The sequence below is a fragment of the Hemiscyllium ocellatum genome, chromosome 37 (genome assembly GCF_020745735.1).
Source record: "Hemiscyllium ocellatum isolate sHemOce1 chromosome 37, sHemOce1.pat.X.cur, whole genome shotgun sequence".
Lineage (NCBI taxonomy): Eukaryota > Metazoa > Chordata > Chondrichthyes > Orectolobiformes > Hemiscylliidae > Hemiscyllium > Hemiscyllium ocellatum.
The window spans coordinates 15,564,091-15,624,749 of NC_083437.1; the positions used below are offsets into that span (position 1 = coordinate 15,564,091).

Here is a 60,659-nt window from a genome sequence, read left to right on the forward strand (position 1 = left end):
TTGATGGGCTGAATGGCCTACTTTGACTCCCACATCTTATAGTCTTCTGGACGTATCGTATCCTCAGGACAGTTCAAAACAGTTTTACAACAGTTGTTGTGAAGACAGAATCATTTAAAGTATTGTAAAATCACACAAGAAGAAACTAGCAGTAGATGTTAGCCTGTTTCTGTCCATGTTAGTAGTGGGAGAGTGGGAGAACTCTTCTCCCAGTCATTTCATGGAAGCTTTTGCTTGTCTGGGCAATTGTAGCCTGGGTCGAGTGACTGCCCACATGATAGGCTCAGGTTGTAGTGTAAGCTTTAAATCCAAAAAATGCCAACTTCAAGATGAAAGTTCACTATTTTAGCCCAAACTGTTGCATGTTGAAGTGGCATTGGATGGGATCAAGATGCTCAGGAATTAAAGGGAGTTGGGTTTTAATAATTGCAAGTTGGATGTTGGCCTTCCCAAACAAAAACTCCTATTGCACTTAGAAATTAAATATAGCATATTTTAGCGTCAGGTTTCTTGGAGTTATGGCAACCAACAATCTGTCCTGGACCTCCCACGTAAATGTGGGAGGCACAACAACACCTCTTTGTCCTCAGGAGGCTTAGGAAATTTGGCATGTCTATGAGGACCCTGACCAACGTTTATAGATTCATCAAGAACAACATTCTATCAAGGTGCATAATGGCCTGGTTTGGCAACTGCTCTGCCCACGACAGTAAGAAAGCACACAAAGTTGTGTGCACAGCACAGACCATCACGGAAGCTAACCTGCCATTCTTGGACTCCATTTACACTTCTTGTTGCCATGGAAAGGCTGTCAACATCATTAAAGACCTGTCCCACCCAGGTCATTATTTCTTCCAACCTCTTCTGTCAGATAGAGGATACAGAAATATCTGTACCAGTTGAGTCTACTACACGTACCAACAGATTGAAGAAAAACTCCTTCCCTGCTGTTACTAGAATGCTGATAAAACCTCCCTAATTTCAATCTAATATTGACAATGTTTTTGTACACCTCCTGTGCAGTCCTAACCTTATATGTCTTGTTCTGTTTAAGCACTCTATGATCTGTATGTCCTTGGTTGCCAAGATCTGCCTGTACTGCTCACAAAACAAAACTTTTCACTGTACTTAAAACACATGTAACAACAATAAATCAAACCAAATCGAAAGTTGCCCAGTATCTGGAATATTAAAATCCCCTTGTCAGCAGATGCTGATTCAGTTGCTGATTCAAAGATCCTTCAACTTCTTCCTAAGTCAGATGCTACATCTAAACTAAAATGGGGGAATGTTGGATTTCCAGAGCAGTTTCCCTTTGCAGATGCTGCCATGCTGCTGAGTATCTTCATATGTTTCAGATTTTGCAGACATGGTCTATTTCCTGCTATTCCTCTGGAATTACTGGTCAAACCACTGGATATCAATGAGAGGTCAATGTACTGCCGCATCCTATTTGTTTTACTGAGGCTTTGCCTCCCAGAACTGAAAACATTGTGGTCCCTGTCATCTGAGCACAGAAATAATCGACTCCTTCCCTTTCACTAGTACAGAAAATACCTCGGAATCATTACCAGTCACATTCCAAAGAGAGTGAATCATTTGGACTTAACTAGTTGTTTCCACAATGATGACCTGTTGGAGTAATCAGGGAAGTTAGGAGAAAATTGCAGGGTCCCTTGCAGAAATATTTGTATCATCTGTAAACACAGTGAAATACTGGAGGACTGGAGGGTGGCTAATGTTGTGCCATTGTTTAAGAAAGGCTATAAGGACAAGCCTGGAAACCATGACCTGTGAGTTTAGCATCAGAGGTGGGTAAGTTGTTGGAGGTGATTCTAAAGGATAGGATGTACAAGCAGTTGGAGAGACAAGATTTGATTCGGGATAATCATTAGGGATGGTTTTGTGCAAGGGAAAGTCATGTCTCACAAACTCAACAGAGATTTTCAGTGAAGTCATCACAAAGATTGATGAGGGCAGAGAGTAGGCACTATCTAGTTGGACTTAAGTAAAGCCTTTAAGAAGGTTCTGCATGATAGACTAATTAGTAAAGTTAGATCACATGGGATTCAGGATGAACTTGCCACTTGGATACAAAATTGACTTTGTGGTAGGAGACAGAGGGTAGTGGTGGTAGGAGACAGAAGGTGGTGGTGGTAGGAGACAGAGGGTAGTGGTGGTAGGAGACAGAGGGTGGTGGCGGTAGGAGACAGAAGATGGTGGCGGTAGGAGACAGAGGGTGGTGGCGGTAGGAGACAGAGGGTGGTGGTGGTAGGAGACAGAGGGTGGTGGTGGCAGGTTGTTTTTCAGATTGGCAGCCTGACACCAGTGGTGTTCCACAGGGATCAGTGTTGAGTCCACTTTTATTTGACATTTATGTAAGTGATTTGGATAAGGCATGGTTAGTAAGTTTGCGGATGACAACAAAATTGGCGGTATAGTGGACACTGAAGAAGATTATCTAAGATTACAATGAGATGTTGAACAATTAGGTCAATGGGCTGAGAAGTGGCAGATGGAGTTTAATTTGGATAAATGCAAGGTATTGCATTTTGGTAAAATAAACAAGGGCAGGACTTGTATAATTAATGGTAGGACCCTAGGGGCTCAGATACATAATTCTTTGAAGTTTGCAAGCCAGACTAAATGGGGTTGTTAAGACGTTGCTGAAAATGTGTTGCTGGAAAAGCGCAGCAGGTCAGGTAGCATCCAAGGAGCTGGGGAATCGACGTTTTGAGCATAAGCCCTTCTTTAGGAATTGTTGAGCACGTTTGTCTTCATTGCTCAGAACTTTGAGTATAGGATTTGGGATGTCATGTTGAGGATGTACAGAAATTGGTGAGGTCTCTTCTGGAGTATTGTGTGTAGTTCTGGTTGCCCTGCTATAGGAAGAATATCAGTAAACTAGAAACAGTTCTGAACAGGTTTACCAGGATTTTGCCTGGAATGGAGAGTTTGAACTGTAAAAATAGACTGGAAAGGCTAGGACCTTTTACGCTGGAGTGTGGGAGGTTGAGGGGTGACCTTATTGAGCTTTATAAAATCATGAGGCGTCTGGATAAGGTGAATGTTTGGTGTCTTTTCCCTAAGATGGGGATTTCAAAGATGAAAGGACATACTTTTAAGGTGAGAGGAGAAAGATATAAAAAGATCGTGAGAGGAAACCTTTTTTACACAAAGAGTGGCTTGTGTGTGGAATGAACTGCCAGAGAAAGTGGTGGATGCAGGTACAGTTACAATGTTTTAAAGATGTTTGGATAAGTACATGAATAGGAAATGTTTGGAGGGATATGGACTAAATGCCAGCAGGCGGAAACATTTTAGTTTGGGAACATGGACTAGTGAAATTGAAGGGTCCGTCTCCATGCTGTATGACTCTAAGTTTCCTGTGAAGAAGGGTTGATATTGGTTCTGTGTGGGCACGTTTTGTGTGGGCGAGCTTGTTGGTTCGAGGAACCACACTGTTTTCATTTTAACAGAGCACTTGGACATAGAGACGCCAGATTATACTTCGACCAGAACCAAAGAGCTACTCCAACCCAAGTTGCTAGCTCTCCAATTAGTTAAATATACTATTTACTGGATGTTTTCCAAGGCCTTAGGATTAAACATTTTAAAAATACAAAGCCTGCACGTATTGTTAAATCCTTAGAAAAACTCTTGGTGGGAGAAGAAATGGTCTTTTTCACATGATCCTTGAGTCCCTGGTACTGAACGCATCAATGATTTGAGATGTGGGTATGACCTAAGTGCCTGGTAGTACAGCTGACTCACAGTAAGGGGTTTTATATCGAGCATGTGGGCTATACTGGTGAAGTCACATTTGTTGATCATTTCAGTGGTGTAAGGACAGGTGGGGGGAGTTGGCCTGATGGTTGGTTTGGGAAGCAGTATGATGGCAACAGTATGGGTTCAATCCCTTCACCAAATGGGGATAACATGAAGGATTCTCCTTTTCAACCTCTTCCCTCACCTGAGGTATGGAGGCCCTCAGGTTAAATTACCACCAATTATCTCTGTCTCTCGAATGAGAGAGCAGCCCTTTGGTATGGAAAGGGATGGGACTTGACGTAACTTGAGAAAGGTGGGTGGCTCTGAAGGGTTTAAAGCACGAAGAAGTCAAATGAACCTGCTAGGAGAACTGTTCAGGCCTCCTACAGGGATAAGATCCAACATATATGCCCTCATAGTCTCCACAGCAATGTCAATCCTGTCAGTGAACTTGTACTTAGCTGCAAAGTTGCGATAAACTTCGCGTTAGGCTAGCAAGCTGTTCCGCTCTACCAGGTCAATCTAAGCTGACTGTATATATCCCACCCTTAAAGAGGGTGGTGTTTGGGGATTAACAGTGCAGAGTGCCTCACGGAGAATATATCACTCTGTAGTTAAGCAATGCTCATTCAACAATCACTGGATTCCTCAAGGAGCTCAGACTGGTTTTCCCTCACAGGACAACTCATTTCCCTCTCCCACTCCCAAGTAGTTACCTGACAAAGGAACAGCGCTCCGAAAGTGGGTACTTCCAAATAAACCTGTTGACTATAACACGGTGCTGTGTGATTTTTAACTTCCAAGTGAGTAAGTGGAGGGATTGTGTTACAATTCAGTGGTGATATGTTGGAAATGAGCCCTGTTGTTCCCAGAGATGCCACTAAAGTTAAAAATTTTATCAAATACGTAAAGTTCCCCAGTCTACCTGACATTCAGAGGAGAAAGTGAGGTCTGCAGATGCTGGAGATCAGAGCTGAAAATGTGTTGCTGGAAAAGCGCAGCAGGTCAGGCAGCATCCAAGGAACAGGAAATTCAACGTTTCGGGCATATGCCCGAAACGTCAAATTTCCTGTTCCTTGGATGCTGCCTGACCTGCTGCGCTCGTACCTGACATTCAGACCCAGGTTATTAGAAAGCTTGAACTAGGTATCTGTATTTATCAAGACTCGAGCAGGTAAACAGTTATAAACTGTTGGTTTATACTACCAACTAAAATTTTAATTCTCTTATAAACGCCCCTTGTAGTCACAGATAAGCCAATGGACAGGGTAAAATAAGTTAGCATGTGTCAGTTCCAGGTGGGTTTCAGCTTCAGTGGATGGCAGACTGTGTGACGGTGTTGTCCATTGAGAGGGTCTCATTGCTCGAAGGTGAAGCCTCCTCCCTGACAGAATGGAGCTCCCTGCCCACTCTGGGTGCACTCATAGCCCATTTTCACCTCCACTGCTGCCCTCGTTATTTACAGTACGATGGAAGGCCGCAGCAATCACTCTTCAAACAGTGAGTCTCTCCATCCTGGTGAGGCCTCAAATGTAAGTATCCTGTTTGGCTTAGTCCTCTCCATCAACCTCTTGATCTTTTCACATCCCCATGTCCCTGTCCAACCTGTCTATTGAAGTCTTCACCTACTCTCAGGCATATCCAGTCAACATGCCATGTCTGAGAGGGCACTGTACACCTTCCGTGCAAACCAGGGCACTGTTTACAGTCAATGAGCCCTTCCCCACCACATTCCCCCTTTCCCTCCCATGTTCCAAGCACTCCCCCATTATATATTGAGTTGCCTCTCTTTAGTATTGCCATCTCCTTTGCGTTCAGAAACTAATCCCGACAATTAGATTCCACTGCCTCCCTCCTGCAGAGGTGGGCCCCAAGTAACAGGCCCTGGATGTTTACTGGATGAAGCTCCAGGACTGACCATGCCCACCCTCTCCAGTGATTTCATCAGACTGTCCTGAACAGTAAGTGCCCAGACCCCTGACTGATATCTAAGTGGCAGTCCGACTGTGTTCCCTTAACTCCCAGATTGGTTGTACCTGAACTTCAGGGTTGACTATGGCACAGTGCCCAGACTGTAGAGGTACAGACCCCTGATCCTGACCACCATAGCTGGCTGACTGAGCTTAGTTAAGCCTCTGAAATGATATCGGAGACTTACTGTGTTAGGTCTGCTAACTAACAGTTCCTCCCTGGACCTATCTGCTAACTACTGCCGCTTAGACTCTGAGATAAGGGCATTTGCTTGGAGCAGTGCATTTACTGTATACATGATGTGGAGGTACCTAATGAAAGAGCAGCGCTCTGAAAGCTAGTAGATTAGATTAGATTAGACTACTTACAGTGTGGAAACAGGCCCTTCGGCCCAACAAGTCCACACCGACCCGCCAAAGCGCAACCCACCCAAACCCATTCCCCTACACCTAACACTATGGGCAATTTAGCATAGCCAATTCACCTAATCTGCACATTTTTGGACTGTGGGAGGAAACCGGAGCACCCGAAGGAAACCCACACAGACATGGGCAGAATGTTCAAACAGGGAAATGAACCCGGGTCTCTGGCGTTGTGTGGCAGCAGTGCTAACCACTGTGCCACCGTGCCGCCCCAATACTTCCAAATAAACCTGTTTGACTATAATCTGGTGTTGTGTGATTTTTAACTTTGCTGTATTGAGCTGACATACACGCCTGGCATACTGTGAAGGTGTGAGGTTAATGGAACATAGTGCTGTACAGCAATATGTCTGCCCTTTCAACTAAAGGCTTTTGACAATCGTGGCAAGCTACCTGGTTTTGTGTCTGTGTTCAACTGCAAACCAAGACAGAGTGACTGTGAGACTTTAACATCTTGAACCCTCAGATACCCTTTAAGGGGAAAGCAGGTTGCTGCCAGTATCTGGATAGGTGAGTGAGTAAATGAGCATTGAGTGCGGGTGAGCAGCATGGGATTCAGCCTGGTCCAGTCTGTGATCCTGACCATGGGTACAAGTCTCCTTGCAGCAACATCGCATTGAGAGGTGCTGCTGCTGCATTCCAAAGTGCAGCCTGACAGTCCAGAACTGGATGTGGACTGGAAATGCGCCACGATGAAGGGGAGAGGCAGACATGTCTCAGGTGCCAGTGTCCATGGACTCAGGGTGAATGTAGTTGCGTGCCCTGAGACGTTGGAGCCTGGCGTCCGAGCTGAAGATCTGAAGGAGCTGGAGTTGCTAGATAACTGCTTTGACCTCCATGTCGGGAACTCTCGGCATCTGGTTTCTATCCAGCGGGGGGTAGAACCCAAGACTGCATATTAATGAGGAGAGATCAAATAATAATGAGGCAGTCAACATGTCTGCATTTGCAAATTGAAATCAGTGAGAGCTGAGTCTCTGAGCTGATCTCTCAGAGTCATTCCTACCTGACCCCCAATTCCATTAGATCGAGCCCCTCTCTCCATGTGAAACTAAGGTTAGAATTCAGCTGGTGAAGGTTACAAAACGTCCATTCTTCAAATGAACAAGATTCTGGGTTTAGTTTCACAGTGAAAGCAACAAAGCCCCCGTAAAATTCAACTGAAAAAGTAGGTCAACTTATATTTATCAAGTGCCCTTTGAAAACTACTGAAAATCCTTCATTTTCATTTTCAAATTAATGCTAATCCTTTCAAGAGTCTTTTCAGTATTGAAAAGCAGTAGGCCTCAAAACACATCAAATGCAGTCCTGATTATTCAGATTTCAGGCCAGATTGGAAAATAGATCAACCATCACATTCACCATCATTAAATGTTCATGTCAAACTGTGATTTTATGCACTGCCAAGTTGATTCTCTGCAATAAAGATGATGGGAAGCTCTGGCAAGCCTATATTTTTGCTTTCATGTGGTCTTCTATTGTTGCCAGGCTGTCACAGTTGTCTTTAGAAGCTTCCATCTGACATTTTTGATGAGCCCAAGGTACTTTATGGACCATATCCATGCCCCCACAGTCCTCTCGACGAAGGAAGGGACTGATGGGGGTTGGGGTGAGGAGGGCAGATGGGGAAGAATTGGTCATTAAATGAATAAAACTCTGAAGCCGATTTTGGCAATATTGGCAGAAACGGAGGTAGAGAGGGTGGGTATGTACACAAAAAGAAATTCTGGCAAGCTTTTACAAAAATTAATCTTTAAAACTTTGTAAAGAGGAACATGAAAAATGTGTTGCTAGAAAAGCGCAGCAGGTCAGGCAGCATTCAAGGAGCAGGAGAATCGACGTTTCGGGCATAAGCCCTTCCTCAGGAATGATTCCTGAAGAAGGACTTATGCCCAAAACGTCGATTCTCCTGCTCCTTGGATGCTGCCTGACCTGCTGCGCTTTTCCAGCAACACATTTTTCAGCTCTGATCTCCAGCATCAGCAGTCCTCACTTTCTCCAAAGAGGAACATGAAATGTTACAAAGATCTGACAAACTGGCAGGGAATAGTGGCTGGAAGGGAAGGCGACAGACTGTAAAATAGGGAAACAAAGCGACTAGCGTTAAGAGCAACAGTCCATGAAGTGATTGTTCCAATTCCAAAATATTTCCTATGATCCTGCGACAGTGGATTAACCAGGACACAAATTAATCTCCTTTGTTGTAAATGCCAAACACGGTCACTGCATTGCAAGGCACCTGCTCCCATCCTGGCAAATCTCCACTTAAAATGCCATGTATCCCAAGCACAGCCTCTCCTCTTATGTTCTGCATTCCATATTTCAGAAGCCTGGGGCCTACTGTTATCATTCAGTTAGCGTAAGCGCTCACTGGGCCCCTCTCCATGGTAACTGGCAGGGTGGGGACTTACAATTGTGGATTTATCCAAGTAGCTTGACGATTTCCTAAGTATAATCAGCTCTAACAGGCCACAATTAGCCTTTGTTGGTTGTTGGTTTTGTGAATAGTTTTGCAATTGAGTTACTTTCTATGCTCAGTGCCAATTTCAACCACCTAACAAATACATTTGGTCTTTGTGCGTTTTTATTTACTGTACGCTACTGCTCTACATTTCAATGGTTTGGGACCCAAACCATTGTCTCAGCAAGCATCATCAGAAAGATTGAAGTGTTTGCTATTGTCCTCAAGACTTAATTACAATTATTTAAACATTGTGTGTTCACTCAGTTTGTTTTGTGTAATCCCAGTCATGTTTGCTGCAATTATTTTGACATCCCAAACTAAGAAAGAAGCAGAATTGGAGACTAAAAATGGATAAAATTACTCAGGTTGAAGATGACTATTCAGCCCTTGTTATTTCATTGATCCATTCTAACCCAGAAGTCATATAGTTTGTAAAGGATTCTATGACTTTCATCTGCACTACGTACTCTAGTAGTCCAACATATTAATTGCTCTTTCCATAAAGACTTACTTACAGAGTTCTAAATACTTTTACAATTCAAAGTGATTTTTCATACTTGTTTTCCCTATCATATTTGCCAAAGAAATAATTTATACTTTTATAGCATCGTTCAACAATCATCCAATCACTGCAACACTGACATAGTGTGCGCTGTCAACAAGACACACAGCAGATATTCACCAAAGATCCTCAGGCAGTACCTTTCAAACCCATGACCACCTCATTCCAGAAGGAGAAGGGCAGCAGATGCATGGGAACCCCACCATCTGCAAGTTCCCCTCCAAGCTACTGTAGGTGAGCAGAGAGATCTCAGTGTCCTTGTACGTAGATCCCTGAAGGTTGCCTCCCAGGTTGATCGGGTTGTTAAGAAGGCATACTGTGTGTTAGCTTTTATTAGCAGAGGGATTGAGTTTCGGAGCCATGCTGTAGCTATACAATACTCTAGTGTGGCTGCACTTGAAGCATTGTGCACAGTTTTGGTCACCACATTATAGGAAGGATGTGGAAGCTTTGGAAAGGCTTCAGAGGAGATTTACTGGGACGTAGGGTGTAGGTTTGCTCGCTGAGCTGTAGGTTTGATATCCAGACGTTTCATTACCTGGCTAGGTAACATCGTCAGTGGCGACCTCCAAGTGAAGCGAAGCTGTTATCTCCTGCTTTCTATTTATATCCTTCTTCTGGATGGGGTTCCTGAGGTTTGTAGTGATGTCATTTCCTGTTCGTTTTCTGAGGGGTTGACAGATGGCATCTAGATCTATATGTTTGTTTATGGCGTTGTGGTTGGAGTGCCAGGCCTCTAGGAATTCTCTGGCATGTCTTTGCTTAGCCTGTCCCAGGATAGATGTTTTGTCCCAGTTGAAATAGTGGTTTTTTTCACTCGTGTGTAGGGATACGAGGGAGAGAGGGTCGTGTCTTTTTGTGGCTAGTGTGGAAAGCACTGCCTGCAACAGCAGTAGACTCGCCAACATTAAGGGCATTTAAATGGTCATTGGATAAACATATGGATGACAATGCAATAGTGTAGATTAGATGGGCTTCAGATTGGTTTTACAGGTCAGCACAACATTGAGGGCCGAAGGGCCTGTACTGCACTGCAATGTTCTATGTTCTATTTTTTAAAAAGCCAAACACCATCCTGACTTGGAAATAAACTTCTGTTCCTTTACTGTCGCTGGGCTGAAATCCTGCAAATCCTTCCCTAATGGCACTGTGCATCAACCCACAGCAGGTGGACAGCAGCAGTTCAAGAAGGCAGCTCACCACCACCTTCTCAATGACAACTAGGGATGGGCAATAAATGCTGGGCCCAGCCAATGGCACCCATATCCCATGAAAGAATAATCTTTTCAAAACCCATGTTGAAGGAAGGTTGAATGTTGGCCAGGATTCCGGGGAGAACCCAAAATCTATTGTTTGAATGACAAATGGGATCATTCACCTTAGCCAGACCCAAGTTTAATGTAATATCCTGATCCATGCAGCACTCCTACAGTCAGAACATGATACAGGACAGGAGGACATTCAGCTGATGGTATCTCTCCAGAAGATCTACCTCCATTGTCCCACTCTCTTATTCTTTTCTCCTTGCACTACAATCTTGTGAAACTTGAAAGGATTCAGAAAAGATTTTCAAAGATGTTACCAGGGTTAGAGGATTTGAGCTACAAGAAGAAGTTGAATAGGCTGGGGCTATTCCCTGGACTGTCAGAGGCTGAGGGGTGACCTTATAGAGGTTTATAAAATCAAGAGGGGCATGGATAGGATAAATAGACAAAGTCTTTTCCCTGGAGTGGGGCTGGCCAGAACTAGAGGGCATAGGTTTAGGGTGAGAGGGGAAAGATATAAAAGAGACATAAGGGGCAACTTTTTCACGCAGAAGGTGGTGCATGTGTGGACTGGGCTACCAGGGAAAGTGGTGGAGGCTGGTACAATTGCAGCATTTGGAAGGTATCTGGATGGTTATATGGATGGGAGGGGTTTGGAGGGATGTAGGCTGGGTTGGGATATCTGGTTGGCATGGATTAGTTGGACCGAAAGGTCTGTTTCCGTGCTGTACATGATTCTATGAAAAAGCTTCTTCATGTGATACCTCGCTCTCCTTTAGAATTTTACTGTGCAATCTGATTCCACCAACCTTGTTGCCGTGTTCTAAATCAACACATGCTCAAAAGCATTCTCACCTTCTTCCTGGGTTCTTTGTCATTGATCTTACATTTGTGCTATATGGTTACCGATCCCTCGATTACTGACACTCTGGTTATTGATCCCTTGTTACTGGCCTTGGACTACTGATCCTCTGGACACTGACCCCCTTGTTAATCACTCTCTGGTTATTAACCCTCTGGTTACTGACCCCCAGACTTTTGGAAACAATTTCCCCATGTTGCTCTGCAAAGATATCTCATAGTTTTGATGAGTCAATGAAATCTCCACTTAACCCCCTCCCTCTTCAGGAGAACGTGTCCAGTTCTCTGGTCTCCACACATTTAACTGAAATCAGTTCAAGTTACATGCTTAAGTCTAAATGTAGGATTTTAAGCTTCACCTCCTTTGCCTATACGGCACTCTGATTTCAAAGCTAGCTCTCATAGACTTCCAAGAAATAATAGCAGGTGGAGGCCATTTGGCCCACCGAGTCTGTTCCACTTTTCAACAAAATCTTTAGACAGTAACTCCCAAACCCACAACCACCATCATCTCTCAGGACAAGGGCAGCAGATACATGGGAACACCAGCCCCTGCAAGTTGCCCTCCAAGCCACTCACCATCCTGACTTGGAAATATATCGCTGTTCCTTCACTGTTGTTGGGTCAAAATCCTGGACTCTCCTCCTAGCAGCATTGTGGGTCTACCCACAGCACAAGGACCACAATGGTTCAAGAATACAGCTCACCACCTCCATACATTCAAGGTGACTAGGGATGGGCAATAATTGCAGGCCCAGCCAGTGACATCCACATTCCATGGGTAAAGAAAGGAACCATTGTGGCTGATCTGTTGTGGCCTTAAATCCACTTCCCTGCCTGACTCTCAAAACCCTTTCCCGACCAATCAAAACTCTAACTCAGTCTTGAATATATCACACATGACCCAGCCTCCATTGCTGACTGTGTACAGAAATTAATGACCTGTTGAGGGAAGAAACTCCTCCTCACCTGTCATTGTAAAAGAGAGACCCTTTATTCTGAAAATGTGCTGTCTAGTTCTAGACTCTCCCATGCAAGGGAAACATCCTCCCAGCAGCTATTCTCTGAAGACCATAAAACATCCCTCAGGCTATGCTGCACATGTGCATACTGGAGTGGGGGGAGGGGAATGGAGAATTTGTTGCACAGGGAACAAGTAGGTCATGCACATGTGACATCCACATTAAGATGCATGCATGGACGGCCAGCCGTCAATCTTAAAGGGACCGTGCAGTGCAACAGGCCTCCTGTGCACAGCAATTACACATTAGGGGGAATGCTACTCTCAGATGCCCCATAAACCCATTATTGATGCGAAGGGATGCTTGTATGCGTAATATTTACAGATGTGACTTGCTAACTGCCACCATCTCAGACATAAAGGCCTACTTTGGCAAAATAGTGTTCAACAGTTTGATAGTGTGTCTGCTTATTATTGATTCTCACTGTGTTTGATTGACTGAGGCTGGCTGTGGACTCAGAATAAAGTAAATAGTCAAAGTCTGCGAAGAGGAAGTCAGGATTGGAGCATGGAGCAGACATTTTAAAGCACTGTGAACAAAATCTATTTGCACATTGTGTCATCTTGGCATAGCTCCGTGCTATAAAATACACAACAGGCAATGAGCTGGAAACCAGTTCATGCCTGTCAAACTGTACCAGGCTTCTTTTATGAGAGGTTGAGAATAAGGAAGAAAATATAAGAGCAACGTTGTGGAGTCTTTGCAGAACAGAAGCACCATTAACAGCCTTCCACACCTTGGAAAGGTTACACAATGTTAGCAAGAGAGCTAGTGATATTTAACTTACAAGTAACAGGTTTAGAAACCTTCTCACACAGTGGTATGTGGTTCTGACTGGACTAGTTACTTTAGGCCAGGGTCACACATTATTATAATATAGACACCTTACAGGCAAAACTAAACTATCTGTACTTACCTTCATTCATGTAACCGTGCCATCACCCACAACTTCTTTTAAAGTTTTATCAAAAGGACACTGTTAGAAAACAAATTCCAACTTATATTGTAAAGGAATTACAGCAAGGCTTGCATTTATTTAGAAACTTTAACCATCCCATGGGATGCAGTTGAGGGGTAGTTGTTGAGGAGGAATGGGGTGGAGTGGGATATAGTTGGAGATGTAGTTAGTGGGGAGAGATGCATTGGAGTGGGATGTAGTTGGATGGGTAATTGTTGGGAGGGATGGGATGGAGTGGGATGCAGCCTGAGGGGTAATTGTTGGGAGGGATGCGTTGGAGTGGGATGCAGTTGGAGGGTTAATTATTGGGGAGGGATGCATACCTCCTGGGCTATCTGGAGGGTTGCTGTGGGACGCGACCTTCACTCCCTCTTCCAGAAACATCCCAATAATTGACACACACCAATCAGGCCGTGGCAAGGGTCTGGAATCCCAATCCCTCCGAAGAAATTGTGGCTGCTCCCAGAGAAATATCCCCCAGAGTTCCACAGTGGCGGAGGGTCTGGAGGGAGGTGAGTAATTTTGTGGAGTGAATGGTTCAGAGGGAGGGAGTTGAGGGAGATGACTACAGCAGGTTTGAAAACAAGGACAGACAGGTCCCCTCTCTCCATGCCTTCTCCCTCAGACAGTTTCTGTTTGTGTTCGACAGAAGAACCCTCAATACCTCTGTCATGCCCACCCAGGCTTGAGGTGATAAACTGCCCATACTGATTGACCAATGTGACAGGCCCACAGGCCAAGTTAATCTATTGGCTCAGGCCCTTAGCTAGTACGTGATTGGTCACGAAAGGCCCTCATTTGCATGGAGAAGGTCCACGACTAATCTTTCTGCCCCAGACTTGATTCAACTAGAGATGGGATCTTGTGCTTGCCATCTGCCCTCTCAGCTAAATGCAAAAGACCCCTTGGTGAAATTCTGTGGATGATTTCTGGTGCCTGCACCATATGATTTAGCTTTCAACAAATATCACAAACGAGGTAAAAACAATGACTGCAGATGCTGGAAACCAGATTCTGGATCAGTGGTGCTGGAAGAGCACAGCAGTTCAGGCAGCATCCAAAGTGCAATATCACAAACGGCCAATCACCCAGATTACCAATCTCTCTGCTGCCTGTGAATGCTTGCTGTGTGCAAATTTGCCACAACACTTTGGTACATTTCAACACTTTAATTGGCTGCAGGGCACTTTGGGATGTAAGATGCTACAGAAATGCAAGTTCATTCTCATTGAAGTTGGTCAGGCCTTTTGTCCTCCAATGGAAGAAAGCAGCATCTGACTCACTGGTACCCCCATGTGGTCAATGTAAAAATAGCAATATTTGTATGATTTCATTTCAAACATCTGAAGTGACTCCTTGAAATAGTTCACATGAAGATAATCCCTTCTCCCGCTGTGCCTTGGAATCAATGGAATCCCATTCAATTACTCCCTTCATTAAAACATCACATTTGTGCCTTTATATTTCTGTGGACAAAGCCAGGCTAAACGATTTCAGATGCTCAATCAAACGGCTGATGGGGAAGAATTAAAAGTCAGGCATAATGAGGCTGTTCAAAGCACATTTCAGGTCAGCTACGAAATGAGTGCATCTGTCAAACGCTGTCACATGGAACTGAACATGCAGCAATTCATTATAAAACACTGGAACTCATTATTGAGTTGATTAGCTGAAAGTGACCAGGTCTGTGAGGCTGCTTCTCATGAAAGAGCCATTCACAGTAGCAATCAAGCGACCAGTAACCTGCATTTATATAGCACCTTTAACGTGGAATCAAGAAGCTTAATCGACCAACAAGTTAAAGAATTCTGACTAAGACCTACCAGTGCTTAAAGAAATAGATGCTGGAAATGCAAAATAAATTTTAGTGCATTATAAAGTCTACCTCCTTTCTGATGTTAGCCACATCATAGTTTAAATGTTTAACAGATCCATATCAGTCCAAAAGCTCCTTTAGTTTCACATTTCAGCTCCAATTTCACTGACCTGCTGGTCGATTGCATCTTTCCTTCCATCACTCCTTCAGCAATTCCTGAACCAGGACTTGTTGGATTCTGCGATTTCTTTCACAAAACGCTCCCTGCTGCTGAGACATTTCTCCTGCAGCCATCTCCCCATCACTTTGGCTTGTTTACCTCTTTCCCTTGAGTCATGCCTCCCCTTTCATGAATAAAATGCTTTGGATACTTCACTCTGTTGAGGGTCAAATCTAATGAAGATGCTATTTCACTACAGGTCTTCAAATGTTCTTTCACCAACCTCAATAAGGGGACCCATTCTTTCCTGAGCTCAGAAATGCTGACAAATGAAAGCAGTGACAGGCAAGCTGTGTAATCCCAGCACCATCGCATTTCAGAATCTGGGAACAGGCCATTCAGCCTTCTGATCCTATTCCAATATTCAATTTGACCTTGTTTAATCTGTATCTTAGGGGAGAAAGTGAGGACTGCAGATGCTGGAGATCAGAGCTGAAAATGTGTTGCTGGAAAAGCGCAGCAGGTCAGGCAGCATCTAAGGAACAGGAGATTCGACGTTTCGGGCATAAGCTGATTCCTGAAGAAGGGCTTATGCCCGAAACTGTCGAATCTCCTGTTCCTTGAATGCTGCCTGACCTGCTGCGCTTTTCTAAGAACACATTTTCAGCTCTAATCTGTATCCTAACCTAACCATTTGGCCTAATAAATATCTATCGGTCCAATATTTTAAATGTTCAATTAACCCAAGTCTCATTTGTTTTTTTTTGTGGAATGGAACTTGAGACTTTGACTACCAATTGTGTGAAGAAGTGTTAGCAGGATATATTGCTCTATTTTTATATTTCTATGCTCTCAAACTAGACTCTACCACCAAAGGAAATATCACCTCTCCATCCACCCTGTTATATTCTTTCATCAGCATAAATACAGTAATTATATCACTTTGTAATAATCCAGATTCACGGGAATACATATTGAGTCTATCCAACATGGCCCAAGGAGAGGCAGCTGGAGTTTAATTTCAATAAAGATGAGATGCTACATTTAGATTAGATTCCCTACAATGTGGAAACAGGTCATTTGACCAAAGAGGTCCACACTGACTCTCCAAACAGTAATGCACCCAGATCCATTCCCCTACATTTACCCCTGACTAATGCACCTAACCTACACATCCATAAACACTATAGGCAATTTAGCATGGCCAATGCACCTTATCTGCTCATCTTTGGATTGTGGGAGGAAACCAGAGGAAACCCTCATACACATGGGAAGAATATGCAAACTCCACACAGACAGTCACCCAAGGTTGGAATCAAACCCAGGTCCCTAGCACTGTGAGGCAGCAGTGCTAACCACTGAGCCACCATGCTGCCCATTTGGGAGGCAAATCAAGGCAGGACTTATGATGAAACGGTCCTGGGGAGTGTCCTTGAGGTGGAGGTTTGTAGCTCCTTGAAAGTGGAGTGACAGGTAGATAGAATAGTGAAGAAGACATTTAGTACACTTACCTTTATTCCTCAATGCACTAAGTATTGGAGTTGCGAGGTCATGTTGTGGCTAGTCCACTTTTGGAATAAAGGGTGCAATTCTGGTCTCCCTCCTATGGGAAAGATGTTGTGAAACTTGAAGGGGTTTAGTAAAGATTTACAAGGATATTGCCAGATTTGGAGGATTTGAGCTCCAGGAAGAGACTGAACAGGCTGGAATAGTTTGCCCTGGAGAGTCGGAGGCTGAGGGGTGACCTTATAGAGGTTTATAAAATCATGAGGGGCATGGATTGGGTGAATAGTCTGAGTCTTTTCTTCCAGGGTAGAGGAGCCCAAACCTAGAGAGCATAGGTTTAAGCTGAGAGAAAATCTACAGGGCAAGTTTTTTCACTCAGAGGGTGGTGCGTGTATGGAATGAGCTATCAGAGGAAGTGGTGGAGGCTGGTACAATTACAACATTTAAAAGACACCTGGATAGGTACATGAATAGGAAGGGTTTGGAGGGACATAGGTCAAATGCTGGCAAATGAGACTAGATTAATTTAGGATACCTGGTTGACATGGACAAGTTGGACTGAAGGGTCTGTTTCCCTGCTGTACGCCTCTATGACTCTATGACATGGTTTTGATCACTTAAAATGACATCTGCTCCTCTTAGAATGACAAACCAGTACAGACAAGTAACAAAGAGGAGACATGTGGAGGTACACAATCAAAACAGTACTATTTATTTATGGATAAAACTCCACAAATTGTTCAGCACCAAAACCTTGACGGTGTGCACCTGAACATTGAGATACTTAGATTTAAAATAAAAGACAAGTAGTGTCTGACTTGGTGCTACTGAGAACGGAAATTAGTATAAATAAGGGCAGAGGAGCAGGGCCATTGAGGGATAGCAGGGCAGGCCTGGTCAAGGCAATAGCTATGTTCGTTGTACTCACCCGGGGCAAGTGTGAAAAATGCCATGTTGGTGGAAGTTATCAGGCTGGTAAACCTCTCCAGCCCGGCATTTACACCCAGGGGACCACACTGTTGGAATGCTCCCTTGTTTTGGAATTACGTGGATAATAAATTTGAAAGAAACTTGATGCATTGTTAAATTCCACATTATTCCACAGGTCTGCAAAATCATTCATCCTCAGGAGCGTGACAATGAAGCCTGCTCATTGGGCAGAGACCGTCATTACCATCACTAATGCTGCACTTGCACTAGAGAATACAAAGCCTATCGGAGCTGCTGCCAAGTCACTTTTTAGACTAGATTCCCTACAGTATGGAAACAGGCCCTTTGGCCCAACAAGTCCACACCGACCCTCCAAAGAGTAACCCACCTAGACCCATTCCCCTACCATATATTTACCCCTGACTAATGTACCTAACACTATGGGCAATTTAGCATGTTCCCGTTCACCAGACCTGCACATTTTCGGATTGTGGGAGGTAACCAGAGCACCCAAAGGAAACGCACACAGACACGGGAAGAATGTGCAAACTCCACAAAAACAGTCATCCAAGGGTGGGAATCGAACCCAGGTCCCTGGCGCTGTGAGACAGCAGTGCTAACCACTGAGCCACCATGCCACCCTTTTAACCCTTTGTGTCTCCATAGATTTGGAAACAGCATTGCTTGCTTGTATTGTCTAAGCAATGATTTTTTAAAAATTCATTTGTAGGGTTTAAGCATCACTGCCTAAGCTCACATTTATTGCCCGTCCCTAATTACCCCTTGAGAAAGCAGTCAGCCACTTTCTTGAGGCACTGCCATCCTGCAGCGAAGATATGAAACCCACAGTTTCATTAAAAAGGGAGTTCTGGAATTTTCCAGGAAAGTGACCAAAGAGAAATTTCCAAGCGAGGTCAGTGAGTGGCTTGAAGTGAAACTTTAGGGTGAGTGGTGTTCCCTTGGCTCTGCGGCCCTTCAAGGTGGTATAGGTCACAGGTTTGGAAGATGCTGCCAAGCAGGCTTGGTGAATTTCTGCAGTGCATCTTGTAGATGGCACACACTGCTGTCCCTGTCGGTCGGCAACTGAGGGAGGCATTGTTGAAAAGAGTTGGGTAACATGCCAATTCAGAGGGATGCTTTGACCTGGATGGTGGCAAGAGGCTTGAGTGTTGTTGGAGCTGCACCCAATCAGGCATGAAGAGAGTATAGCATCACACTCCTGACCTTGCGCCTTGTAGATGATGGAGACGCTCTGCGGAGTCAAGAGTTTCCTACTGCAGATTTCTGGAAGACGCGTTCAAGAAGAGCATTAAAGACATATTATGGGTCACATAAATGTCCATAGGCAATTAGCAACACCACCAAGCATTAAACAAACATGTTCTGCGAATCAGAAAAAAAGCATTGTATGGGCCAAACTGACTGGGTGTGTGGTGTTAATACTGGCTGAATTGGTTTGAATGAACACTGACAATAGCAATAGCACTACTGACAAACACTCAGCTCACATTACTGGATGCATCAGGAAAGACAGAACCTGGTGTTAGCCGAAGCCCCAGTCTGTCCCTTGGGAAGCTCACTCTGACTTTCAACTTTGACCTTAGTTGATCCAGGAGCTTTGGAAAAGGTCATGTCAACCTCTGTTGGTTTATTGAACGGGTGAGTCCGAACAGCAGGAGCACGAGCAACGTGAAACCTTATTGAAGTTCATGGCAGGAGGGATTTAAAGTTTATCTGTGGCCATAGAGTGTTGCATGAATGGTCATTGCTGGTGTGGAGCATTCTCCACCAAGAACTAACCTACAATTAACTCTTTCCAGGTTCTTACCAGAACTTCACAGTCAGAGGAGCTTCCAGTTTCGCTGGATATGAATTCAGGTCAGGAATTCTCCCATTGACTCATGGGTGAAAGGATTGATCTTTGATGCACATTATTCATGGATAGCTCGCGATTGAACCTGTGGTCTGTGCTGTATTGTCTGATCTGTGCAGGAGAGTGTTATATTTGCCTTCCTGGCAAGAAACATGATTGAGAATTCTGCTTCCTAACTGCAAATGGATAATCCCTGTATAAATCTGATGTACGTGCGAGCGTGTCTGAGTGAGCATTTGTTTGAGGAATTAGACGTAACAGAGCCACTGACTGTTCAGCTGCATACAGACCCCTATAGAGGCCAGAGGAATTCAAGAGAACAGAGTCACAATCTGTCCCCTTTAAATGATGCTGTCTACAAATGCTTTGAGTGTCAAATGGACAACACTGAACCCACATTTCCTTCACAAAGTTAAAACCTTAAAAGAAAATGTTGCAGAGACTGGAGTGGAGATAGTTGAGACTGGACAACATTAACACTTGTGTTTCTCGCTGGGGTTGCCTACTAAAGATCAGAGACTTTGACTCTTTGCATAGGAACAATTGCAGAATGTTGCAGTGTGGGTGGATAAGACTCCAAACCTGAAGGGTTGGGAGTCACGGGGAGAGGCGACAATTCAGGGAGGTCAAAAACAAAAGATGCCATGCTCTGTGATTCAAAGCATGCAGACTGTCAGAGGAAGAGGAGATAGAATGAGGTAACAGGTTCCACAGTTTTTCAGGTCCAGAACTGGAAGGCCGTGACGGTAGCAACTAAAGAGCAAACCACAGGGAACTGAATGGTGCAGTGTGCCCTTGTTGATCACATTACAGTTCCTCCTTCTCAGTGGGCATGTTCGGAATGGCTGGCTCTTTCTGATCTAAGGCAGGAGTTGTTGCCCCTGGAGAGGAGTCTGATGTGTTTATTGTGGAGGATTCGGACACCGGTGCCTCTTCCTCTTCCCGTTCCAACTCTGATGTTGTTGTGGTGGGTGGCTCGGGGGCAGACCCGACAGGTGAGGCCTCAGTTGGCACGTCATCAGACCCCGGGGAACTGACGACGTCTTCGTCTTGCTGCAGCTCCTCCTCCGCCCCGAACAACATCTTCACCAAATCGTCAGCCGCGATCCTCTCCTGTCAGACACAGGGGCAGTGAGCAGTAGCATGGTCTCTACACAAAGCCCAAAGACTAGGCCCCAGCACCTTCACTCCACAGCACGGTGGAGTTCTGACTCACCTCACACCCTCCTCTCCAGTTCCCTTCCCCCCTAAAGCCGCTGGGTTTAAATCAGAGCCAGTTATGGCCAGGTTGTGCCCTGCCTTTGGCCACTCAGTGGGGACCTGTCTGCTCCCTGGGCCCACATAGCTACCGCTGCCAAGGCTCTACACAAACAGCAACCCCACTCACAGGCCAGAGAGAGAGGGAGAGAGGGAGGAGGATGTTCAGAAACTGGGGTAGAGGGATCATCACAGGGTTCACAAGGCACAGGATTCAAACGCAAGTGAATAACCCGATCAACTCACCACCCCCTGACACTGTGCAGCCCCTCCCCAAGACACCACCCAATCTCCCCCCGATGCTGTGACTACTCCCAGCCCAGACACTGAGACCCCCTCACCCCGACGCTGTGACCCCCCCTCACCCAGACGCTGTGATCCCCCCCTCACCCAGACGCTGTGATCCACTCACCCAGACACTGTGACCCCCCTCCCCAGACACTGTGACCCCCCTCACCCAGACACTGTGACCCCCCCTCCCCAGACACTGTGACCCACTCACCCAGACACTGACCCCCCTCACACAGACACGTGACCCCAACTCACCCAGATACCGTGACCCCCCACCCCAGACACCGTGACCCCTGAGCCCACAGAAGCCGTGACACCCCCGACACTGTGACCCCCATCCCCTGACACTCTGATTCCTCTCTCCCCCAAAGCAGTGACCTATCATTGTGCCTTACCCCAGACTCTGCCCTTCCATTGACATTGTGCCCCTTCCTCCGACACTGTGTACCCAATCCTCCCCCAACAGTGTGCCCTCACCCCCCGGGACACAGCCCCATCGCCGATGCTGTTCCACCTCCCAAAAGGATGCCTCACTCGTGTCACTGTGCGCTCCCTCCTCTCCCCCCCAATACTTCCTATTGCCCCACTCCAAGCCCCATTATCCCCTTCCCCTGTGGCGCAGTACGCTCCCCCCCTCCCCGCCCCCATACTTCCTATTGCCCCCCAGAGACCCCATCATCCAGTTCCCCTGTGGTGCTGTGCACTCTCCCCTCTCTCCCTATACTGCATATTGCCCCCCAAAGACCCCATCGCCCATTCCCCTTGGTGCAGTGCCATACCCGCTCCTTATGCCGGGGGTCTAATGTGAACCAGAGTGCCACCGCACATCGCTGCCCTTTGGTCACAGCCTGGACTCCATGTGGGTTCTCTGCTCCCGAGGAGAATCCCACCACACGGCCACACCTCGGCTTCACCTTCGCCTGTGGAAGGAGAGATCATTGACAGGTAGCTCCATAACATCCTTTTACTGAGAAACTACAGCAAAGGGATCAAGGGTTATAGCATGGGATTCCACCTCAAGACTGAAGCAGCCGACTGCAGCTCTGGATTTACAAACGGTGTGGGTCGCAGGGTCAAGGGAAGAGCTTCAGTGGAGCTCAACTGTTCCTGAAGCCTTCGGAAAGACACAGTGAACACAGGAGATGGTGCAATATCTCCACGCAAGAGCTTGTGGGAACAACCATTGACCCCAACAACACTCACAGTAACATTGATGGGAGAGGAGAGAGGGGGACTGCCTGCCATTTTTTATGGAATCCCTACAGTGAGAAAGCAGGCCATTCGGCCCATTTTCTACTTCTGAAAAGCTTCCCACACAATCCCTGTAACTCCACATTTCCCATGGCCAATCCACTTAACCTGCACACCTTTGGACTATGGGAAGTGACCAGAGCATCCAAAGGAAACCCACAGAGATACAGGGAGAATATGGGAATTCACACAGTCGCCTGAGGCTGGAATCAAACCCGGGTCCCTGGCACTGTGAGGTAGCAGTGCTAACCACTGAGCCACCAAGCCAGCCCTTATAATGGGGTCCTGTTAGAAATGGAAGGGCTGGCGGATGCAGTGGGTAATGCCCCTCCCTCTGATTGTAGAGCTGCTCATTCAAGACCCACTCCAGAGCCTATTGGCTGTGGAAGCAGCATTCATAATAGGGTCAAACAGGTCAGTTATCAATACGCAAATCCTTCTAACACAGGAGACAACAGTGGGAGAGTCTCATGTACAGCGTTGTTTACATCGAGTTGGTTAAAACAGGAGACCAGCGCCGGCAAAAAAAATACTAGCTATGGAAACAGAGAAGCATTGTCTTTGTCTCCTCTTGTGTCTCTAGATATGGGAAATCATAGAATCCCTACCATGTGGAAGCAGGCCATTTGGCCCATTGAGTCCACAGTGACATTCTGAAGAACATCCCACCCGGTACCAGCAACCCACCCTGTAGTCCACCTAGCCTGCACATCCCTAGACACGCTGGGAAATTTAGCATGGTTAATCCATCTAATCTGCAGATCTTTGGACTCTACGTTTATGGGGGTGGAATGGATTTACTTGAAGTCCTGGGCAAATAAGAGAGCAGACCTCTTGAAAAAATATTTGTCAAAATCAAATTGATTGATAAATAAAAACTTACTGTGATGTTTTTTGCATCGATTTCAGTGAAAATGAAATCTCCACCTTCAAAATCATGGTTTAGATAGAGAATGGCACTAGAGAAAACACAAAGTTTGACCATTAAGAATCTGTAACAAACATTAGGCTGCACTCAGCCCGCACTGTGTACAGAGCTGATTTATAGAAACAATAAGGCCATTGTCTCTATAACATAGGAGCAGAAATTAGGCCACTCAACCCCTATTCATTCAAGTTTGCTCCTCCATTTAATTATGCTCCACCATTCAATACAGCACAGAAGCTGGCTATTCGGCCCATTGAGATTTACTGTCATTCTCTATGCCACCAGTGGAGGCACCAATTCAAAGGAGCTGTGGCCAAATCTAGAATGATTGCTGACACCAGCTGATTCAGGACAGAGCAGGGATTGGCCTTTCAGTATGACATGTCTCATGGCTGTAATCCATGAGTCACTGGGTGGGTGGCACATGGTGATGCCACATGGCACATTTATTACTGAGATCAGGGCAGGTGGTCAGATTCGACAACCTCAGCATTCAGAAGTCCTGCAGCAGAATAATAAGATGGAAAGAATTAACCAGGGGATTGTTAACCGCCACCCCTAGGCAAGATGGCATCCACAGGCTGAAAGCCACATGAGTTTTCTTATCTCACTGCACTCTGGTAGGTAGGTCTCCAATCAGTGCACCGGGGCTGCCCACTCATTACCACAGTTCCTGTCAGGATATGCCCAGTTGTCTCTCAACCCCCAATCCCATTCCTCTGTGATTCTCAGGAGAGCTGGTATTCCATTAGACTCTGCCAATGGCCTCTCAGTGTCAAACATTGACTGAGCCTGACCGTGGTGTCACCATCTCTTGGTCCCCACTGAAAGAAAGCAAGAGAATGCTGTTCGGAAGCTGGGTGATCCCACCTGCGAGTGATGTGAATATAAGGTGATCCTTGACAAATTCCTCCCAAGATGTCGTTCAACCCTTCAACAAGTTCAAAAGTGAACTGCTGACATAGGTGGCCACCATCTTTGTTCCTCGTCACGTGGACCCTGCTCTGTTTGTGTGGTCATGTCCAAAACTCCCATGTGCCTTTGCAGCACAACCATATCACCTGCTTGATTGCTTGCTCACAATTATGAGGCATCGGGAAATATAACATTTGAGAGGTACAAAATTGAGGCTGATAGCTGATACAAGTGGATCCTGCTATGACTGAGAAAGGAGGTGGCAGGGGTAGCTGAGTATTTATAAAAACATGACTGACTGCTCAAATGATAATGCTGTCTTAAACACTGGCCTGACTGATACCACGTTAGTTGGTAAACTCGAGGCCATGGTTCATTGTGAATTTTCTTTTTCTTCCTGTCCAAAGTTAGCCACGCGCATGGAAAGACAGGAACATCATCGAAACCAAGAGCTTTCTGTGAGGGGGGCTGTTAGTTTCCTGACATGAACAGCAGTTCGTCCAAAGCTTTGCTGCACATTTTCTAAAACACGCAAGACCCAAGCAACATCAACTAGCCACGAAACGACACGACCAGCTATCCCTAGTAGCCACACACGCAGACAACAAGCAACATGAATTTGCCTGGGAAAACACTACTATCATAGGGCAAGCCAGACAGAGAACAGCCAGGGAATTCCTAGAGGCATGGCATTCATCCACAAACTCCATCAACAAACACATCGACCTGGACCCAATATACCAATCACTACAGCGGACAGCTGAAACTGACACCCGGAAGCGGCAAGGACAGACCACTATAAATACCGGAAGAAACATCAAAGAAGCGCTTCGCAGGAGGCTCCAGAGTACTGATGATGTTGCCTAGCCAGGGGACGAAACGTTTGCAACAAAAACTTCCAGCTCGGCGAACAGAACCACAACAACGAGCACCCGAGCTACAAATCTTCGCACAAACCTTGAAGACCCATTCACTTACCAGCCGCCGGGACCACTGATCTCTCTTGGCCCCTAGTTGACCACCATTCAGACTTAACCTTCTCCTGCATGTTTTCAAATTCCTCCATCTCCTCACTGCTCCCTATCCCTGTAATCTCCTACAGCCCCCAACAATTGCATGACCTTTTCAAATGTTTCCAAATTTCTGATTATGACTATTCCACCTTCAATGCTGTGCTGTTAATAGCTGAAGCCTCAAAGTCTGCAACCCTAAATAAGCTTGAGGTATAAAGCTAGATGTAAATCCTTTCCTTGATAATTCCTTTATAACATTGTGTAGCATTATGTATACAAAGCACGTACCAGTAGATTTAAGCAGAGCTTCTTCTCTGATGTTATCAGACTTATGAACAGCCCTCTTATGTCTTAAGAATTGATATTTCTCTGCACCCTCTCTGTAGCTGTAACATTATAGTCTGCATTCTGTTCTATTACCCTGATGTACTTATGATTTGTCTGATTAGCAAGCAAAACAATATTTTTCACTGTATCTCAGTACATGTGACAATAATAAATCAAATCACAGACCTGCCTCTATCTGTTACTGTGTCAGCAGACCCTTTTTGTACTCTTTGAAAACATATAAAGAACTAACAGCTGAGTTAACTAAATTAATGAGCGACAGTCCCTTAAAAGGGCATTTTAATGAGAATCAGATCTTCAGAGAAAATTTTTAAAAATTAAATTAAAATGTCATTCCCAGGGCTTATGATGCACTCGAGCCCCTGCAGTCACAGAAGATCTCAAATGTACCAGAGAATTTTTTTAATATATGTGCTGATATACTTAATGAATCAATATACCCACCTATTTATTTGCAATCTTAATAATACAATGAACATGATATTAACAAATAAGTCTGATCCTAAATCCCTCAGTCTCTCTCTTTCTCCTTTAAAATGAAAAATCACACAACACCAGGTTATAGTCCAACAGATTTATTTGGAAGCACTAGCTTTCGAAGCGCTGCTCCTTCGTCAGGTAGCTAGCTGCTGAAGGAGCAGCGTTCTGAAAGCTTGTACATCTAATTAAACCTGTTGGACTATAACCTAGTATGGCATCAAGAGCATTTCCAAACTGACAGCCAGACTACTGCGACCACTAGGACTCCTAACAGCACACAAACCAACAGCCACCCTCAGACAACAACTCACCAGAACGAAGGACCCGATACCCAGCATGAGCAAAACCAATGTAGTGTACAAAATCCCATGCAAGGACTGCACAAAACACTACCTAGGACAAACTGGAAGACAGCTAACGATCCGCGTCCATGAACACCAACTAGCCACGAAACGATACGACCAGCTATCCTTAGTAGCCACACACGCAGATGACAAGCAACATGAATTCAACTGGGACAAAACTACTATTATAGGACAAGCCAAACAGAGAACAGCCAGGGAATTCCTAGAGACATGGCACTCATCCACAGATTCTATCAACAAACACATCGACCTGGACCCAATATACCGGCCACTGCAACGGACAGCTGGAACTGACAACCGGAAGCGGCAGATTCAAACCACTACAAATGCCGGAGGAAAGATCACAGAAGCGCTTCACAGGAGGCTCCCAAGCACTGAGGCTGTCACCTAGACAGGGGACGAAACATCTGTAACACAAATTCCCAGCTCGGCGAACAGAACCACAACAACTTCATAGAATCTCTAAAGTGTAAAAGCAGGCCATTCAGCCCATTGAGTCCATATCAACCCTCTGCAGAGTATCACAGACACTCACCTCCCTCTGTGTGAAAACAATTGCCCCTCTGGATCCTTTTGTGTCTCTCCCCTGTCACCTTAAATCTATGCCCCCTTGTTTTAGATTCCCCTACCCTGGGGAAAACCTATTGGCTATCCACCTTATCCATGCCCCTCATGATTTTATAGACCCCTACAAGGTTACCCTTCAGTCTCCTATGCTCCAAGGGAAAAGGTCCGAGGCTATTCAGCCTCTCCTTATAACTCAAACCTTCCAGTCCAGTCCTTGTAAATCTCCAAATGTACTTGCAGGAAAGACACAGACTTGGTTCATTTGTACCTGTAATCCCGCTCAGTGTAGGCAGGATGCTCTTTCCGACATTCCAAAGCTTCGGAGTTTAGTATGCAGTTGTCAACATGGACTGAGTGGCTCAGGTCTTCACGATTGTCTTGGATTCCTGTCAGAGGGAAGGGGAAACCAACGATTCAGAGTTAATCACCCATAGATACCTGGATCTATGAATGATTTATTGGTGAGACCAGAAAACAAAGGGAATTCTGAAAATCTGTAACACACAGGAAGAGCTGTAAATACAAGGCAAGTTAACGCATCTGAAAGGGGAATTTCCGATGCACAGCGTTACAGGACAGCAACAGGCAAAGCAAGGTGCAAATTTGCATTCCTACTTCAAACAGAACACTGACCATAGATTGGAGAGTTCCAAGTTCATTTAGACGAGGACTAAAATAATGTGTGCCATCATGACTGGAATTCTGGAAAGAGTCATGGAAATTAGGGATGGGAGAGTGTGAGGAGCTTGGTGGTTTGCTTATCAGGGCACAGAAACCTGGGGCTGGGAATGGGGTCACTGTGGTCTGGTTGGGGGTGGGGTCACTGGGCTCTGTTTGGGGTGGGGTCACTGCACTGGACTCTGGTTGGGGGTGGGGCCACTGGACTCTAGTTGGGGGTGGGGTCACTGGGCTCTGGTTGGGGGTGTGGTCACTGTGCTCTGTTTGGGGTGAGCTCACTGGGCTCTGGTTGGGGGTGGGGTCACTGTGCTCTGTTTGGGGTGGGGTCACTGTGCTCTGGTTGGGGGTGGGGTCACTGGGCTCTGGTTGGGGGTGGGGTCATTGGGCTCTGGTTGGCGGTGGGGTCACTGGGCTCTGGTTGGGGTGGGGTCACTTGGCTCTGGTTGGGGGTGGGGTCAACTGTGCTCTGGTCAGGGACCCTGGTAAGGAGCAGCAACAGGGCCCATGATTTCAGTTCCTGTCCCTGGTGGAACTTTCCAGAATCATGCACAAATCCATTCAATAATGTGACGGTGAATGTTCAGGTCCTTCTGGATGGAGGAAATGTGAGACTGTGAATAACATTCCCACCTGTTTATCTTTCTTGCTTCTTCTTTCATATGCTAACAGAATTGCCGTGTATCTGCAGAATGTTCCACTTTATAACAATGTACCAACATTAACATCCAACATGATGCTTCATTTCAAATGTGAGATAATCATTCATCTTGCCCCAATGGAAATATCTTGTCCAACAAGGCACAGGATGATGGTAGTAACAGGAAGAGGCCATTGAACGCCTCAATCCTTCTCTGCTATTCACTAGGATCACATTTGATCAGTGGTATAATTTCATTTACTGCATTAGCTTCTCATTCTTTGACAGTCTTTACCACACAAAGATCCATTCACAGAGGAGATAGTGAGCACTGCAGATACTGGAGATCAGAGTCATAAAGCACAGCCAGTCAGGCAGCATCCGAGGAGCAGGAAAGTCGACGTATTGAGCATAAGCTCTTCATCAGGAATGATTCATCATTCCTGATGAAGAGCTTATGCTCGAAACATTGACGCTCCGGCTGCTCAGATGTTACCTGACCAGCTCTGCTTTTCTAGCACCACACTCTTTGACAAAAATTCATTCATCTCCATCAAGAAAGCTTCAGTTGTCCCAGCATCCATTAGCAGAGCGAAAGTCCAACTGGGTATCTCAAAGGAGAGCTGTGGGGGAGTTGGACTGCAAGGTGCAGCCATTCTGTGTACCTCCAATAGAAATATGAGGAGGTATCCTGGGGAGGTAATGGCCTGATGGTAATATTGCTGGTCTGTTAATTCAGATATGCAAGTAATGTCATGGGAATCCGGGTTCAAATCCCGTCAGGTAATGTCCTGGGGATCTGGGTCTGAATGTCCTGGGGATCTGGGTCTGAATCCCCTCAGGTAATGTCCTGGGGATCTGGGTTTCAATCCTGTCATGGCAAATGGTGGAACGTGAATTCAGTAGAAATTTGGAATTGAGTGTCTGATGATAACTACGAATTAATTGTTGGAAAACCTCATTTAGTTCACCACTGCACTTTAGGGAAGGAAGCTGCCATCCTTACCTGGTCTGGCTTACATCTAACACCAGACCAACAGCAATGGGGTTTGACTCTTAACTACTCTCTGGGCAATAGATAGGGGCAGCACGGTGGCACAAGGGGCAGCACGGTGGCACAGTGGTTAGCACTGCTGCCTCACAGCGCCAGGGACCTGGGTTCAATTCCCGCCTCAGGCGACTGACTGTGTGGAGTTTGCACATTCTCTCCGTGTCTGCGTGGGTTTCCTCCGGGTGCTCCGGTTTCCTCCCACAGTCCAAAGATGTGCGGGTCAGGTGAATTGGCCATGCTAAATTGCCCGTAGTGTTAGGTAAGGGGTATATGTAGGGGTATGGGTGGGTTGCGCTTCGGCGGGTCGGTGTGGACTTGTTGGGCCGAAGGGCCTGTTTCCACACTGTAAGTAATCTAAGTAATCTAATCTAAAGATACTTGCTCAGCCAGTGATGTCCTCAACTGATGAGTGAATTTTTTAAAAATCCAGATGCTCTTACTTCCACGGCAGCTCCCTGTATCCAGCCTCACATGTTTTTTTAACCTGAGAGGGAACTGAGTAGACCAGCATTTATTGTCCAGAGGGTAGTTAAATGTCAGCCATGTTGCTGTGGTCTTTACAATTAGATTCCCTACAGTGTGGAAACAGGCCCTTCAGCCCAACAAGTCCACACTGACCCTCCGGATAGTAAACCACCCAGACCTATTCCCCCTACTCTATATTTACCCCTGACTAATGCACCTAACATACATATTCCTGAACACAATGGGCAAGTTAGCATGGCCAATTCACCTAACCTGCACATCCTTGTATTGTGGGAGGAAATCAGAACACCTGGAGGAAACCCAAGCAGACACCGGGAGAACGTGCAAACTCCACACAGTCACCCAAGGTTGCGATCAAATCCAGGTCCCTGGTGCTGTGAGGCAGCAGTGTTAACCACTGAGCAACCATGCCACTCACATGTAGGCCAGATCAGGTAAGGATGATAGATTTCCTTCTCTAAACAGGCATTGGGTTTTTAAATTTTTTTTTTATTGCTCGCAATTCTTTGCATGTACCTACCTGAAGCAGATTAGATACCCTTTGGCCAAACATAAATAATGACAAACCTCAAATAAGTCCAGAGTAAGTGCAAACACACATTACCACCGCAAAGCTGAGACAAAGTCCATCACCTTCCACTGCAGTCCGACAGACGAGGTGGGTATAGGAGAAGTAGAGGGGGTTTTCCAGTCGGAAGTAAGATTCGATGATCCTGCGGGCTTTTTCACTGACGTCGTAAAACAGCTTCGATGTTTTCAGTGAGATCCTGCCTTGCTGACTGAGCTGTCAGAGAACACATAGTTGTAAATAAAGGAGAAAACCGGAAAAGAGAATTGGTGTACAGCAGGAAACAGCAGCATTCATCCTCAATGAGTACTTTTGTAAAAATCAATAATGAAGTGACTTGGAACGCCAGAACATGCAGGTATTACATGTTTCGGAATGACTGATATGGCAACAAATAACAGGGTAAAAGACTTAAATTTATTACTTTAAGTTTATTCCCCTTATCGTTCAATTTTTTTTTTCCTTTCTAAGTGCTGCTATATTGCCCCACGCTTTCAGTTCACTGTTTGGAATACGTGTTTCCAGAATAACAATAAGACGGATTGTGGGACTCAGTGTCCATGGAATATTGGATTAAAACTGGAGGGATCTGTTGCAATCATGAAGTTTTTTATTATTTTTTTCTTGAAGCAGTTTAAATGCTAGGGTCAATGAAACAATAGTTATTAACATATTGGCTTATTTACAGGATTGACATGGTGGCTTAGTGGTTAGCACTGCTGCCTTACAGCCAGGGACTTGGGTTCGATTCCAGCCTCTTGCGACTGTCTGTGTGGCATTTTTACATTCTTCCCATGACTATGTGGGCTTTCCCTCCAGGTGCTATGGTTTCCTCCCACAGTCTGAAGATGTGTAGGTTAGGTGAATTGGCTGTGTTAAATTGTCCATAATGTGCAGGCTGGGCGGATTAGCCATTGGAAATACAGGGAGAGGGAGTGTCGGTTGGGTGAGATGTTCTTTGGAAGGTCAGTATGGACCAGCTGGCCTGCTTCACCGTGTACAAAGTTAAAAATCACATAACACCAGGTTACATTTGTTGCGTGATTTTTAACTTTGTACACCCCAGTCCAACACCGGCATCTCCACATCATGACTACTATTCACCAGTGTAGAGATTCTATTCTATGTGTGACTGCATTTCACGTTTGTTTTTAACCTGAATGACATAATCTCATAGTGTGATGTGTCTTTCATCTTTTGCAAGACAGGTTTGTGAGCATGGGCAGTGTGAAGAGACTAAGAGGAAAGTGTCACTGCAGGTTCATTGTCCCACTTTTCCAGTTCCAGCGTGCAGAAGGCTAGAGTCTTGAGATCATCGCAGTTATGCCATCTAGTTATGAACCATGCCATTTGTTGTAAACACAAATTAGAAATGATGGGGGAGAAGCCAAATTGTCACTCTTGGTGGCACCAAAATTTGGACAATCATTACCTTCAAATCAATCGGGCCACTCATTGCCTGAAATGGTAGAAGTAAACAGCAGTACAGTACCGACAAATAACTGGACAGATCATTAACATAAAAACAAAGTCCTGCAGAGGCCAGGAATCTGAAATGAAAGCAGACGTGGAAGGAGAAGTTTGAGCCTATTTTCAGAACTTCAAAGAGGAATTGTAATCAACTAAAAGTATTCACTCAGTTTCTCTCGCTACATACGGTCAGACCGGCTGAGTTCCTCCAGCACTTTCTGCCTTTATCTTGGAACGAACCTTGGCTGGTCTGACAGTGAAGATGAATGGACAAGGGCTGTGGGCACTTGAAAAGCTTAAAACTGAAAGCTGAAACATCAACGCAGCAGAAAACAGCAGGAGCTTTCAGCACAAGGACAGACAAAAGGAATGCTTGACAGGGTATCAGATGGAATTAAAGGGAGCACAGCTCTATGATGAGGGCAGAAGGGAAAGATAAGAGAGAAAGATTTTAAAAAGACATGAGGGGCAACTTTTTTACACAGACAGTGAACCACCAGAGGAAGTAGGGAAGGCTGATACCACATTTACAGGCATCTGGATGGGTATATGAATAGGAAGGGTTTAGAGGGATATGGGCCATAAAGTTGGCAAATGGGGCTAGATTTATCTAGGATATCTGGTTGGCATGGATGAGTTGCACCACAGGGTCTGTTTCCGTGCTGTACATCTCTATGACTCGAAGTGTTGAATACGGTACACTTACAACATCAGTGGATAAGGGGTGACCTGATAGAGGTTATAAAATCATGAAGGGCTTTGCTAGGATGAATAGTCAAGTCCAAAGCTAGAGGGCATAGGTTTAAGGTGAGAGAAGAAAGATCTAAAAGGGACCTAAGGGGCAACATTTTCAAGCAGAGACTGGCGCATGTATGGAACAAGCTGCCAGAGGAACTGGTGGAGACTGGTACAGTTACAACATTTAAAAGGCATCTGGATGGGTATATAAATAGGAAGGGTTGAGAGGGATACAGGCCAAATGCTGGCAAATGGGACTAGATTAATGGAGAATATCTGGTCAGCATGGACGAGTTGGACCAAAGGTTCTGTTTCTGTGCTGTACATCTCTATGACTCTGAAGACATTTGGATATGTTCATGAATAGGAAATGTTTGGAGGGATATGGACCAAGTGCAGGCAGGCGGGACTAGTTTAGTTTGGGATTATGGTCGACATGGACTGGTTGGACTGAGTGGCCTGTTTCCGTGCTGTATGACTCTATGATTTTATAAGACTGCACCCAGGGACATGTATAGTGCTAGGGGGCCTGTGGGTGAGGTTATGCCAATTCACCTCATATCTGTTCTGAATCACTCACCTTTAGTGCTTTGAGTACTGTCACTCCCTGGAATCGCTCATTTGGTGTATGAGGAGAAGGTTTCCCTTGATAACCATCACCCATTGATGCAGCAGCCTAGAAACGATCGGAAGGTGAAGGATATAAAACCAGTCAGAGCAGATAAGTTCTGCAAGCCCCTCTCTGCTGAGAAGATCATTATTCCATCAACAAGTTAAATTACCACTTAAACTTTAAATGAGTGGCATTGCAAGGTTGGCACTTCTGTTCCAGAAATGTTTCTCTGACCAGATTCCCATCAACACTATCTCATTGTTTGAATTTGCATCCTCACTATACCTCGCCCATCTCCCACCCAAACATTTCACATCGACAACCAATTTGCAACCTCTGGTACATTTCCCATGAAGGATCTCCGATGACAATTGAAACATTTCCTCTTCATGGCAGTTTCTGCTTCCCTGTCGTTGGGGTCATTACCAATTTTATTATTCTTCGAATGGAGCCAGTTGCTTCATTTCAGTCAGCTGGTCAGACAGGGAGCTGGGTCAGGTAGGGGCTGGGTGAGGTAGGGAACTGGGTCAGATAGGGGCTGAGTCAGACAGGGAGCTGGGTCAGGTAGGGGCTGAGTCAGATAGGGGCTGAGTCAGATAGGGAGCTGGGTCAGGTAGGGAAATGGGTCAGATAGGGGCTGAGTCAGACAGGGAGCTGGGTCAGGTAGGGAAATGGGTCAGATAGGGGCTGGGTCAGGTAGGGAAATGGGTCAGACAGGGGCTGAGTCAGATAGGGAAATGGGTCAGATAGGGGCTGAGTCAGGTAGGGAACTGGGTCAGATAGGGGCTGGGTGAGGTAGGGAGCTGGGTGAGGTAGGGACTGGGTTTGATGGGGAGTTGGATCTGGTAGGGGCTGGGTTAGGTAGGGGCTGGGTTAGGGAGGGGCTGGGTTAGGTAGGGGCTGGGTTAGGGAGGGGCTGAGTTAGGGAGGGGCTGGGTTAGGTAGGGGCTGGGTTAGATAGGGAGCTGTCACTCCTGGCCTGGGTCAGGTAAGGGCTGGGTTCGATGGGGAGCTGGGTTAGGTAGGGAACTGGGTTAGGTAGGGAACTGGATTAGATAGGGAGCTGGGTCAGATAGTGGCTGAGTTAGATAGGGAGATGGTTTAGGTAGGGGCTGGGGTACATAGGGAACTGGGTTCTGTAGGGACTGAGGTAGGTAGGAAGCTGGGCAGATAGGATCTGAGTTAGATAGGAAGCTGGGTCAGGTAGGGGCTTGGTGAGGTAGAGGCTGGGTTAGATAGGGAGCTGGCAGAGGTAGGGGCTGGGTTAGATAGGGAGCTGGCTGAGGTAGGGGCTGGGTTAGATAGGGAGCTGGGTGAGGTCAGGGCTGGGTTAGTTAGGGAGATGGATGAGGAAGGGGCTGGGTTAGATAGGGAACTGGGTTAGGGAGGGGCTGGGTTAGATAGGGAGCTAGGTTAGGGAGGGGCTGGGTTAGATAGGGAGCTGGATGAGGAAGGGGCTGGCTTAGATAGGGAACTGGGTTAGGTAGGGGCTGGGTTAGATAGGGAGCTGGGTGAGGTCAGGGCTGGGTTAGTTAGGGAGATGGATGAGGAAGGGGCTGGGTTAGATAGGGAACTGGGTTAGGGAGGGGCTGGGTTAGATAGGGAGCTGGATGAGGAAGGGGCTGGGTTAGATAGGGAACTGGGTTAGGTAGGGGCTGGGTTAGATAGGGAGCTGGGTTAGGGAGGGGCTGGGTTAGATAGGGAGCTGGCTGAGGTAGGGACTGGGTTAGAAAGGAGCTGGGTTAGGTAGAAGCTGGATCAGGTAGAGACTGAGTTAGATAGGGAGCTGAGTGAGGTAGGGGCTGGGTTGGGTAGGGGCTGGGTAGGTAGGGGCTGTGTTAGGTAGGGGCTGGGGTAGATAGGGAGCTGGGTCAGGTCAGGCCAGAGTTAGGTAGGGCCTGGGTTAGGTAGGGGCTACATTAGGTAGGGAGCCGTCATTTCTGGCCTGGGTCAGGTAGGGAACTGGCTTAGGTAGAGAGTAGAATCCCCTGGGGTGGATGAGGCCAAGATGTCAATCCTTGCCAGGACAAGTTGGGATCCCCCCCATTATGGGGTTGGCCTGAAGAGGAGACTGAACAGTCCTGAGGCTGGATCGGAGCAGCATGATAGTTTGGAAACATTTGTTCTGTCGAAAGAGCTTGGAAATGACTGGAATTTCTGTCCAGATTAATTCCGGTTTCATATGCAATAGACAAACCTTTCAGACTATCCCCAGTTGAGCATGGGCACCCATCTTGCTGCTTGTATTGATAGATGGGCACTCTACCCATTAATCTGCTGTAGCCAGCCTAGAAGCCATTCCTTCATTTCAAAATGCTCAAGTAATTCTAGCCCATTCACCTAAACACATGGCACCAAATAAACAGGATGAATGTGGCTGGTGGTACTCACATTGGAGAGATAACGTAGCTCCTCACACTCCTTGCCTGTGATCACACTGTCAAGCACCACTCTCTGAGTTCCATTCAAAACTTTTGCGTTCATTGTAACCTTGACATCATTATAGAGCAAGGGGCCCCCTGGAGCAGGACAAAGGAGATTTGCAATATTTAGACAGTGTGTGCCTGGGAAGGATTGCTGAGTCAGGTATAAGAAAAATTGCAGGAACTACTACTGAGAACAAGGCTGTGTTTTGGTGACCTGCAGCCCTTAGAGGTGGCACTGAAAAGACAATTTGGTATTGGTTCAATCTTATTCCATGCAGCAGTGGGTCAGATTCTATCTTCTCCGAGCTCACAAACTATGTAGAATCCCAACAGTGTGGAAGCAGGCTTTCAGCCCATTGTGTCCACACCGACCCTCCAAACAGCACCCCACACAGACTCAACCCCTACCCTATCCCTGTAACGCTGTATTTCCCATGGCTAATCCACCTAGCCTGCATATAGAGTCATAGAAATGTACAGCATGGAAACAGACCCTTTGGTCCAACCCGTCCATGCCGACCAGATATCCCAACCCAATCTGGTCCCACCTGCCAGCACCCGGCGGGCAATTTAGCATGGCCAATCCACCTAACCTGCACATCTTTGGACTGTAGAAAAAAACCCATATAGACGCAGAGAAAATGTGCAAACTCCACACAGCCAGTCACCCGAGGCTAGAATTGAACCTGGGTCCCTAGTGCCATGAGGCAGCAGTGCTAACCACTGAGCCTCCATATTGCCCCTACAAGGACTGTTGTTTCCAAAACCTTTCTTCCCAAGGTCAATCCCACAACAGAAATAACTGCCAAAGAGAATAACAACAGCTTGAGGACTCCAAATCTTCAAGAGTCATCCCTCGATTATTTCCACGTGAAAGCTTTCATTATCAGAACTAGCACCTCAGCACGTCATGCCTGGTTTAGCTAGAACTGCTGTTAGTCTGTGACATGACAATGATTAAAACAGAAGCAAAACAAAGTGACATGAGCAACATATTAAAACCCCCCACCCCCCAACTTGATCCTGTTTTCTGGTTGGTACTGGGGTTAAAACAGCAGCCCCCAGACATAGTAGGAAGGTTTGCTCTAAATGCTCATAAAGTCTTTCACATTAGGACTGATTTCATGAACCACTCCTCCCCAAACAGCATGAATCAGAGATAACAGAGAGAAAGAAAGCTTATTTATTTTGCACCTCTCACGGGCTCAGAATAACCAACTGCACTGTCTTAAAAATATATTCACTGGATGTGCATGTTGCTGATTTAGTCAGATATAGTTGTGCTTGAGAATATGGCAGGGAGCTGCCTGTTTACTGCAGTCCACGTGCTGAAGATGAACCTACAATGCTGTTAGGGAGGGGGTTCCGGGATTTTAACCCAGCAATTCTGAAAGACCAGCGATATATTTCCAAGACTGGGTGTTGACTGGTTTGGAGATGAATTGCAGGTATTCCCCTGTATCCACTGCAGTTCATGGCCCAGGAAAGCTGACGTGCACTGATGTAGGAATGTAGGGAAACAGGACAGGAAAGCAAGCTTCTACAAGCAGTAACAAGATAACTTATCAAGTTAATCATGAGATAACACTGGTTGAGGATAAATATTGGTCAGGACTCTAGGGGAATCTTCATTCTTCAAAATAGTCAGAGAGTGGAAACAGACCCCTCAGTCCAATCAGTCCATGCCGATCATAATCCCAAACTAAACTAGTCCCATCTGCCTGCGCTTGGCCCACTTACTCCAAGTATTTCTTATTCATGTACATATCCAAACATCTTTTAAACATTATAACTGTACCCGCATCCTCTGGACGGTCATTCCACACACGAACCACTCTCTGTGTAAAATACTTGCCCCTCAAGTCCTTTTTAAAACTTTTTCCTCTCACCTTAAATATATGCCCACTATTTCTGAGCTCCCCCATCCAAGGGAAAAGGCCATTGCTAGTCGCCTTATCTATGCCCCTCATGACTTTATAAACCTCTATAAGGCCACTCCTCAACTTCCTACGCTCCAATGAAAAAGGTCTCAGCCTTTCCCATCTATTTTTATAACTCAAACCATCCATTCCCAGCAACATTCTGGTAAATATTTTCCGAGCCTTCTCCAGTTTAATAATATCGTTCCTGCAGCAGGGTGACCAAAACTGTACACAATACTTCAGAAGACACCTTCCCTCATATCCGATACAACCTCAACATGACTTTCCAACTCCTATATTCAAAGGTCTAAGCAATGAAGGCGAGCATGCCAGCTGCCATCTTAATCACCCTGTCTACATCTGACGCAAACTTTGAAGAATTATGGACCAGAACATTTAGGTGTCTTGGAGTTTTTTACATCCCTTTTTAGGACATAGATGTGCCCTGGGTTTGATATCTCCAGTGAAAGTTGACACTTCAGACAATGCAGCACTCCCCACAGCACTGCTCATTAATGTCAGATTAGGAATGTATGCTCAAAGCCTAGGGAGGGCTTTGAACCCGCAAGCCTTCTGACTCAAAGGCAAGAGCACTACCAACGCAAAGATAGCATTGCTGAAAGAAAGACTTATTTTGTTGAAGCTTTTCATTCCCACATCGGGAAAATTCATGAGAATAACCAATTCAAAGGAAAAACAACCTTTTAAATCTATATGAGAATATGGCCAACATAAAAGGCCCAGGACACTGCAAAAGCAATGTGTCCTGATAACATTCTGGCAACATACAGGATGAGTTGAGTCCCTAACAAAGTTGTTCCAGCAGAGCTATAACCCTATCTGACATCTATGTGACAATGGGGAAATTTGGCCTGTCCACAAAAATTCAATCTGGCCAATTACTCCCCCATCAGTCTACTCTCGATTATCAGTGGAGTGACAGAAGGGTGATCAAAGGGACGACCAAGTGTCACTTGCGCAGGAAGAAGCTGCTCACTGACGCCCAGTTTGGATGTCGCCAGAGCCATTTGGCTCCTGACCTCACGAAGGTCTGTTCACAAAGAGACAAAAGAGTTGACGTCTAGAGGGACAACAAAGCAACAAGTGGCCAAGTGTAGCATCAAAGAGCCCATACAAAACTGGGGTTAATGGGAATCAAAGAGAAAACTCTCTATTGGACTGAATTACACCTGGCACAAAAAAGGATGATATTGATTCCTGAAGGTCCAGGCCATCTCAGCAGGAGTTCACAAGGGTAATGTTCTCGGCTGCTTCATCGGTGATCTTCCCTCCATCTTTAGGTCAGCAGCCTTGTGGGGAGATTCGCTGATGATGACACAACATTTAGCACGATTCACAACTCTTTGTATTTTGAAGCAGTCCATGTAAAGTACAGCAAGGCTGGACAATATCCAAGCCTTGGCTTGTTAAGTAACATGTCATATTTGCACAGCACAAGAGTTAGACAATGAGAGAATCTAACCATTGTCCCTTGATATTCAGTGGTATGACTTCACTCACTTGTGCACTATCAACATTTTGGGGTCTATCTTTGATCAGAGACTGAACTGGACTAGCTATATAAACATTGTGGCTTCAAGAACAGGTCAGAGGCTAGGAACCCAGAAGCAGGTAACCTTCCTCTTGACTCTCAAAACCTGTTCACCATTTACAAGACACCAGTCAGGAGTGTGATGGAATACTCCCCACTTGCCTAGATGGATTCAGCTCCAACAACACTCAAGAAGCTTGATACCATTCGGGACAAAGCAGCCTGCTTAATTGGCACCATATCCACTCGGAGTCATTCACTCCACCACGTACACTCAGTAGCAACATTGTGTACTATCTGCAAGATGCTCTGCAGAATTCTTTTAGATCTTTAGACAGCATCTTCCAAGCTCATAACCACTTCATGACCACTGCCAACTTGTTGGGCAAGGCAACAGAGACGTGCAAACACCACTACCTGCAAGTTCCACTCCAAACTGCACACCATCCTGCGATGTAGAAATATACTGCTATCCTTCAGCATCATTGTGTCGAAATGCTGGACCTCCTTCCCAAACAGCACTGCGAGTCCAACAATGGCAAATACACCACAGTCATTTGAGAAGGCAGCTTGCCACCTTATTCTCAAGGGCAACATGGGATGGGCAAGAATTGTTGTTCAAGCCAGTGAAATCTGCATCCCATGATACATTTCTAATAAAGTGGAGGTAGAGGTGTTGCCAGAGAGAATGCACCAGGTAGATGATCGCTGACAGTTAACTGTGAAGGTTTGTTAAAACTTTGAACCAGGCAAATTGCTCAAAGCATTGCACTGAGAAATGAACCAGAAAATGGCTGTCACTTACTTTGTTGAGATGAAACAGGAACAATATGTGTACACACTCTTCCGGTCCACATTGGGTAGGGTCCCATCTGTGGATTCTATTCAAACAATAGTCCCACACTGCAAGCCAAACTGACAATTTTAAATTGGTTGTCAGCATAATTCCTAACACACTCTGGATTATTTAGCAAATGCTGCCCAATCCAATCCTCAGGCTCTGTGCTATCAAATGACCTTTTAGCTCAACACTGCTGTACTATTTTAGTGACAATTCTCAGATCCATGAGCCTGGGTATCACGGCTCATTGTTGGAAGCACAGGACTACAAAATCACCCTTTGGCCAGACCACAAGCAATGGTTTTTCTAGGCTGCATGATAGCTCAGAGGGTCTGTTCATGCCATTTGACATGCAGATGCATTCAGAGCACACTGACCTTCTGTGCTGGACGTTGCAATTGCTCAGAGGTCTGTACAGCAGCAGAAATAATGAGAGGCAACACAGATGACGAGTGCATACACATGAATTCTAGATGACCACAGAACTAGACTTTGATGTGGTGCTCCAATAGTCCCTACATTGCTGACCTTTCTCCAGTATCACATATGAAGAAGGACCATTTGAGAGGAGGCCTGAGAGCTGGAGCAGGGAGGTAACAGCCAAGTGGTATTATTGCTAGACTATTAATCCAGAAGCTAAGCCTCATATTGGGGGAACCTGGGTTCAAATCCCTCCAGGGTAGAATTTGAATTCAGTTTTTTAAAAAATCTGGAATTTAGAGTCTAATGATGACCATGAATCCATTGTCAATTGGTGCAAAAATCCATCTGGTTCACTAATGTCCTTTCAGGGAGGATATCTGATGTCTTTACCTGGTCTGGCCTACATGTGACTCCAGATCCGAGGCAATGTAATTGACTCCTAACTGCATCTTGGCAATTGGGAGTTGGCAATAAATCCCAGCCCATCCAGAGCCATCTACATCCCGTGAGTAAATAAAAAAAATAGTTTCTGGAATCTATGGATCTATGTGTTAACCACAATCAGGATCCTGAGAGAGGAAATACAGGGAGGCAACAGGTCTTTTTAAGGGAAATGGAGGTTGGGGTGGGGAGCAGAAGGCTGGGAGAGGAAACCTTTATTTGGTACAATTATAACATTTAAAAGGCAACTGAATGAGTATATGAAGGGTTTGAAAGGATATGAGCTAAATGCTGGCAAATGGGACTAGATTAATTTAGGATATCTGTTCAGCATAGATGAGTTGGACCAAAGGGTTTGTTTCTATGCCCTATAAGTCTCTGGAAATGGTTCTGATGTGAGAGAAAGTTTAATTAGCAGAGCACCACAATGAAGCGAGGTAAGGAGCAATGGGCACGCTGGCAATTCCGTCCTCCTCAAGAGGAATCTTCTCTCTCTGGAGTTGGACAGATAAGGCCCAATTCTTACTGGCACTGGCCATGCTTTGACACTAAGCCGGATCAACACGGTGCTCTTACCTTCTCTCACCATCTTCACAATCTCAGACGATTCCTTGGTTTTCTCATCAACCAGATGCTCAATCTCCTTCATCAGGTTTCCAATTTCTTTGCTGATCCGAGCTGCAGTCTCTCGTTCCACCCTGTTTCCAAAGTTGGATTTTTTTTTAACTAAAGAATTGTGAGAAAACACTTTTTTTCCAAAGATCTTCGAACTGCCCTCTTTCCCCTTCTGGAGACAGTGAGTTGTGTTGCAGTAACTCTGGCTTTCATGTTCAAGGTGAAAAGTTGATCTTTTGAGATTGAGCTGTGGACACTGTAATTGGGCTGAGAACTTTTCTGACCAAACCTCCATCCATTAACATTTTCCGGGAATGACTGAAGAACAGGCTGCTTTTTAAACCCCAATTTGTAGCCCAGGGACTGGAAAGTCTTACCATCTGTCAAGATGGCATCAGCTACCCCACCTTAGGCTCAGTGGCCTGAAAGTAGGACCTTCCTTTGTGTGTGCTACCAAGAAATCAGGGCAAAGGACAAGGGCAGTGGCACCATTGGAGTAACATCTGCCTCTGAACCAGATCCCAATAAATTCCACTGTCCAGATGGTAAGCTGCTCAGAATTACAATACATTAGATTCATATGTTTGTCATTTTAGGCCATTCTGGAAGCAACAGTTGGCTGGTCAGACCTCTAGACAAATAAACCTTAACCATTCAAAGCTCTCTAGTCGCTCTTTGTTCTACTTTGGCAGCACAGTGGCTCAGTGGTTAGCACTGCTGTCCCACAGTGCCAGGTACCTAGGTTCGATTGTCTGCGACTGTCTGTGTGGAGTTTGCACATTCTCCCTGTGTGGGTTTCCTCCAGGTGCTCTGGTTTCCTCCCACAATCCAAAGATGTGCTGGTCAGGTGAATTGGCCGTTATAAATTGCCCATAGTTCTAAGTGCATTATTCAGGGGTAAATATAGGGTAGGGGTATGGGTCTGGGTGGGTTACTCTTCGCAGGGTTGGTGTGGACTTGTTGGACTGAAGGGCCTGTCTCCACATTGGAGGGAACCTACTTCTTTTTGTGGTCAGTTTAGAAGGAGTCTCTCCAAGAATTTTTACTCTACTATTTTTGTCCATTTTTCTTCTCTAAAAGCTTGGATCCTGTTAGAGAGACTGAATGTCAGATAAGGAACTCCCTCAATTGTCTTTACCAAAGAAAGTGAAGTATCCCTGCACCAAACACCAGCATTGCCCCAATCTCCCTTACCCTCACATCTGGCATCAGTTACCAGGAGAAGGCTACTGAATAACGGCTCAAGGGGAAAGCATCCTGGTTTCTGAACAGAGGGAAATGGGCAAGATATCTGATTGATGAGGATCACTTAGCAGAACAGGACCAAACAGCAACACAGGTTTCTGACCTGGCATTAATCACCAATTACAACTGGACTTGTGGTGAGACTTTGACTCTTACTTTTGCTTCTCTTTGAGTTTAACTGGCATCACGTCCTCAGGGGTCCACTTGTCCTGAAATAAAGAGAAAGAAGTTTAATTGGAAATGAACTATTGGAAATACTAGAATGAGGTGACATTAAATCCTTATGGCTATTTTCCCAGATGATGCTAAGGCAGCAGACGGGATACTCACTGGATCTATAAAGGTGACTCCAAAGATCTCATTGGCAAAGTACAGTAACTCCTTTTCCAGTAATGAGTTGTTGATGTATCTCTGGATATTCTATCAGAAATGATCAGAAATTGTCAGATCAGACTAAAACACAGTGGGCCTTTGAGGTCATTGCAGGAATTTGATGGCATCTTTAAAAGCACCCGTTGCAGGGAATTGAAAGATCCAAAACATTACTAAATAAAAAGCCTAAAGAACTGTTCATAGAATCATAGAATTCCTACAGTGTGGAAACAAGTCATTGGGCCCAACAAGTCCACATTGACCCTCCGAAGAGTAACCCTCCCAGACCCATTCCCCTACCCTACATTTACCCCTGACATAAACAGAAATTACTGGAAAAACTCAGCACGTCTGGCAGCATCTGGAGAGAAATCAGAGTTACTGTTTCTTGTCCGGAGGAGGAATGGTTAGTAAGTTTACAGATGACACCAAATTGGTGATGTAATGAACAGTGAAGAAGGTTATGTCAGAGTTCAACAGGACCTTGACAATATAGGCCAAGGAGTGGCAGATGGAGTGTAATTTAGATAAATGTGAGGTTAGCATTATGGTAAGGCAAACCAGGGCAGAACTGATATACTTAATGGTAGGGTGGTGGAGAGTATTGTCAAACAAAGAGACCTTGGGGTGCAGATTCGCAGTTCCTTGAAGATGCAAGGATAGCATAGTGAAGAAGGGGTTGGTATGCTTGCCTTTATCGGTCAGTGCATTGAGTATTGAAGTTGGGAGGTCATGTTGCGGCTGCATAGGACATTAGTGAGGCCACTTTTGGAATTCTGCATTTAATTCTGGTCTCCCTACTAAAGGAAACATGTTAAACTTGAAAGGGTTCAGAAAAGATTTACAAAGATGCTGCTGAGGTTGAAGAGTTCGAGCTATAGGGAGAGGCCGGATAGGCTGGGATACTGGAGGCTGAGGAGTGGCCTGATAGAGGTTTATAAAATCGTGAGGGGAATGGATAGGATGAATAGCCAAAGCTTTTCTTTCCCAGGGTAGGAGAATCCAAATTTAGAGGGCATCGGTTTAAGGTGAGAGGGGTAAGATTTAAAAAATACCTGCAGAGCAACATTTTAATGTAGAGTGATGTGTGTACAGAATGAGCTGCCAGAGGAAGTGGTGGAGGCTGGTACAACAACAGCATTTAAAAGGCATCTGGATGGGTACATGAATAGGAAGGGTTTAGAGTGATATGGGCCAAATGCTGGCAAATGGGACGAGATTAATTTAAGATAGCTGGTCAGCATGGATGAGTTGGACCAGCATGGATGAGTGCTGTACAACTCAATGACTCTATGAGCTGAAATGTTAACTCTGATTTCTCTCCAGAGATGATGCCAGGCCTGCTGAGGTTTTCCATCAATTTCTGTTTTTGCTTCCAAAACATTACATTAGGTTTGTGCATACCAGCACTTTCCAGCACTGTCTGTTTTGGGGATCCTGATGCCCTGCCTAGGAAGCACCACACTGGGTTGGGGAGGGAAAAACGTATGTGACACCACAATCATCTTTATCACAGCTTACTTGGGCTACCCCACCCAACTCATACACCGGGCACTGTGCCTATCTGCAGACACTGGCAGTGAGAGGTTGGCAACATCTCTCCCATGTCCACAGGATATCTGCCTAGAACCTCTCACCTAAAATACATCGGAACAAGGAGGATAAAGGAATGGGACTCAAGATGGACACATGAAACTAAATTAATATGGGCATGATGAGAGATACCAGCATTGACTAGTTGGGCCAAATGACCAGGCCAAGATGTTATAATTTGTATGTAATTCTCTTAAAGGCCCCTACTAGGTAGGGAGAGAGATTAAAAGTTCTCAATCCTATGGTTGTAAAAGATACTATATAAATGCCACTGGCTTTTGTTTTTTACTTGAAAGAATATTTAATCTAAGCAAGATATTGGAGCCTCAGTATTTGGAACAGATCTACCTCTCTGTGACTGAGAGATGCGGCCTGTTCTTCTCCCAGTACTGCCTGGTAATACTGTAGGTTCTGGTTCATTACTTCATCATTGGGATAGAAAAGCAAATAGGTTTTGGCACATTCGATAGCCTTGGAGTAGTCTTCAGCTGGAATCAGAATAGAAATAAAGTTGTTCAAAGCTCAGCTTCCAGAATGAGAATGAGTGTTTTAAACGGAAAAGGAAAAGATAATTAAACTCAATAAACCATTTCTTTTTATCTCAACAGCAAAACAGAATAGGAAAGTAAATGTTTGCCACCTTCTATCCCAACTTTCCAAACACAGTTACGACAACTCTTATTCAATAGTTGGTCATGATTTAGGCTGGTAAATGCCAACATTATCCAAATCTATCAGAGCTGATTCACAGAAACAGGCTATTCAGCCCATCATGCCAGTACTAATCAAACAGCTATCCAACTAGCCCCACTGCACTGACCTTTTGCTGTAGACCTTTTTTTTATCAACTATGTCTAATTATACACAAAGCACATTTAATAAAATCTACATGCAGTTTTTTTTTGTAATCATTATTTCTGGTTACATGGCATTTTCAATGACGACAGATGCATTTAATTTACCGACAACATCAGGGTTGGTGACACTTCAACCGTTTGAGAGTGAAAGTTTTTTGGAACCCAACTTGCCAACAAGAGCTAACTCCTCCCTTCCCTGGATCTAGTGAGGTGGCACTGGCCCTTTAAGCTGCATTACCAAGGACACTAGACACTCACTGTTGTAATATGCAAATTGAAGGTAGTCAAAATGGGTGGGCAGGAAGTCATCAATGGGTGTTTCTCTGTCAGGCCGACTCGCCAGCTCTGTCACACAGTTCTGTTTGCAGTTGAGCACCTGGATGTAGTGATCTGAAAGTGAAAACAGATAGCAATTGTGAGTAAGATGTACGTATCACTCCGTAACGCACCAATTCCGATCCATTTGCTCCAGACACATTCAACAACCTTCGCAGAGATTTGGTACATTTCTGAACATGAAGCCGTGGTCACATCTCACGTCAACACTGACATCTCAAGGAGGAGTAGTAAGTGACAATATCAGAGTCATGTCTAAATGTGTGAAAGATAAGTTATCATTACCAAAGCCTAGCTACACCCTGTCAATAAAAGAGGATTGTACATACCACCTCGGATGGCCTATTTCACGTGCACTCTTCAAAGTGATTATTTTGGTCTCTCTACTAGAACAGTTGGAACTGAGCCACACAGACCAAGGAAGTCCCAGGTTCAGCTGTGCCCTGCACTAAGTTTAAAGGTCTTTGTTTGAGAAGCAATTACTTACAACAGCACAATGGCTCAGTGGCTAGCATGGCTGCCTCACAGTACCAGGGACCTGGGTTCAATCCCACACCTGGAGCAACTATCTGTGCGGAGTTTGCATATTCTCCCCACGTCTGTGTGAGTTTCCTCCGGGTACTGCAGTTTCCTCCCACAATCCAAAGATGTGCAGGTTAGGAGGATTGGCCATGGGAAATGTAGGGTTACCCGGACAGGTTGGTGGGTCTGCGTGGGATGTTGTTTAGGAGGGGGTGGTGTGGATTTGATTAGCCAAATGGCCTGCTTCCACACTGTAGGGATTCTATGATTATATCAGTGGCTTGGATCCCAAAGGTGAAATAGAACTTGGACTCCATTGTGTGGAGCCCCACCATTGCATACAAATATAACGATTGGAGTCATGACACAATTGTGCACAACAAGCTCCCATAATCAGCAACGTGGTAATGGTGAGATTTTTGTTAAAAGTCACATTGGCTGAGGGATACGTATTGGCTAGGACACCCAGGAGAACAGTAGGACTCCTCTTGAAACACAGGGTAAAAACAATGACTGCAGATGCTGGAAACCAGATTTTGGATTAGTGGTGCTGGAAGAGCACAGCAGTCCAGGCAGCATCCGAGGAGTAGCAAAATCGACGTTTCGGGCAAAAGCCCTTCATCAGGAATCTTGTAGAGAGAGGAGGAAAACTTCTTCAGTCATGTGATCATTTAAATTCTCCTCCAAGGCGGACAAAGACCTCAATTTAGCCACTCAGTTGCCTCCTCCAACAATGCAGCACTCCGTTTGTACTGCCTTGGAGCATTAACCTGAATTCGGTGTTCAAATCTACAGAGAGGGACTTAAACCCACTGTCTCAGGGGTACAATTGTTATCAAATGAGCTGAAGGTGGAACTGCTGATGAAAGGTTCCTGGACAATATTAACACCTGGAGGGAATGAAATGTAAGTGTTACCTGTTATAGCCTGAAACAGGTCTGCATTGTATTCCATATAACTGTAACCGTCAAAGTTGTATGGACCCTCACAGAGAGCACAACACTCCATATCCGCCTTGAAATATTCCCCTAAAGCATTTTCCAAAAACTCAATTGCTGGCTCAAACTGCTCATCTGAGTAATATCGGACTCCCGTACGGAAAGCTTCCTGAAAAAAAAAATACAATAAAATTGGGATCAACAGAATATCAATAGAAGCTAAAGCACGCACAATATACACCTGCTTTTGAGTTTCTGTACATAAGAGAGATCTCTGGCTGTGCAGGACATTGCGGGCATAGAGTTCAAAGCACCAGTTTTGAAAGTGAGAATGCTAGTTGTAATGTTGGGTCAGTAGCAAGTCTTTACCATGTGGGGCTTGGCTTCCAAGTCCCTGAAGTCGGAATCTTTCACGCCGGCCATCATCCTGTAATACTCCAAATTCTGCCTCATCTCCATGTGTTCAGGGTTCACTACATAGAAGGTGTACGCTGCAGCCACTGCCTTATCCAATTTCTTAATCTGTAACACAAAACGTGTTTTACACACCATCATCAGGGCATCACAGAAAAGAGTATGCAGCCTGTCATAAACGGAGAGGTTTTTCAGTGGAAGGCAATCTGATAAATATTTTTCAATGCTTGATTCACAGTCAGAAATGTTCTGCTGTGAACTCCCTGCCTAGTTTACTGAGCTCAGAAATCAGGCAGTACATGGGTGGCAGTGATGTCATGGTAATCCAGGCTAATGTTCTGGGGACATGGGTTAGAATCCCACTATAACTGATGGCGAAATTTGAAGTCAATTTTTAAAAATTTGTATTGAAAAGAAAGTTAGCAACCAATATTGTAAAAACTCATCAGATTCACTAATGTCCTTTTCAGGAAGGAAATCTGCCATTCTTACCTGGTCTGGCCTACATGTGACTTCAGACCCACAGCAATGTAAGCTGATTCAGTTGCTCTCTGAGTATTGAGGGATGGCAATAAATGTGGAGAAAGATTTAAAAAGGACACAGGGGAATCTTATTTACACAGAGAGTGGTTCGCGCATGGAATGAATGGTCAGAGAAAGGGTGGATGCATGTACAATGTTTCACAGACATTTGGATAAGTACGTGACCAGAAAAGGTTTGAAGGTATATGGGCCAAGTGCAGGCAGGTGGGCCTAGTTTAGTTTGTGACTAGTTTGACCGTTTTCATGCAGTATGACTCTTATGACTCTACGGTGCAGAGTGAGCTACTTCCTAACACAGGCAATAGAAGGAGCTCTCTGAGTGGATTCAACATTCCTGGTTTGGGAAAGTAAAATGGGCCACAGAGGTTTTCCCGTATGGGGCAACCTCAGGATTGAACACTGCTCACACACTCCCCGTGGCACCCCTCAGTGCTGAGGTAAACAAATGAATACTGGCTATTTGGAATCACCCAGCGGCAGAGAGATGGTTCTAGCAAGTAACCCGTGATATCAGTAGGAGGAAAAAGAAAGACAACAGGAATTTCAAACTCGCAAATCAGTCTCATGCTTCAAGCAATATTTTTAAGGAGCTTTAGATTCATTCAGTTCTGCAAGATACAGAAAGAACTGCAATTTGTCATTTGATAGCAGCTTGAATATCAAAATATAACAGAGCACACATCATAGAATGCACATAGTTGAGAAGAACTCTGGTCCAACGAACACAAGCAAGCTCCCAAGTTGGTGAGTCGATGTCTGAAGGATTGGTTAAAAATGTGGGGTTCAAGAAACCTTCTCAATGTGAATAGGGCAGTAAAGAGGCAGAGAGAATTTAGGGGTTGGGACTTCAGGATTGAGATGATGATGGTCTAATTCTTACTTATTCCAGTGAAAATTTGGCAATTTAAACTTCATTCCAAAAAGTGAGCAAAGGTTTGTACTCAACATATTTATGCTTGACTTGAATTGTTTGCAGAACTCAAATCAGTTACAGTGCAGTGTACACCAGCCTGGAATCATGTGCTGACTTCTGACAAGATATATACTGCATTTAGGCTGAAGGTTCCTGTCGATCCATAGCCTGACCTGCAGCACAGTCTGCCATGTTACATCCCACAGCCTGTGTGCAGTGTACGTTTCAGAGATATACCCATGATATCCGTGTACAATTTTGGTCTCCTAACTTGAAAAAGGATGTACTGCAGGGGCTGCAGAGGAGGTTCTCTGGGTTGGTTCTGGATTTGAGAGAGTTGGCTTATGACGAGAGACTGAGTAGACTTTAATTGTACATCTTGGAATTTAGAAGAACGGTGGGGGGGGGTCTTATAGAAACATATAAAATTATGAAGGGAATGGATAAGATAGAAGCTAGGAGGTTGTTTCCACTGGCGAGTGAAACTAGAACCAAGGCATTGCCTCAAAATAAGGCAGAACAGATTTGGGACTGAGTTGAGGAGGAACTTCTTCACCCAAAGGGTTGTGAATTCCCTGCCCAGGGAAGCAGTCGAGGGTACCTCATTGAATGTTTTTAGGGCAAAGATAGATTTTAAAGAAAATAAGGTTATGGTGAGTTGACGAATAAATGGGCCTGAGCCATGATCTTACTGAATGGTGGAGCAGGCTGGAAGGGCTGCTGGAAGGGCTCCTGCTCCTATTACTTATGTTCTTATATCATTACCATATTGTAACAGATGGTATTAAGGCCTCGGATCCGTGTAAGTTGGGGCCACTCGAAGCATGACATGCTGATGCAGTTATGCTCCATAACTGGCAGCAAAGATTCTAGCTCAGGTCAGACAGTGAATGGTAGGTTAGGTTTTGATCTAGCTATTTTCTGCAAATGGTGTGCAACTGTGTGAAATTGATTGCTCAGGAAGGTTCTGACAATTCAGGCTTCTGGCAATGTTTTAATTAGTAACCATAGCATATATGTCTAGTAACTGAAATGACATTGCTATAAGCTAGCAGTGAACCCACCAGGTTACCCACCAAGTATAATGTTTCCACCCTGATATGTCCCCTCGACCACTCTGAACTAGCATCAAATCCCATGCTTCCAGAGTCTCCTGTACAGCTCTGATAGAAACTACAGATCATTACCATGAAGAATAGGAGATTAGATATATTTGGTCAGCAGATTAGGGAGCAATTCATTACTTAACTTTCACAAATACTTTAACAATCTAAGCCCCTTTCTCGGTAACCTCCTTCAGCTCCAGAACCCTCCGGGGTCTCTATGCTCCTCTAGTTCTTGCCTCTAGTACATTTGTGATTTTCTTTGGACTACCATTGGTATCTTCAGTTACCTAGATCCCAACCAATTCTTAATTATGTTTCTCTCTCTAACCCTGTCTTCCTTTAAGACACTCCTTAATAGGCATATCCTTAACTGTGAGGAGAAAATGAGGACTGCAGATGATGAAGATCAGAGCTGAAAATGTGTTGCTGGAAAAGCGCAGCAGGTCAGGCAGCATTCAAAGAGCAGGAAATTCGACGTTTTGGGCATAAGCCCTTCTTCAGGAATGAAGGGCTTATGCCCGAAACGTCGAATTTCCTGTTCCTTGGATGCTGCCTGATCTGCTGCGCATCTTCTTAACTGTGCTTTGGTTCCAAGAAGCCTGACTTGTTGGGATCTTCCTAAGTAATCAATTTCACTCAGTCACACACTATTTGTATGAAATAGTTAAATCAAAACCGGCCATCCACCCTCTCTGTCCTGAGCTGGAATCTTTACTGCTAGTTGAGCGCACTGCTGTATCAGCATGTCATGCTTCAAATCTTCTGTCCTAATGTCTCTTTATGTGACTCAGTCACATTATTGTGTCTGTTTGTTAGCACAAGGAATGGTTTTGGGACAATACAGGAAGACAGAGTATTGTTGCTGTTTCATTTTTTTCCAATGCTTTCTGTCTGGTCGCTTCTAAGATGAAATGTTTACATTGTAGTGGCAGCACAAGAGAAGCTCTCCAGGGGAGGGTCTTGGGGAATGGCTGCTGCAGGTAGTGCCCAGTGTGGCTGTGCCAGGCTGCCTAGCTGTGGGCTCAGGCAAACGCAAGTCCAGGAGGCTCTCATTCTGACATCTACCTTTGCACCTGAAGAATGTGCGGCCAATAACAGATGTGTTTCTTCTGGTGGTTACTGAAATAATTCCACAGAGGCTGGTATCCCTTCACCGCATCACCCTTTATTTACATGTGGAGAGTCCTTGACACTGATCCAGCTCCCTCAGATCCAGCTCTCAGAGCAAACAGAACTCCTGACACTCCTGTTTATGTCTGTCAGCCAGGGCTCCCTGATTGGACCAGATTCACAGCCTCAATCAGGGAACTCATACTCTCTAAGGTCCACCTGGCCGACTTCATTACAATCAGTTCAGTTGCGTGTCTTAACATTTGTCAAGACTGAAGGTTGCAGTAAAGCATGTGACCTTGAAGGGCCTGCCAACAAAGGCAGACACAAAACCTGTCTGACCTTTCCCTAGCCCTGGCTTACCACTCTCCTTCACCTTAACATCTGTTAGTTATGTCCAACCCCCTCTGCTGGGCCCTGTTCTCATTCAGTTTATATTGCAAATGGCCACCATCAAAATCTCTTCTGTCCCACTCAAGTATAGAGCTTGGCTGTTCTTCACTCTCCTCCTGCTCTTTTCGGGAGAAAGTGAGGACTGCAGATGCTGGAGATCAGAGCTGAAAATGTGTTGCTGGAAAAGCGCAGCAGGTCAGGCGGCATCCAAGGAACAGGAGATTCGATGTTTCGGGCATAAGCCCTTCTTCAGGATTCCTGAAGAAGGGCGTATGCCCGAAACATTGAATCTCCTGTTCCTTGGATGCTGCCTGACCTGCTGCGCTTTTCCAGCAACACATTTTCAGCTCCTACTCTTTTCAGCCCTTTTCAAGTTCAGGTTAACTCTCCCTCAGGTTGCTGTCCTAACTCACATCCTTCACTGAAGTTCCTAAACCAGTCTACTAGTCACTCACAGGGAACATCATAATGGAGCCCACACAGAAAGGTCCTTCCATCTGGCAACAGGAATCTGAAGCTACTGAGGTCAACAGGAAAACCTTGATGCATTGCATGAACCATGGACCTTGGAATGTTGCAATCAGTAACTCAGCCACCAAGGATAGTTTTACTTATTAAGTAGGCTTCAAGTGATAGCGGATATCTACCTACATATCTTTTTTGCAGGTTTTGCTGAGATTTTTCAATGTTTAAGAAGCCAAAGAAAGACCCAGGATGTGTTGTAAGAAACTTGCAGCTTTGGAATTGTAGGGGAGAAAATTAAAATAAGTGCAATAGCTACAATTGAAAGTGACTGAAAACAAAAAATGCTGGAAATCACAGCGAGTCAGGCAACATCATGGAGAGAGAGCAAGCTAGCAGAACTCTGATGAAGAGTTAGCAAACTACCTCTCCACAAATGCTGCCTGACCTGTTGTGGTTTCCAGCAGGTTTTGTTATCAGGATGGATCTGTAGTAATTTGCTCCTACGATTGAAGGTGATGTCAACTGGGGCTAAAGTGGGAGGTCATCAGAGGGTTGTGGGGTCAAGTCTCTCATTCGCAGACTTCTACATGAACTCAGGCTGACAGCCTGGTTCAGTCAGAGTGCTGTGGTGTCGGAGGTCCTTTTGCATAAACCTGGTTGCTCTTTTGGGATGTTGGAAGGTATCCCAAGGTACAACTTGGAGATGGTTAGGGATGTGCTCCCACTGCTCTGGTTAATAACCATCCTCAATCAACCTCATTCTTAAAGGCAATCTGGTAGGCGCATAGGAACAGGATTGTTTTTAACCTCTCAAGCCTCTTCAGTCATTCAATTAGTCTGGGGCTGACCTGATGAAGGGCTCCGGCCCGAAATGTCGATTCTCCGGCTCCTCAGATGCTGCTTGACCTGCTGTGCTTTTCCAGCACCACACTCTCAACTCTGATCTCCAGCATCTGCAGTCCTCACTGTTTCCTGTGACTGACCTGTGACCTACTCCATATACCATTCTATACCTTTACCTCATAAACTATAATACTTTCATGATAACAAAAATCTATCCAATCTCAGATACAAATTTAACAATTGACTTGACATTGATGTTGATCTTGCTTGTGTGCCTCACTCTGTCCAAACACCCTATGATCTACCTGTACTGCAAGCACAATCCAACTTTTCACTGTACTTACACACATGCGTAAATAAATCAAAGCATTTTTGAAAGCAAATTTCAAACATCTACCAGCTTTTGTTTTCAGATATGTTTCCTAGGGTCACTCCTAAAGGTTTAAGTCTTTTGGCTAATGGCCCCGATTCAGATTCCCCAAAAGTGTAAAAAAAAAGTTTATTTCAATCTGCCCTTGGGAGTTTTGATCAAAACAGCCCTTTACCCTTCAAAATTCCAGGTCATGCAACACCACCCTGCGGGAGTTTTCAATGTTAGGGCACGATTTTCCGAAGCTGGGAGAAGGATGGATGGAGTTGTTGAAGAATCTGAGGACTGTGTAAAATGATGTGAAGGGAAAACGATGCATTAGGCAGCATAAGGAAGCTGAATAAAATTGCAACGCGCTGAAGGAATTTGCAGCAACCAGCTGGCCAGTGGGAGATAGAAGCTGATTTATTTTAAAAATTTCTTTTCTGACACAGAGTTGGTGAGATTTTACGATGTCCTTGCAAACTGTGGAAGGGAAGCCGCAGGCAGTAAGACAGAGTTACAACTAAGAGCCGGCTTCTACGTGGCACTCAGGCTAATAGTGGGCTTGGCTGGGGGAGGGAGGGACGGGTGGGAGAGAGGCCCAGCTGCAAGGCATGATTAAAACATACTCAACCTATCAACTAGCAGACAGTAAGGCTGGGGCAAGCAACATAATGTACCCCATTCAACACTAAACCAAGCAAGTGGGAAAAGAATAGGGTGTTACTGTCCACAACACACCCCAGCCAAAGCTCAGTGGCAGCTCAGACATTTGTATCAAATCTGACATAACCCTATGGGATGCCACAGGGCGGAGAACAGTTTGTACAATCTGTAGAGTGGAAATAAGAAAACAGAGCATTTGAACTTTCTCTCGACGAGCTGAGAGACCATTGCTGAACCGGGATAAAATAAATAACATTCTTCAGCCCGTGTGTCATTTCCTATATCTGCCGGGCAGGATAGCTGAAAGCATTCCCTACTGTGACACATTCCAGCTCAACTCCAGAAGGTATTTTAATAGCTGGAGGAGTTGGTAGCTTTGATCATGAAGATGGAACCTGCATTTCTCTGCACTAATGCAGCAAGATCGCTTTTAAAATGTCCATACTGTTGGAAGAGACCTTGCTGCATTGGTACAGAGAAATGCAGAGCTGTCACCTGCATCCCCCAACAGCAGCAGCTCTCACTAGTGAGGACAGGAATGTGGTAATCTCCTCCCAAAATTGCAGGAAGAAGCAAGGTGTGAGTTGTTGATATTGCTGTGGGATTTCCAAAACAAAGAGGTGGCCTCATTACAGTAAGAGAGATCAAGATGACTGATTATTGAAAAATGGCTGTATGAATCGGTACCAATACCAGACAGCAAGACATAGACGCGTTTGAAAGCATCTTGGACAATGCGGGTTAACATTACCTTGAAATATGCCATTTGCAGGTAATTGTAGGGGTTCCTCTTCTGGAACTCAAGTAGCATCTCCTCGGAGATCTGATGCATGGAGTAAGGCCCCAGCTTCTCTTCCTCACACTGCTTCAGGCAGTCGGCCTTCTTCAGCACCGTGTTGAAGAAGTTAGTGTCGAAGAAGAAGTTCTGCTCGCTGCTGGAGATGGCAAACCTCGTGTTGTTGTTGCAGAGGGTCCAGCAATGGACCTTAATCCATCGCAGTTTTACTTGGTTCTGCAGGGCCCTCTCCATGTTGATGATGACCCCTTGCCAGTCATTGCGATAGTAGGCCTCCACTGCAGCGCTGAACAGGCGGTCGTATGGTTCCAGTGGTGCCTGGCCTTGCTCCTGTTCTTGGGCCCAGCCCCTGGCAGCCAGGAGGAGGGAGATGGACCAAGAGAGCCAGAGGGCCATGTCTGGAGAGACAGAGACAGCAAGGGGAGAAGGAGAGAGACAGAAAGAGGGAGAGAGGGAGAGACACAGGCACCGCAGCCTGGCGAGGAACACAGTTTCAGATGAAATTCGAACTGGAGAAAGAGCTTCCTCCCTGAAGGTGGAGCCTAGGCCTGTCTCCTCCCTGTAGCCACTCACAACTGCTCACAAACTCTTTAAACACAGAATGCTCATGTCATACGACCAGCATTAAGCTCGGGGGGTGGGATTGAGATGGAATCTCCTGAAATGTGGGAGAAACAAGGACTTACTTCTGAGAGGTTGAATAAAATTCAAGCTACAGGCAGCTGAGGGGGTGGGGGCGGGAAAGGCTTTCAACACATCAATCCACTTTTGCAAATTTCAGTAAAAGTGACCTCTCTGATTGTCTTGTCCCTGTCCCTGACTGCTCCCTTGCTGTCAGATTCCCTCAGACTCAGGACAGTTTGCAATCTTAAACACGCTTTTAAAGTTTTAATAAGTTCCTGTATATTACACGCCCTTGCTCTCCAAGACAGGGAGCTCCTCAGTTTTTATTTTTAAGTTGTCCTGGTGACAGTGGGAGCTCAAAGAGGGTGCAAAAAAAATTAATTTACAAATCTGGCAGGGATTCATATCCCCTAATTTCAAATGTTGCAGGAAGGGTGAAAGGAACTGGGGACCTCTGTCCACTTCACTTAAACAATCCCCATGTTAGTTTTTGGCACTAAGCAGTTTGAAGAGAGCCTCCACTGAAATATACACATGACTTTTCATCTCTTGTTTATATATATCTCTGCTGTAGGGAAAGCCTGACTTTGAAAACAGTTGATTCTGATCGGTGTGGGCTCACTGCTCATGGGGGGAGGGGAACTTGAAACTTAGGAGCTTGGAAATGTAACCCTTTCATTCCCAGTCTGGACTGCCTAGACTTTAACTTTGCCAAGTTGGCACAAGGTGGTATACCTGGCACTGGCAACTCCTTACAGCCTGCAGGAATAAAGGACTGTCCTCCTAAACATGGAGTTTGTGTGTGTGTGTGTGTGCGCACAAGACTGTTTAGTGCCAATGCCTGCCATAGTTAAACACGCTGTTCTGGTACGTGTTCAAGGTTCATGAGAGAGGAACAGTCTTTGAAGTGACTTTGCAGAAGATGTTATTCCTTCATGCCATTCTCCTGCTATTTTTCCACATTCTTGAACATCATTTGTATCTAAATGCCCTCATCCAAAACCCTTTTAAATACCTCAATTAAAACTGCCTCTACCATATATCCAGGCAGTACATTCCATGCTCTTAACTCCTCAATGCATGAAAAAGTTGTTTTCTCAAGCCAACCTTGCTTCTTTAGCATGTCATTTCAAATTTACATCTTCTTGTTCTATTTCCTTTTCCAAGCAGCAGTATTTTCTCCCTGTGCTACTTTGCTCAGCCCACTCACAATTATCAAACTTCCTCTCAGCCTTCTCTCCAAGGAAAACAGTCCTAATCCATCCTCATCACTGAAATTTCTCACCCCGGAACCATTCTAGTCACCACTTCTGTGCTCTCTCCAATGCATTCACATCTTCCTTTAGTGTTGCACCCAGAACTGTCCACTTTATTCCAGCTGAGGTCTAACAAATTCCCAACATTAAGGGGCAGCACGGTGGCTCAATGGTTAGCACTGCTGCTTCACAGCGCCAGGGACCTGGGTTCAATTCCCGACTCGGGCAACTGTCTGTGTGGAGTTTGCACGTTCTCCCCGTGTCTCCGTGGGTTTCCTCCGGGTGCTCCGGTTTCCTCCCACAGTCCAAAGATGTGCAGGTCAGGTGAATTGGCCATGTTAAATTGCCCATAGTGTTAGGTGCATTAGTCAGGGATAAATGTAGAGGAATGGGTCTGTGTGGGTTGCTCTTCGGAGGGTCGGTGTGGACTTGTTGGACCGAACGGCCTGTTTCCACGCTGTAGGGAATCTAATCTAAAAAAAACCTCCCAGCACTTGCCTGTTATGCCCCTTAATAAATCCGATTACATTTTGTGCTTTATTTACTGTTCTCTCCACCAGTCCTGCCACCTTCAGTGGTCTGTGCCCACATATGCACCCAGGCCTCTGTGTTCCTGCACCCCCTGTGGAAGTGTTCTTACTATTTTCTATTGTCTTTCAATGTTCTTCCAGTCAAAGAGTATCACCTCAGACAATCCTCTTGACCTGTGTGAATGGACATTATTCCCTAGGGAGGTTCGCAGTGGATCTGTTCCTAGCTGATGCGTCCTTTCCAGCAAAAGTCTCAGAGAGCTATCTGGAATGGGAACTCTCAAAGATTGTCTATGTCTTCACCCCCCCAGGACTCTCTTGCGTGAAAGCACTCAGACCAAGCCCAGTGCAAAACGGAGATCAAACTCATGATCTTTCTAACCTGGGGATTTCAATATCATACCCTGCTGTGTTTCCATGGTGAACTGTGCACCAATACATTGACAAACAACACCCATTAATCTCATAATTAAATATTTCCAAATGATGGTTCGAGACTTTATGGTGCTCATCTCTGAGTCAGTTGTGGTTTCAAATCCCACTCGAAAGTCCAGTGATCAAAATCTTGGGGAGCTGGTGGCATAGTGATATTGTTGCTGGACTAAAAGTTCAAGGATACATGTAACACTCAAGGGACATGGATTCAAATCCACCTTTTTTTAAAAAGTGGAATTTGATGTCGAATGATGACCATGGAACCACTGCTTTGAAAACTCTGATCTGGTTAATGAATTCCCTTTGAGGAAGGTAAATTCCATCCTTACCTAGTCAGAGGCACAGCAAGCCCTTAACACAAAACTGCCCTCTGAAACAGCTGAGCAAGCCATTCCATTTTATCAAAGAGCCTCAAAAAAGAAAAGAAAACTGAGCAGACTGCCTGGCATTGACTTAGGCACTGGAATCAACAACAGCAAACACTACTCTGTCAACCCTGCAAAGTCCACCTTACTAACAACTGGGGCTCATTCCAAAATGGAGAGAGACTGGTCAAACAACAGCATGAGATAGCCACCCTCCTGCAATCATACTTCACATGTAATATTCCATCCCCGGCTTTGCAATTTCCCAGCCACAGACAGATCCAGCAGAGGTAGCCCCACTGTGGCTACAAAGTGAGGAGAGAGTCGGCCTGGGAGTCCTCAAAGCTGCCTCTGAACCCCATGGAGGCTCATCATATAAGGCCAAAGAGGGACAAGGAGACCTCCTGTTGATTACCACGTACAGCTACAAGGAAGCACAGAATTGAAAAAAGTGCAAGATAGTCACCCTTCTGGGTGGGAGCTGAGAGTGACTGCCCTCAACATTATGCCAGCATTTGGCAGAAGATTGTGTCAGGGAGCATGAGCAAAGCTAGTGCCAATGAAATGAAGGGGAGAATTCTCCACGAGTCAGAGTCATACCTGGCATGTAGGAAGATGATTGTGGCTGTTGGAGGTCAGTCATCTCAGCTCCAGGACATCTCTGTAGGAGTTCCTCAGGATAGTGTCCTCGGCCCAACCATCTTCAGCTGACTCAACTCTGATCTTTCCTCCATCATAATGTCAGAGGTGGTCATTTTCACTAATGACTGCACAAGGTTCACCACCGACTGCAACTCCTTAGATACTCAAGCAGTCCATGCTCAAATGCAGAAAGACCCAGACAATATCCAGGTTTGTGCTGAAAAATGCGAGTGATATCCCTATCACGCAAATGCCAGGCAATGGCCATCACCAACAAGAAACAATCTAATCATCACCTGTTGACATTCAGAGACATTATATTGGTTTAGATTCCCTACAGTATGGAATCAGGCCCTTCGGCCCAACAAGTCTACACTGACCCTCTGAAGAGTAACCCACCCAGACCTATTCTCCTACATTTACCCCTGACTAATACACTTAACACTATGTTCAATTTAGCATGATCAGTTTACCTGACCTGCACATCTTTGGATTGTGGGAGGAAACCGGAGCACTCGGAGGGAACACACACAGACATGGGGAGAATGTGCAAACTCCACACAGAAAGTCACTCAAAGTGGAAATCAAACCTGGGTCCCTGGCTCTGTGAGGCAGCAGTGCTAACCACTGAGCCACCATCCTGAAGAAGGGCTTATACCCGAAGCGTCAATTCTCCTGCTCCTTGGATGCTGTCTGACCTGCTGCGCTTTTCCAGCAACACATTTTTCAGCTCTGATCTCCAGCATCTGCAGTCCTCACTTTCTCCTACTGAGCCACCATTACCAACACTGAATCCCACCCCCTGCCCCTGTCAACATCCTGGGGGTTAGCATTGACCAGAATATGAACTGCATCAGCCATATGAATACTCTGGCTTCCAGAACTGGTCAAAAGCTGGGATTCCTGCAATGAGTAACTCACCTCCTGACACCCCAGAGTCCATTCTTCATCGACAAGGCACAAGTCAGGAATACTGTCCAGCTGCCTGGATGGGTGCAGCCCCAACAACACTCGAGATGCTTGACACCATCTCAATGCAGAGCTGAAAATGTGTTGCTGGAAAAGCGCAGCAGGTCAGGCAGCATCCAAGGAACATGAAATTCGACGTTTCGGGCATAAGCCCTTCATCACTTTCTCCTCGAAGATTTTAACCATCTCAATGCAGCCCATTTGATTTATACCACATCTACAAGCAACCAGTCCCTCCACTGCTGACGCTCAGTAGCAGCAGAGTGTACTGTCTACAAAGTGCACAGCAGAAATTCATCAAGGCTTCTTAGCTAATCCACAACCTTTACCATCTCGAAGGACAAGCGACAGTAGATACATGGGAACACCATCACCTGCAAGCTCCTGTCTGAGCCACTCACCACCCTGACTTGGAAATATATCGCAGTCCCATCACCATCACTGGGTCAAAGTCCTGGAACTCCCTCCCTAACCAAATAGACTCCAGTGGTTCAAGCAGGCGACTCACCACTACCTTCTCTCCAGGCAACGTGGGATGGGTAATAAATGCTAGCCCAGCCAATGGTCTCCAATTCAGGAGCAAGGAAATGTAGGTCAGCACTGCAGGGGGAGGGCTACACTGTTGCAACTTCTCTCTTTTGGGCAAGAAGATTTTCCAAGGTCCTGTGCCCTCTCAGTGGTTGGCAGAGATTGTATGGCATTCCTCTGAAGAAGGGCCACGGGGCTGTCCCTAGTTTCTTGGCAATATTCCCCCAGCTGGAGACTTCACTAAGACTGAAAAGAGCACAAGGTAATGCCTGGGTGAAAGCTGAGAGTGTCTGCCCTCAACATTACGACAGCATTTGACAGAAGGTTGCATCAGGGAGCACAATAAACCACTGAGTTGTAATATTGTTGCTGTTTGTGGGATCATGCTG

General features: G+C 45.4%; 1 protein-coding gene across 1 annotated transcript; it reads right to left on the bottom strand.

Moving 5' to 3' along the window:
- Positions 1 to 17,461: 17,461 nt before the first annotated feature.
- p3h1 (prolyl 3-hydroxylase 1) lies at positions 17,462 to 55,437 on the bottom strand. The gene is made up of 15 exons (XM_060851835.1): positions 54,877 to 55,437; positions 47,690 to 47,842; positions 47,300 to 47,489; positions 45,783 to 45,914; positions 45,016 to 45,155; positions 43,033 to 43,122; positions 42,859 to 42,911; positions 41,419 to 41,540; positions 35,629 to 35,756; positions 33,205 to 33,300; positions 30,482 to 30,632; positions 27,265 to 27,382; positions 23,264 to 23,339; positions 21,909 to 22,049; positions 17,462 to 20,694 (listed from the first exon to the last, which is right to left on the bottom strand). The coding sequence occupies exons 1-15, from the start codon at positions 55,315 to 55,317 to the stop codon at positions 20,389 to 20,391; spliced, it is 2,337 nt and encodes a 778-aa protein (XP_060707818.1). The 5' UTR covers positions 55,318 to 55,437; the 3' UTR covers positions 17,462 to 20,388.
- Positions 55,438 to 60,659: the final 5,222 nt, after the last annotated feature.

Coding starts and splice junctions, on each gene's coding strand:
- p3h1 (XM_060851835.1), bottom strand. CDS start 55,317: ATGGCCCTCTGGCTCTCTTGGTCCATCTCCCTCCTCCTGGCTGCCAGG. Junction 47,490..47,689: donor TGGAAGCCAAGCCCCACATG/GTAAAGACTTGC, acceptor TTTTTTTTTCAG/GAAGCTTTCCGTACGGGAGT. Junction 27,383..30,481: donor CTGTCGGACTGCAGTGGAAG/GTGATGGACTTT, acceptor TCCCTCTGACAG/GAATCCAAGACAATCGTGAA.